Source organism: Mercurialis annua, linkage group LG5 (genome assembly GCF_937616625.2).
Source record: "Mercurialis annua linkage group LG5, ddMerAnnu1.2, whole genome shotgun sequence".
Classification (NCBI taxonomy): domain Eukaryota; kingdom Viridiplantae; phylum Streptophyta; class Magnoliopsida; order Malpighiales; family Euphorbiaceae; genus Mercurialis; species Mercurialis annua.
The window spans coordinates 8,462,706-8,522,585 of record NC_065574.1 but is presented as its reverse complement, the minus strand read 5'-3'; the positions used below and the strand labels follow the sequence as shown (position 1 = coordinate 8,522,585).

The 59,880-nt window shown below is 31.8% G+C and overlaps 8 protein-coding genes and 1 long non-coding RNA gene across 15 annotated transcripts in view; 2 read left to right on the top strand and 7 right to left on the bottom strand.

Annotated features, from left to right (window-relative positions):
- Positions 1 to 643, bottom strand: part of LOC126680283 (protein PARTING DANCERS) — a 2,491-nt gene extending 1,848 nt beyond the window's left edge. The window contains exons 1-2 of one of the 3 annotated variants that reach the window (XM_050375383.2): positions 471 to 643; positions 181 to 311 (exon numbers count right to left, since the gene is read on the bottom strand). In XM_050375383.2, the coding sequence (XP_050231340.1) occupies positions 181 to 311; positions 471 to 534 (195 nt within the window). In that variant the 5' untranslated portion in view covers positions 535 to 643. The remainder of the gene's footprint in view (positions 1 to 180; positions 312 to 470) is intronic. The other 2 variants (XM_050375381.1, XM_050375382.1) reach the window with 2 other exon arrangements.
- A 6,014-nt stretch (positions 644 to 6,657) lies between these two features.
- LOC126680135 (embryo-specific protein ATS3B-like) lies at positions 6,658 to 7,545 on the bottom strand. The gene is made up of 3 exons (XM_050375190.2): positions 7,315 to 7,545; positions 7,129 to 7,236; positions 6,658 to 7,047 (listed from the first exon to the last, which is right to left on the bottom strand). The coding sequence occupies exons 1-3, from the start codon at positions 7,441 to 7,443 to the stop codon at positions 6,787 to 6,789; spliced, it is 498 nt and encodes a 165-aa protein (XP_050231147.1). The 5' UTR covers positions 7,444 to 7,545; the 3' UTR covers positions 6,658 to 6,786.
- An 861-nt stretch (positions 7,546 to 8,406) lies between these two features.
- LOC126683223 (uncharacterized) lies at positions 8,407 to 11,789 on the bottom strand. Its single transcript, XM_050379073.2, has 3 exons — positions 11,439 to 11,789; positions 10,686 to 10,786; positions 8,407 to 9,257 (listed from the first exon to the last, which is right to left on the bottom strand). Exon 3 carries the CDS (start codon positions 9,219 to 9,221, stop codon positions 8,511 to 8,513), a length of 711 nt encoding a protein of 236 aa, XP_050235030.1. The 5' UTR covers positions 9,222 to 9,257; positions 10,686 to 10,786; positions 11,439 to 11,789; the 3' UTR covers positions 8,407 to 8,510.
- Positions 11,790 to 12,300: 511 nt separating this feature from the next.
- LOC126683443 (uncharacterized protein At2g39795, mitochondrial) lies at positions 12,301 to 15,006 on the top strand. Its single transcript, XM_050379342.2, has 3 exons — positions 12,301 to 12,582; positions 12,737 to 13,065; positions 14,598 to 15,006. Exons 1-3 carry the CDS (start codon positions 12,409 to 12,411, stop codon positions 14,767 to 14,769), a joined length of 675 nt encoding a protein of 224 aa, XP_050235299.1. The 5' UTR covers positions 12,301 to 12,408; the 3' UTR covers positions 14,770 to 15,006.
- An 8,377-nt stretch (positions 15,007 to 23,383) lies between these two features.
- On the bottom strand, positions 23,384 to 57,870 carry LOC126680524 (SPX domain-containing protein 2). 4 transcript variants are annotated; one of them, XM_056106037.1, is made up of 6 exons: positions 56,586 to 56,645; positions 26,197 to 26,320; positions 25,458 to 25,535; positions 24,405 to 24,723; positions 23,863 to 23,986; positions 23,384 to 23,731 (listed from the first exon to the last, which is right to left on the bottom strand). In XM_056106037.1, exons 4-6 carry the CDS (start codon positions 24,696 to 24,698, stop codon positions 23,562 to 23,564), a joined length of 588 nt encoding a protein of 195 aa, XP_055962012.1. In that variant the 5' UTR covers positions 24,699 to 24,723; positions 25,458 to 25,535; positions 26,197 to 26,320; positions 56,586 to 56,645; the 3' UTR covers positions 23,384 to 23,561. The 4 variants fall into 4 exon arrangements, with proteins under 4 accessions (XP_055962012.1, XP_050231616.1, XP_050231617.1 ...); XM_050375659.2 differs by lacking the exon at positions 56,586 to 56,645 and adding an exon at positions 27,466 to 27,576; XM_050375660.2 differs by lacking the exon at positions 56,586 to 56,645 and adding an exon at positions 26,919 to 27,438.
- LOC126680525 (ethylene-responsive transcription factor WIN1) lies at positions 35,374 to 36,464 on the bottom strand. Its single transcript, XM_050375661.2, has 2 exons — positions 36,269 to 36,464; positions 35,374 to 36,000 (listed from the first exon to the last, which is right to left on the bottom strand). Exons 1-2 carry the CDS (start codon positions 36,346 to 36,348, stop codon positions 35,532 to 35,534), a joined length of 549 nt encoding a protein of 182 aa, XP_050231618.1. The 5' UTR covers positions 36,349 to 36,464; the 3' UTR covers positions 35,374 to 35,531.
- On the bottom strand, positions 37,842 to 39,716 carry LOC126680522 (pentatricopeptide repeat-containing protein At4g21065-like). The gene has a single exon (XM_050375655.2). It carries the CDS (start codon positions 39,527 to 39,529, stop codon positions 37,970 to 37,972), a length of 1,560 nt encoding a protein of 519 aa, XP_050231612.1. The 5' UTR covers positions 39,530 to 39,716; the 3' UTR covers positions 37,842 to 37,969.
- LOC126680523 (uncharacterized) lies at positions 42,373 to 43,756 on the bottom strand. Of its 2 annotated transcripts, none has more exons than XM_050375657.2 (2): positions 43,532 to 43,756; positions 42,373 to 43,206 (listed from the first exon to the last, which is right to left on the bottom strand). In XM_050375657.2, exon 2 carries the CDS (start codon positions 43,166 to 43,168, stop codon positions 42,458 to 42,460), a length of 711 nt encoding a protein of 236 aa, XP_050231614.1. In that variant the 5' UTR covers positions 43,169 to 43,206; positions 43,532 to 43,756; the 3' UTR covers positions 42,373 to 42,457. The 2 variants fall into 2 exon arrangements, with proteins under 2 accessions (XP_050231614.1, XP_050231613.1); XM_050375656.2 differs by having other exon boundaries at positions 43,563 to 43,755.
- On the top strand, positions 45,360 to 46,438 carry LOC126681396 (uncharacterized). The gene is made up of 3 exons (XR_008790849.1): positions 45,360 to 45,451; positions 45,789 to 46,066; positions 46,148 to 46,438. It is a non-coding gene; the product is annotated as an uncharacterized LOC126681396 (long non-coding RNA).
- Positions 57,871 to 59,880: the final 2,010 nt, after the last annotated feature.

Below are 59,880 nucleotides of genomic sequence, written 5' to 3'. Positions count from 1 at the left end.
CACAAAGATGGAATTGAACAAAATTGAGATAAAACTATTACCTAGATTGAATAAGGACACAGGAAACAGTGTTATTTTAAGTTATTTTTTTAATTTAAAAATGAATTTTCGTGTCCGAAACATCCAATGTCCGACATGTTAATTGAATGAAGTGTCGGTGCTATATAGACTATTACTTACCGGGGAAATGGGAACAAAATTGAGACGGAAGGAATTAGAAGACAAAAAAGAGGAAATGAAATTGATGAACGATGGATTTTGTTCTTCTTTCCATTTGTTACTCATCATGCATATGCCTGCATTTCCTGTAACTTCCATTCATTCAATAAAATCAAAATTTAACCTAAATTAAAGTATTTATCAGCGGAACAAATAATTCAATTTCAGAACAACAGACGTAAAATGAAAATACTGAACTCCAACTAATTTCGCTATTGAGATTAAGGAAAAGGAAAGTATGAATTGGATACCTGAGTTTGAAGAGAAGATCGATGCATTACGAGTAGTTAGATCGGAATTAATTGAATTCGCCATTAGCGGATAGGTTTAGCTTCTCAGAAAGTGAAAATAGCAGGAGGAAATATATGGAGAAAAGCGGGAAGGCACCCTGAATTTCAAAACAATGATGGAAAAAGAGGAAAAAGTAAACGATACAAATGAATTTAAATTTTTATTATTTTTATAAGGGGTATTCCTATTAAATAGCACCACTTTTAGCATTTTTTGCGATTTAGGTCACTATTACAAATTGTCTCAATTGTTAGCACAAGCTTTTCAATTTTTTTAATTATTAGCACAGGTCCCAATTCCGGCATCTGAAATCCCACGTGGCTCGCCGGATTGCCTCGTCAGCGCCAGTGTGGCCTCTTTATGCGACGTCGTTTTGGATTATTCCTACCAAATAACACGAACTACCATTTTGTCTCAAATATTAGCACAACTTTTTAAATATTTTTAAATTTTAGCCTAAAATCTGTTTTCGGCTATTGGAATTCAATGTGCACATTTAAGAATAACTAGTGTCGTTTCATGTGTTTCACACTTGGTTCGCAGTGTGACTCGTCAAACTATTAAATAATATTTAAAATAATAGTTAATTAGGAATAGTTTATCTTATATAATACTTTGGATGATTAATTTAATAGTTTAACATTTTTAATTGATAATAAAATTTTATAATTATATATAAATAATTTAAATAAAAAAATCAAATAATAATTAAAATATTAATTTATTAAAAATAGTTTACCTTATTTAGAATTTTATATGATTTACATATAATTAAAATAATAATTGTTAAATATTTATAATAGTTTATTTTAATCAGTACTCTAAACAATTTTCTTAATATAGTAGTTTAATTTAATTAGTAATCTAAATTAGTAATTTATTTTAGTTAGTACTCTTTTTCTAATAATTATCTCAATAGTTTTGAATTAATAATTATATTTTATAAAGTGAAGAGGATAATAACGTAAATGTGCCTGTCCCCCTGCACCCGTGGTTTTATATATAATACTAGCGTTTTTTCACGTGTACAAATGTGAGCGACAATTACATGATCCGTTATTTAAATTTTAAATTAATTAAAATATTAAATAATATTTTATTTGTAAATATATAATTATTTTTATTTAAATAGAAACTATACCACGTTTGACGTTTGTGATATTAATTAATAGGACCCGTTATATATAATATTAATTTATTATTATCACATGCTACGCACATGAGCGACATTTATATGTCTCGTTATATGTATTAATGTTAATTAAGATATTTACATGAACCGTTATTTAACTTTAAAATTAATCAAAATATGAAATATAATACTTTGTCTTTAAATAAATTATTTTTATTTATAATTAAAATTAATTAAAATATCAAAATATAATATTCATTTCTAAATAGTAATTGTTTGCATGAGAGCGACATTTACATAAGTTAAATATATTTATATCAATTAAATTAATTTGTTGCACTTATATGACCCATTATTAAGATGAAATAGACGCTATTAACACAAATACTAATTTATTGTACTTATATGGCTTGACAGTTGATTACATATATAGCATTCTGTAGTTGTGGGTAACAGTTGATAGCATACATAGCATTTTGTAACAGTTAATAGTAACATAGCATACATAACTTTTAGAGTTTGTGAATTTATGGTTGTAATTTTTGGGTTGTAAATTTGTGACGTAGGGTTGGTTGTGATTCCAATGGCCGAAAACAGATTTTAGGCTAATATTTAAAAATATTTAAAAGGCTGTGCTAATATTTGAGAAAAAATGGTAGTTCGTGTTATTTGATAGAAATAATCCAAAACGACGTCGCATAAAAAGGCCACGCTGGCGCTGACGAGGCAATCCGGCGAGCCACGTGGAATTTCAGATGCCGGAATTGGGACCTGGGCTAATAATTAAAAAGATTGAAAAGTTTGGGCTAACAATTGAGACAATTTGTAGTAGTGGCTTAAATCACAAAAAACGCTAAAGGTGGTGCTATTTAATAGGAATACCCCTTTTTATAATTATAATTATTTGTTAAAATTAATAACTTATATAATTTAGTGTCTTATTTAATGGGTTAATTCCTAAAAAAATCACGAACTTTACACGAAGTTTCATTTTAATCATGAACTTTAAAAGTTGTCATTTAAAGGCACGAACTTTCATTTTGTTTCAAATCTATCGCCAAAGTAAAATCCGATGTATTTTATCGAACAAAAAATTCCTAATCCTATATACTCTAACTAAAAGATAATAAGATTTAATGTCGATTTATAATTTGGGTTTTTCATTAATGGTTTATTTAAGAATTTAGTCAACAAAAATACACTGAAATGATAGATTTGAAACAAAATAAAAGTTTGTGCATTTAAATGACAACTTTTAAAGGTCATGATTAAAATGAAACTTCGTGTAAAGTTCGTGATTTTTTTAGAAATTAACCCTTATTTAATTGATGTATTATTGACTAATTAATATATTATTATTATTTATCTTTTAAATACCAAATATTTTTATAGCTGCATTAAATTTTAATAAAAACCATTACTATAATTTTATATTTTATTTGTTATTATTTTAAAGGGTGTTTGATAACTCATCTTAATGCATCAGTTAATAATTTATTAAGCACTTAACTATATTAAGTTGGTATGATTATTCAGAATAAGTTTTGCTTTTTTAATTAAATTACATACATTTAATTTTTCCACAAGCTAGTTTCCAATAAAAATATACGAAAAAAAAAACTACGAGCTAGTTCGCAGATTCTTAATCGAGCTTCTGTATACGAAGCGGTTCATAAACCCTGTATCAATCTCATATACGAGCCTATTCACAAATTTTAAATTGAGCTTATAAACGAACTCGTTCATGAACAATTAAACAAACTCATATATGAGTTGTTCGTGAACATAAACAAATTGAACATCGTTACGTTCATTTTCGGCTCTTTTAAATAAATGAGTATAAAATCAAATTTGAATCTGGTTCATTTAGGGGAACAAACATAATACGAGTTTTTATCGAGCCAAATGTCGAGTTATTCACAAGCAGTACAGTCACTTGCATCTCTATCCACAATACGTGTTTCGTCATATATGACTTTTCTTGCATTTTTACTTTAAAGTATTAGTTTATAAATTTATATTTTATTCTTTAAATTTAGTATTAGTTTAGAGTTTCTTTATTATAGCTATTAAGATATATAAATTTATAAGGCTATTTGACTAGGTTTATTTTTAGATCTAGTTTTTATCAAATTTTATATAGTAAATCGTATTATTTGGTGACACGTTAGGTAGTGAAAAAACCAATGACTCTGATCGTTCAGTTTGACCTATGTAAGTCTACTTTATGCTGAAAAAAGAAAAACACTAAAATATTCTTATTTTTTTCAAAGATAATTTCGAGTTCGATTCGAGTTTCAAATACACTATCCCATCGCAATCCTACAATACTACTTTTACGGACTTGCGTCGGGTTTGGACATGCTTATATTAAATGTTTTGGCTTTTTTCATAAACAACCAACATTTGCTAAATTATTAGTTTTATACAGACAAGAGTTTTCAATATGAAAACTACTGTACATGTTGAAAAATATTAACTTTATACGAATCTATATATATAAGATATTCCAAGTCAAACTCTCATAAATGAATAATTTTCTCTCTCATCACAATTAATTTTTCTCTCCTCTCTCTCAACTCATCTTTCTCAGCTCGTGTTTGCTCCATCATTTTCAGCCGCGACGTCCTCTATTCCTCCGCTCCTCTATCATCGTTCTCATCATTGCTCCATCATCGTCTCCGCCAACGCCATCATCTCATATGGTCGTCGTCATCAATTTTGATTTCAGATCTATAATTTATTCATTGTTCTTCTTCTTCTTTTTCTTTTTTATTTTCAGATCTACAAGTTTTATACTGTTTTTTCACCGTTAAACATGTATGAAGATTATATTTAGAGAATATAATGTTAATTATATGTTATGTAAAATAAATTTGTGGTTTAATGAAATAATTTTTTGTTATTTCTGTATTTTTTTGTGTTTGGTTGTATTTCTGTGTTTTTTATTCTGCAACACAATTTGTTGATGATGGTTGATTGCTGAAAAATTATAATGTTACAGTGTTATTGATTTTATGTTGATTTTGTGTTGATAATCAGTTGGTATTTGTTTGATTTTAACATTGAAAAATTTTATTCTAGAAAAATATTGGTAAATTAGATAATTTTGACCGTGAAATAAATTAAAAAAAAAAATTAACTGAAATTAGATAATGATATGTTAGCATTATCATGTTGACATGTTGTTGATTTCTTGTTGATATTTTATTAATTGTCACCGTTTTTTAAAAATATATGTTCTGTTTTACTTTTTATGTTGATTCGTTGTTGATTTATTATTGACATTATGTTGATAAGTATTTCAACTCTTTTTCATACTAAATTTTATGTTGACATGTTGTTGATTCGTTGTTGATTTATTGTTAACATTATGTTGATAAGTATTTTAACCCTTTTTTATATTCAATTTTATGTTGACATGTTGTTGACATAATTGATAACATGTTGATTTTTCAATCATTGAAAGAAAAATAAAGTTTAGTTTTAATTTGCTGTGTTGATGAGCTGTTGAAATGTTTTTTATAATATGTTGATTGTTTATGACTTAAATCAATTAATGTTCTCATTTTACAAATTTCTTGACTAAATTAGCATTAATTGTTGATATCGTGTTGACATTATGTTGATAACTTGTTAATATGATAGTAGTAATTCTACTAAAGAACAACAAAGATATAAAATGTTTAAAATAAATAAATTAGATAAAGAAATTATCAGAGTAAGTAATCAAAACAATATGAAAAAACAACAACAATAATTCAAATGAAAAAATAAAATTATTCTTACATATAAAAATAAAAATATATTAAATATACACCAACACAATAGTTCACAAATTAAAGAAATATATTTCAAAATATTTTTCTTCTTTAATTCTCTTCGCAACTGCACAGTTTATTCAACGTCACTTGTATAATTGTTTTCCGTTTTGCACCTGTCATACCTAACTAAATTTCGACAAAGCCGGTTATGATACAGTTTCATTTCATGTAACGAAAAGTTTGTTTCACAGAAAATATTATCTTATTTGTCAATGTTGAAATAAAAAAAATCAGTTGATATCAACATAATATCAACATAAAATCAACAACACTGTAACATTACAATAATTCAGCAATCAATCATCATCAACAAATCGTTCTGCAGAATTAAAAAAACGCAGAAATACAATAAAACACAAAAAAATGCAGAAATAACAGAATTTTATTATATAAAATCACAAAATTATTCTATATAACATGAAATAAGTATTAGATTCTTTAAAGATACTCTTTATACATGTTTAATGGTGAATAAAACAGTAAAAGATAAACAAATTATAGATCTGAAAATGAAAAAAAATAGAATAAAAAATTTCAGATCTAAAATTAAAAAGATAAAAAAAAGATGGCGCGGTGAGAGAAAGGCAGAAATGTGGAGGCGAAACGGCGGAGGCGAAACAGCGAAGGCGGAAGAACGACGGAGGCGAAACGGCGGAAGCGAAGGAGCAAAAATCGTGAAAATTTTCTTTCACAATTCAAAAGAAATCGTGTAAAAGAATAATGATTGAGAGAAATAAGAAAACTCGTATAAAAAAAAAAATTTAAAGTAGAAGTTATCAAAGTAAGAGATGTAGGTAAAGTAAAGATTTGGGTTGCGCCGTATAAAAAAAAACAGTGGCTGATTTCCTGTATTCTATATAAAAAGCCCTAAATTTTTACAATATTAAAAGTCTAAATCCAAGGTGCACGAACCTGGATGAGCCAAACGGATATGCAGACCCACAAACATGTCGTATTAAATACATCATGTGCGAGTTCATTTCAGTTTATTAATGGACTTTAATGACTAAAACAAAAAATTAAACTAAACTTATAATTTGTATAATATAAATGTACAAATGTTTGAATTTACATATCAAATATAATTATTAATCGTATCACATTGGTATATCTAACCGATTATATTTTGTATTTTAACCAATAACGTGCCTATTATGAATGGAGACTGGGTGTAAGTTAGACCCAGAACCAGAACCAGAACCAGATCTTTTATTACAAGATGAACGTGCTTACTGCAAAATGCCACCAAACACGACTCCAAAGTTGAGACTAAAATTAACAAACCCAAAATAAGTGCTAAATAAAGCTAGCTTATAATGTTTAAGTGGAGGACAAAGCACCATTACAGTAATTAAACCCAAACCAAACAGCATTAGGAACAAAAGTGTTAAAATTAAACGTAACAGATTTGATATGATACCCATAAACTGACACATATTTAGGTTTCCATCCATCATAGCCATTTCTGTACAGATACAAATAGCAAATCGGGTACGTGCAAGGCCCATTTATTTGAAAGGTATCCGTTGAGCAACTCTCAAATGTTGATGAATGCGGATCATCTATTCTTGGAGCATAAACCTAATTAATTTGACAATTTGATTAATACCCTTTTAAATTAAGATTAGATAATTTAATGGGTATGTGTCAATTGATGCTAACCTGGTTGCCATAAGCATCTCCGAACGATAAGCTGATTTGGTCTCTGGTGTACCGAACTGAAGAACAGCTTGTTGATATCTTAACGGTGTAAGAACATGTATTTGCATTCTGCAATTAAAAAACAACATTAAACGGTAAATTTAGAGTTTAAGTACCTTGATTTTAATTATTGAAACATAATCATACCTGGGTGGAGTTGATTTTGAAGGACTCGAGAGGCTGTGGCAGAAGAATGATTGCTCTGGATTCTGAAAGAGTGAATAGGAAGGCCAAGAAGAGCAAAAACGCTGCCGTTTTTGTTTTAGAGTTGATCATTTTGGCAACAACAGAGAAAAAGTTTTAAGAATTTGGATAGGTTTTGAGTACTGGTGGCATGGAACAAGATATACAAGTTTCAACGAACTTTCCAGTGGGCAAAGGGTACATCAGTCTTTTAATTGACTCTTCCTTACCATCTAAGACATGAAGCAATTAAGAGTATGCCAATTTTAGAGGGTTGTTTTTGTCAATCTCTAAAAACTTGCAATATTTAGACATCTGCCTTCTTATTTAGCTCCTAAAAACATTGATTTTTGGTTATAAAGTCCAGCCTGGGAAACCAACAAATTTGCCCAGTTTAATCTTGGTTTGCAAGTTAGGGTTGTTTTCTTTTGAAGAGGAAATGCCATATATTTTCTTGAATATGTCATTTGCACCAGTATACATTAAGGGCGTAAATGAATCGAGCTAATCGTGAGTTGGCCAAAATCGATTTGAGAAAAAGAAAATAGACTCAAAAAAATGTGAGTCGAACTTGACATACCTCAGTCTCCAGTCTTCGCTCTGCTAGTTTACACCCCTAGCGCGCACTTGGTTAGTTATGTACTCCTTCCGTCCCACTCTAATTGACAAAATAACTAAATTACAATAACCAATACAAACTAATAAATGACATAGATAGTTACTTCTATACCCCTCTATTGATAATGGAGCTAATTAATACTATTTGTATGTTAGTCAAATTCTCATTAAATATTCACCATTTTTCCATAAAAAGTTTAAATTTAAATGAGGGTAAAGATGGAAAGTTAAAGAAAAAAATTATAGTTAAGTTAGTTTTGTCAATTAGAATGGGACACCAAAAACCCCATATTTTGTGAATTAGAGTTGGACGGAGGGAGTATATAATTGGATTGTAATAGTGACGAGAGTCATAAGTGGCTAACTAGTGATAAGGAAATAATTACATCACACGCAATCCAATCAAAAGTGTACAGTAAAAGAAAAACTCATGAGACATGCTAAAGCTTCAATTATTTGGTATCAAAAAGGAAATTTTTGAGGGTATTATAGCATTATGCAAATATACCATGGCACTGTTTTTAAAACAAAAAACAATCAAGTCAAAAATCCAACCACTTGGTATAGTAGATACAAGTTTGTGGAGATATTATACCATTAGGTGTGCATTGATTTATTCTTGGACAAACCCCACAAGGAATGGAAGCCAGCGCCCCGGGTTTTGGTTCCCCTCCGATGCTTCCCCTACGGACGCATTTATAACAAACTGTACCAATTGGAATAGAAGTAAACTCTCCCATTCCATTACTCCTGACTTCTATGATCTCGTTATCCAAAACCAAAGCCTTCACAATTTCTTCAATTTGCTGTTTCGTTAAGTCCATGTTGATAATTCCACTCCTTTTAATCGAGTCTGTAACTCCCTCCAATGTAGCAACTTTCAGCTGAAATATTCGCTTAGTGCAGATCTCTTTCAAGCGCAATATGAACTCCGTATCAAGGCTCCCTTCACTGTACCACTCGCCTCCAGTTATTTCCTTTGAAGGCTCAAATTCTGTTGCCATGTAATGTTTCCGTCCCTTGTTTTGAATGTTGACCACCTCTTTTATCAAATTCTTGGCCTGAAGCACCTTTAGTGATTTATTTACCACATTGTCCGGGAGATTGGTTTCCCGTTTCATGTCTCGTGTCCAAATCCCCATATCCTGTTTGTTCTTTATCACATTGTAAAGGGTACGCTCATGTTCGGTCAGAGACTGAGATGGAGAATTTGATTCCGGCTGTTTCCGCTTTATTGCCTGTGCCCGGTTCATTTCTTCCAAGGAATAGACAAACAAATACGTTTGACACTGCACATCAAGTAAGCAGTTATACGAGTCAAGTTGTTCTGATTTATTGCAGTGTTTGTCAATAAAATTTTAGGCAATAAGAGATACTAAAAACTATCAACCTTTACACTTTATACAGAGAAAAGAAATTGTTTGACCTTTACACTAATATTCATATCTTAAAAAAGATGAAGCAAAAAATTTACATAAACTACTAACATCTGCCTCTTAAAAGAATTCAGGTATCTAGCAATAATACCATCTCAAATTCCAAAGCGAAGGAAAAACCTTAAAATTTATTAGACTTTTAAACCATTAATCACATCAGCAATAATGATTTTTTAAATGATGCATATTAAACATAGGTCCAGCTTTGATCCAAAACTACTTGCTCGGATGTTCCATAATCCAAATGAGACAAACTAATATTAACCGAATGATTCATCTAAAAATTATGATTCTCATCTTTTAATTTCACTTTCATTCACATTACAATCATCGATTCATAGTACAAAACACCAAGGAGAGATTGACAGTAATTGGGTTGGGTCATCTCAAAATGGACCCAAATGCATGAACTAATATGAAATTGAGAAATTACCAAGATGATGCTTTACAAAGATAGAAATTAAAAGTGGGTCTAAACATGGATTAGAGTAAAAGCTTCAATTTATGGATTGCTGAGACTCACAGAATCCTATGAGCAGATTTAGAAAGGTAAAGAGATTCTATTGTTTGTTCAATGGATCAGATAACATTGATGAAAAATCTGAAATCCTGCAGGTATGGTCCAGTGTAATTTGGGTATTATCCCTTCATTACCTTATATACATTAAATGGCAACAGGTCTATATAAGTTTCATTTTTTCTCAAAAGAAACATTAAGACTTCATAATTTATTTTCGTCTTAAGATTCCAAATACTAACCCCGTTAATGTGCCTTTGGCAGTGGAGCTTACTTATATTAGAAAATAGTTTTTACTTTTTTTTAAGTAAAATTAAATCCTAAAAATAAAATAAGATATCCAAACGAGATCAAAATAAAAAAAGAAGTAGTAAAGTTTACATTAGTTACTCCTAGGTGTAGTTTACATACCTAAAAATTACATTTGAATCGGCCACCTTAAGGCTTAAAGGTTAAAATTAATCAAAAAAAAACAATTAGTCATGAAAAAATCCATTTCAATCTAAGATCTTAAATCTGTTAAACTTAAGTATCGACCCTGCTGAAGTAGGCGATCATAAAGCACGCTAATGTAGAACAACTAACAAACAGAAGTCACTCCAAAAAATTATCAGGAAATTTCAGTTGCATAGTGGAAGCACATTAGTAAAACCTTTTGCCCCTAACGACCAAATACTGAACAATCTGATATGACTACCAAATCCTCTTCAGCTATACTGATAGTTCAAAATAATTATAGATAAAGACATGGATAAAGAACTTGCCTTCTGATGGATGTTCAAATCCAGAATCTATAATGGCCTGAAGAAGCTCTGGCTTTAACAAGAAGTTTCTGAATCTTGAAGTGTGAATTCCGGCATAGCCTCTGGATTAAAACGAGTAGACCAAAATGAATATATCAGTAAATCATTCCAAAAATATCATAAATACAATAAACTAATGGTTAAAATACTAATTATGAACCCCTCACTCTACCGGGATTCATAATTATTGATAAAGAACCAATATTCCGTTATACACCAAATGAAGAAACTCGATCGCACTGAGTTTTGATACCTCTTTAAATCAAAATCAGAACTTCTCCAAACATTTTTTTTGACATAGATAGGGTTCCGATTACTTAGAGTCTCAGTTTGTTAAATGTTAGTTACGGAGGCGGGGTTTGAACCCACGACCTCCAAATGCACTTGGAGATCTAGGCTCGGCTTTTTCCAAACATGATATTAAAGTATTCAACAAAAAATGGCTATACCCAAATAAAGACATTTACTTGCTTTTTATTTGAACAAAGATTAAGCAGATAATTAAGATTCATCAAACATCTCATGCTTAAAATGGGTCATTTTTTTACAGTTAAATGTGCAATTGAATAGGAAAAAAAAAAAAAAAAACTAAAAAAGAATTCTTACTGTGTCTAAAAGGGTTCGATAAAAAATTCAGCTTATACCAACTAATTTCATCCCACATTCTTCACTGAATAAACAGTTATATTGAGATAATAATCTAACAGTACTAACTTGTTGAACAACAGTGGAAACGGTGGCAGCGAGCGGTGGAGGAAAAAACGTCGGCAGAGAATAAGGAGAAACGCCGGCAGCAGCAGCGGAGGAAGCACCCAAGATGTAGGGAATCAATCTGTAGCCGACAGCTGCTAGGGAGGAGAAGGGTGCCGCCGGTTTACGTTTATGCCTATTTTATTGAAGACTTTGCTGGATTTTTGGCTTAGCTTTGAAAAACTATGAACAAAGGATCAATTCACCCCCCTCCATTTGTCACGAAATATCAAAAAAATCATTCATGAAAAAATCGTTAAAACTTACAATTATGACAAAAAGTATCAAAAACACATCTAAAACAAAAAATGAGATATTTAATTCAATCTTAGTTAATTATATTTAACTTTTTAAAATAATTTACACCTTTGTTATTTTCTAATAATTTTTCAATTATGAACTTTTATATTCTACAAATTAAAATTTAAAAAGTCACTACTTTAAAGTAATTCATCTAAAATTATTAAAACAGATTTTATTCTATTTTGGTTTAATTTTTCATAAAAATTATTATTAGTAAAGTGTTTGTACGAGATATTACTGAAAGAAAAAGACTAAATTTTACAAAAAATCATAGAAAAAAATCAAATTCTCATACAATTAGTATGGTGATATATATATATAAAATATAAAAAATGTAAAATATTTATTTTTCAAAACAAATAATTATTTTAATTATTAAGATAGATTTTTATTTTATTCGATTCTAATATTTTGATATTATGAATTTTTTGTTTCTGACATTTTTTTAATATTTTTATAAATACAATTACTATTGAAATTAAAAAATTAATTTCATTCCTAAAAAAGAAGATGACAATAAAACCCTAAAAAATGATCAACTTTATTTGATAAAGTGAGAAAGAGCTTAAAATACACTATCTTCTTCATTTCAGTTAGGTATATGTAATTATGTTCTTAGATTGAAAGCGCAATGTGGAAGAGAGCGTTATTCCGGCAGCCAGTATGGCGGATGCTATCAAGTCGAAGCTCCACCACCACCACCAACAGCAGCAGCTCCACCACCATATCTTCTGCCGTTGACTCCATTCTGCTCCGTTCGCTTAAAGAGCACTATCTCGAAGTTTCTCGAATGAACCCTCCTCCTGTATGTACATTTAAGAATACATTTATTTGTTTTCTAATTTTGGCTATTTTTGATGATTTTATTATGTTTATTTGTTGCTTTTAGCTATTTTTCTTAGGATATTTTTATAATTTATTGCACTTAGGATCATTTATTTGCTGTTTGTGTATTGTAGAGAGTGAGCCCTCCATCAGGGTTTGTGATAATGAAAGGAGCATTAGACGGAAATGGCCCCGTTCTCACTCGAACTTACGGGGAGGAACAAATTAATATATCCGTTATGAGGATGGCGAATGTTATACCTGGAGGAGGGGAGGATAATGATGATGGTGATGACATTAATCAATTGTTCCTTCACGTCGATGTCTCAAAGCCTGGACTCAAGAAATCTTTGCATTTTCTTTGCGGGTTGTATCCTGATGCGCTTGGAATTCACTCTGTTTCAATGAGGTCTAAGGTCGAGGTTTCGGATCTTCCGTCTGAATACAATGGCCCCCTTTTCGAGTAAGTTACGCTTCTTCTTTCTCTCTATAACTATTAGTTCATAATTCAATTACTTTTAGTTATACTTAAAGTAAAATATGATTTTATATTCTACTATTGAAGCACACAAGCAGTATTGTCCTGCAGTTGACATGCCTAGATTACTACATTTGTGAAGTACTTGTGTTGGGTGGAATTGAATCTATAGTCTAAAGTAGTTAATAAATCTGTACCCCTTCCAATGCAATTATCGAATTATAAGACGTGATGTCTGCCTTACTTGAAGAGATAATTTTAGATGCACTAGTTTCGCTTAGTTAGTATGTAGTGGAGTTATAGGATAGTTTTGAGATGTTTTTCAAGCTCTTATAGCCTTATAGGTTTAGTATAGCATTAGTCCATTTTAGTAGGTGATACTAAAATTTCAATCTACTCTCACATTGATAATGCTCATGCTCCTAATGTTACTTCTTTAGGTTTTTGTCACTTAGTCTTTTTTTGTGCTTACTGACGCATTCATCCATGTAAAGAATAAATCCTTTTCTTCTTACTTTAGTGCAACCATATTCGTGTTCTACATAAAATCGTGGATTTCAGCAAAGCTTGTCATGTCTTGTCTCTTTTAACATTACCATAACATTGTGTCCTTCTGGGTGGATTGATATAAAATCAAGAGATCTAAATTGGTATTGACTAAACTCTTCAAATACTTGTAAATGTATGATTTCTTACTCTTTCATAAATGTCATATTTATTCATGGATCTATCTAATCAAAGAATGAGCCAACCAGATATACAATTTGGACCCTCATATTTAGCTCGGTTTTGAGCTTCGGCCTTAATGATTATCTTTTGTTCCAAAGTAGGACCTAATGCTGTTAAAAGTTAACAAAATTGACCTTCCTTTAACAAATTTTTATTTTTCCGTTACTCATGTTGACGTTGACAACACGTGGCATTGACAAATGATTCAATTTGTACGATTTTTTGAAAAACATTAAGTTCCAATTTAAAAAAAATAAGTCATGTCTAAAATGAATAGATTGCCATGTGTATGTTATATGTCGTCCACGTGATATTACGGCAAAACAAAAATTTGTTAAAGAAGGGCCCACATTATCAATTTTTTTAATAACATTAGATACCAATTTGAAACAATAAATTGTTAAGGTACAAAATAAAAACCGAGCCTAGCATGAAGGTCCATATTGTACATTTGGCTGATGTTTACTAACTATTTTGTTTCCTTGCATATTGCAATGTAGTAACTAGTCCTGCAAGGTATATTGGATTATAAACTAATCTTCGACTGACATTTTATTAGCCAATAAACAAAATAATATGCTTTATCATAGTCCTGATGTTCTTAAAGAGAAGTTATTATAAACTTGACGTTGCTGTTTCATCGCATATCATTCACGGGGTAATGCTCTCTAAGATGTTCCTGTGTGCTACATGTAGAAATCTTTACTTTGGTTTTCTATTTCCTTGTGGAACTGTTGAAAGTGAAATTTCATCAAATTTTGATAATTGCTTATGATTTTTTTTTACAGGGAACTTGACGAGAGGATGAGAGATGCGCTCCACAATTACATAGAAGAACGAGGAGTCAATGAGAGTCTGTTCAATTTTCTTCAAGCGTGGCTGTACGTGAAGGAGCACCGGAGTCTTATGCGTTGGTTTAAGACGGCAGGCACGTTCATTAATGAGAAGAAAAGTTCTTAATAGTGTATTAATGTTGATGTGTAAAAGAAAGATTCATGTGATAGCCAAAATGCTGAAGTGGTCTGAAGTTAGTGGTGTATGAGCAGTTGGTGAGAGGTTAGTAGTTTAGGCTAAAAGATTATAGAGTTAAAAAGTTTACAAAATCATGCATGCAGATCTTGTTTTAAATTGCTAGATTTAAAAATTTTGTTGAATTGTCCCATTATCTAGTTGACAATTTTATGCAGGTTCTCTTGATGATTGCATATAAGGATTGACCATAGCTATTGATATTGTAAAGAAATAGCTAAAAAATTTAAAATTCTAACTCTAGAAAATCAAACCACTAAATCCCTATCAATCAAATTATTTTAGTTCTTTTATTGAACGGATCAAATTATCCAAATTAACCCAAACTGAATTAACAGAATAACTAAAATTTTAAAATTCACAACAGACCGAATAAAGCTGTTAATTCGTTTAAACTGATAAAAATTAACTTATAGTAAAAACTTTTTTAGAAAAATTCTTTAATTGGTTTACCAAATCTTTAAAACCGTTAATCCGTATTCATAAAGAAAATTTTCATAAACCAAGGTGAATCGACTGAATTATTGAATGAACCGAAAACCATCAACCGAAATAGTAAGTCAACTTATTATGTCTTATGGTTGGATTTCTGTTAAAATTAAAAAAGGGTTTCAAATGTAAAATCTATAAGGATTAGGTAACCATATAGTTATATGGAATTTTTCTATAGGATTTACTTAAGGATCAGCTAAGTTGCACGGAAACAAAAACGGCTAAATGGAATTTTTTAAGATATAGAAAACGGAAATATGAGGGGGAAACGTGTAAATAGTAAAAATATAGGGGTATATTTATAAATATTAAAAATGATAAAATTATCTAATATATATAAAGGGTAACGTCAAAAAAATTCACCAACTTTACACGTTTTCTAATTTTAATTACGCCGTTTAAAAATCGTCATTTTCATATACCAACTATCAATTTTTTCAAATTCATACACCGTTCAAAAATTCGGCAAAAATCGCCAATGTGTCACTATCTTATTCATTATGACATGTCACTATCTGGTTACTAACTCAGTAATTTTCACCGGATTTTTGAACGGTGTATAAATTTGAGAAAAATTGGTAGTTCGTGTATAAAAATGACGATTTTTAAACGGTGTGATTAAAATGAGAAAATGTGTAAAGTTGGTGAATGTTTACATTATATATATATATTCAAATTTTATTTATAAAAATATATTTTCATATAAATAAACTATTATAACAATTAGTAAGATAATTTATTTGAATCTATAACAAGTATAGCATATCAATAAATTCCATTGCTATAAATTCTATAATTTGAATATATAACAAATATTATATATCAAAAAAATTCATAACTATAAAGTCTATGAGTAATTGATTAGGGGTTGATTCAAGTGGTAAGCGGCTTGATATCGCTTAAGCAAGGTCTCGGGTTCGAGTCCTTGTGAATGCAGAAAATTCCCACTGGCAGATTCACCCACCATGCCAGGTGCGCGACGCGGGTCGGATCCGGATTAGTCAGGGCGAAGCCTTGGAAACCGGATGGGTTTACAAAAAAAAAAAGTAATTGATTAGGTCCTTTTATTTATGGCTTAATTTCTTAAAAAAAACCCCACCTTGCATTTTTTTTCGTTTATAACTTGATCTTGTAAAAACACCATTTATATCCAATTTTGTATTTTTATGTTTCATCTCTACCCAAAAACATTAAACTGTACTCTTTTCATTTGGAAAAGAATTTGGAACATATTTTTTTCTATTTTTAAAAATAAAAGTAAATCCTTAAACTTAAAAAATAATCAAATGCATCCAAATAATTAATTAATATTTTTATTCTTATAAAATAATAAAAAAATTTAAAAAAAAAAATTATTATTTTTAATTTTTTTTGTTGGAAATATTTTTAAAAAAATTATTATTATTTTTAATTTTTTGAAGAAGATGGTATTTTTGTACTATTAATAATTTTAATATCTAATTAGTATATAAGTTAAAAATGAAGGATTGTTTTAAACTCTTTTTCAAATGAAAAGAGTACAATTTAATGCTTTTGGGTAGAGATGAAACATAAAAACTTAAAATTGGGTACAAATAATATTTTTACAAGGTCAGGGTGTAAACGAAAAAAAATACAGGGTGGAGTTTTTTTAAAGGAATTAAGCCTTTATTTATAGGTAATTTTTAGGGTTTTTTAAATATTTAAGAGTTTTTTTATATAAAGACGGGTTTCCTTTTAGGAAATGAGTTTCCAATTTTTAATATTTACAGAAACGGGCCTGAAACGTTTTCAAAGAGTTTCCAAAACGGAAACATTCTCGAAAGAGGAAACAATTTTGAAACAGGAAAATAATGAAACATAAGTTTCCGTGCATCCCCTGATCAGCAAACCTATTCTCTTAAGGTTCAGTAATCCTATTCTTTTCTGGGTTTGCATTGGAGAATATATATACATGTTTGCAAACACAAAAGCTTTTATTTCTTCAAATTCCTTTTCCAGCACAAATAAAAACAGAAAAAGTTTTCTTAGGGACGTTCATAATATGGCAGAAATAGTGAAGGAACTACCTCCCAAAAAATCCGGCGCCGCCTGTTCTAGCACGACCACCGCCACTAGGAAAGCGGTGAAAGAAGATTGGACACCAATGGATGATAAGATTGAAGTTTTTGTAATGGGTAAAAATAATGAACGTAGAGAGCTCAGTAAAGAAGAAGTTAATAGATGCATCAACAATGTGCTTTATGGTCCGTCACCCAGGAAGTTGTCTCTTTTCAGTAAATTTTGCACAAATTAGACTGAGTCGAGCATATATATTTTGTTTTTTTTAGAATTAAGTTTTGTTTTCCGTAATAGTATTTTAATGATAGCGTCCGTTCCCTAGATTATTATTATTTTTATTATTATGAATGATGTATGTTATGAATAAAAAAACTTCTTAAATTTATTGAGTTGCATGCTCATCATAGTTTTGTTTCCGTTGATTAAAGGATTAACATTCAAATTAATTCAGCTGCCGCATTAGGCTTAAATCAGTTCAGCTTCATCAGCTTGCATTACCCTTTCAGATTTTCCTCTTCAACAAACCATCAAATCAGAGCTAAAGAGTTTAAAATATTTACTTTTAATTTCTTCCAGAAATAAAACGCCATCTTTAGCTGATTTATCCAATGCTAAACCATGCAACTTGCATTGTAACTCCTTATGTTAGGAGGGATATCATTTATACTAGAGGTGGTCATGGGCCGGGTTGAACCATAAACCGGCTCGGAACTGATCAAATTCTGAAGTGGAAATTAGGCCCAGCACGTTAAAAGCTCTAAATATTCTCAGCAGCACCACGCGGCCCAACTTCTTTCTTTTTTACGATCTGATTACTTTTTATTGCATATTATACACATTTGTTTTATAATTTTACAGCTATTGTTCTTGAAAAATGCTAGCAAACAGAGCACTGTACGATATGTAACAACAAAACCTTCTATGAATCAAAGATCTAGGAACGCATCCTTTTCCGGCGAATCATGGGTACAACGGACAACAACATCATCATCATCGTCATCCTAATGTAAATCCGCAAAGACCCGAGCAATTTCAGACCGCCGCCGCAATTTTCCTCCTCAGGTTGATTTTCCGATGAAGATATTCATTGCACTGCTTGATGTTGGCGGAGGTTTGAAATGGTAATTTAATGGCCAGACATGAGTTCTCAGATCTTATAATGTATAGGCAGTGAGAGTTAAGGAGAGAAGAAGAAGTGAATAAAGCTCGTGAAACAAAAAGGTGGTGGGCGATTGGATTGGATTACTGATGGTAATATTAACATTTATCAGTTCTATTAAATGTGTGGTGGGGTGGTGATCTTTACTTTTTAAAATTATGAATTGTATGTGAAGTTAGTAATTCAAACTGAGACAATTGAGAGAATTTAATGAAGATCTTAGCTTTGTGGTGTTTATGATCCAAACGTGTCATTTTTTCTTTTTGGCAATTTTGAGGCGAATGTAGTGTTCCACTTGTTGCTTTCTTTCAATATAAAAGCTTTTTATATGTTTCATTATTTTGTGAAAAAGATTGCTTCTTTGGTGGTTCAATATGAAAATGTTAGGACTGTAATAACTGAGTATGATGTAGCTGTTGCTTTGTAAATTATATTTGGCATTACAGGATGTCTCCTTTGGGAACAATGTTCAGTATAGATCTCGGAACTACTTATTCATTTGTTGGTGTTTGTACATGTTTATAATACTAAGTTATTTTTTTAATAAATCGTTAGTAAATTTATTTTTTAAGTGAACTGATAGTAAATTAATAGTAAACCGTTAGTTAACTAATTTAATTTTAGTAATACCGTTTATAAACTTTGAGTTAACTATTGGTAAATTTATAATTATTTTTTAATGGTGCTCTTGATTTTTATGTAATTTCTTTTTTTCACTTGTGTATCTGTAATGGTTTTGTTGGTGGTTAACCAATGATTTACTGATGGTATACCAATAATATAAATTAAATATGATTTTAAGAAATACCGTTTATAAACCTTGAGTTAACCGTTGGTAAATTTATATAATTATTTTTTGATGATGCTCTTAATTATTTATGTACTTTTTTTTACTTGTGTATTTTTAATGGTTTTGTTGTTGGTTATCCAATTGCTAACTAATGTAACACCAATAATTTAAGTAAATTAAGTAATAATTCATTTTAATTTCAGTAAAAAAAATAGTAATTTGATTTTTAAGTAAACCGATAATAGACTGTTAGTAAACCGTTAGTGAACTTATATTGAAAAGTTATTTAGTAAACCGTTAGAAAACTGAAATCGTATTTTTCAAATAAAAAAAGTATTTTTATAAAAATATTTGGTCAAACCGTAAATTTTAACTAATTTTGGTCAAAAGGTCCTGTTGAGAATATTTAGGTGTTTTATAGGTATTTGTTGTTGGTTTACCAATGATTTACTAATAGTACACCAATAAATTTAATTTTACCAATGTTATATTTTTGACATTGGCTGTAATGATCTCAAAGTTCATACATACTGTAGCAAAATTTCATGGCTAGTTCAAATGTTTGAGTTCCACCTGAACTTAAAAATGTTGGAATCTTTGGCATCTGCAACCATTTTCCAAATCTCTTCTTGGGTTGTTGGTAGATTTGGGATTTGCTGCGGCTACCGGAGCCACCAGATGTGGCAGCTGCTGTTGATTGGTAAGGTTTTGAGATGGGTGGGTCGTTTTCTTTTAGTAAATTGTATTAACTTGGTCAATTTGCATGATTCTTTTGAGATCCTTTGGGGTCAGGATAATAGAGGTGGAGATATTGAGATGTTTGCTTAGAAAGTGAACGGGTTGGTTTGAAATTGTAGGATAGGAGCCATTAGTGAACCGATAGTAAACCGTTGGTACGCCATAAGCTTAATATTTTATAATTTTTAAAATAAACAATAGTAAATTGTTACTTAAGTAAACTGATAGTCAACCATTGGTAAATTTATATTCAGTAAAAAGGTAGTAAGTCATAAGTTTAATATTTTATAATTTTTTAAAAAATAAATAATTATAAATTGTTTTTTAAATAAAATAATAATCAACCGTTGATAAACTTATATTTAGTAAACCGATATAAACAATAAATTTACTATTTTATAACTTTTAAAAAATAAACAATAGTAAATTGTTTTTAAGTAAACTGACAGTCAACTGTTGGTAGACTGTTATTTTATAAATTTTCAAAAATAAATAATAGTAAATTGTTTTTTAAGTAAACTGATAGTCAACCGTTGGTAAACTTATATTTAGTAAACCGATATTTTATAATTTAAAAAAAATAAACAATAGTAAATTGTTTTTTGAGTAAACTGATAGTCAACCGTTGGTAAACTTATATTTAGTAAACTGATAATCAACCGTTGGTAAATTTATATTTAGTAAACTGATAGTCAACCGTTGGTAAACCTATATTTAGTAAACCGATAGTAAGCCATCAGTTTAATATTTTATAAGTTTTAAAAAATAAATAATAGTAAATTGTTTTTTCAGTAAACTGATAGTCAACCGTTGGTAAACTTATATTTAGTAAACCGATATAAACAATAAGTTTAATATTTTATAATTAAAAAAAATAGTAAATTATTATTTAAGTAAATTGATAGTAAACCGTTGGTAAACTTATATTTAGTAAACCGATATAAACCTTAAGTTTAATATCTTATAATTAAAAAAAAAACAATAGTAAATTGTTTTTTAAGTAAACTGATTGTCAACTATTAGTAAATTTATATTTAGTAAACCGATATAAACCATAAGTTCAATATTTTATAATTAAAAAAAACAATAGTAAATTGTTTTTTAAGTAAACTAATTGTCAACTGTTGGTAAACTTATATTTTGTAAACCGATATAAACCATAAGTTTAATATTTTTTAGTTTTTAAAAAATAAACAATAGTAAATTTGGTTTTTAACTAAACCGATAGTAAACTAATGTATTACATATGACAAATATAATATTAATTATTGAAATGGACTCATTTTGCTTAGCTTTGATTGAAAAAAATAAATAAGCAATCATGTCCCTCGTCACAATGAATTTGTTAGCAACATAAACAAGAGAATAGAAAGGAGATACAAACAGACAGACTGGGTAATAGAATTTGGATAATGTTAGAAGCACACAGAATCAATAGATAACTAAAAGTGGATAGATTTACTAATCTTAAGCTAATTTCATAAACTGATGCTAAATATTAAGCAGAACACACTTTGCAATCATAATTGGAGATACATTTTGGTGGTGGCTTGGTCAAATTGGAAATTGCAGAATTCACCTTTAGAATGTCCACCAGGGGCTTGCAACTCTGATGACATTTACAAAAAGTTTAAGTTAGTCAATTATGATTTTCAACCAAAACAGAATTTTGAGGCCAACTAAACCCAACTATATATAGAAGAACATATAAAGCAAAAAAAAGGTGTAAAACAATGACTCTTGCATTTTGTATCTAGTTATATTTAAAATAGTGTTTAGCAAACCTATGGTAATCACTTCTGAACACTAAGATAATAAGTTTCATATATATGCCGTCAAATCATTCACCTCACCTTCCAACCTATAATCTTCTCAAAACTTATTAAAATGCCAATCTAAAACCTTCAACTACTGCAAATTCCTAAAAAGTACAAGTAACCCAACTGCAAATCCTCCTTTAAGTTCATTTCTTGATAAATTTACATACTTTAAATTCCAAAACTCTATAGTCGGCAAGTTTAGTTTTCTTCTAAGGTAAATTTCGTCGAACAGATTCAGTGCGTAAAACAAAATTCAACTTTTTGTAAACTATCAATACATAATTGATCAGAGGTTACCACCATAGTTTAGTAAACTCATAATTATAATAATTTACACTGTTTACAGCTACATAAACACATTTTTGCATCTTAAAAAGCAATCAAAGCCTAAATTAAAGTAAATTTAAGCTTTTTTATTAATTATGATTTGATTTTTGTCAAATTTCACACCTTTTCATCTAAATTTAGAACCGCGACTAGAATTGAAAGTAAATAAAATTATGATTGATCACACTCACCGAAATTGTTTGGTAAACCCATGCCGTCGTGATTCTTCACTTTTTCTCTGATTGGTTATCTTTTTTTTTGTTGAAATTGAATTGATTTCTATGAATTGTGATTGATTGATGCTCTTTATTTAATTGACTGTGTTGGAACAATAATTGATCGAAGCTCTGTTAATAAATTTTGACAAAAATCGTTGAATGAAGTTGAGAGAAATCGTTGTTTTGATCGAAATTTTAATAGATCAGTTGTCTATTATCATTTGAAGTAGGTTTGTTTCCTATTTTAAGTGAATCGTATTTTAGCAAGGAAATAAAGTCAAACAGTGTTTTTTTAATGATTTTAGTTAAGGAGTAAGCGTGAGATTATTTTGCCTATTTAGGTGTATTTGTCTAAAAAAACTCAATTCTGAACTGTGTCTAAACCAGTTCAGAACCGTGAGAAAGTCGGGTTCGGGCCGGTTCAACTTTCTTGGAATCGGAACGAACCGTATATTTTTTAAAATATATATAGTTTAGATTATTTATTTTATATGTTTACATATGATTGATTATTAGTATATTATGCTATATTTATTTATTATATATACTACTATAATAATTATAAATATTATTTATTAATTTTATGTTTTTATTTTTTTAAATACTAACTATTTATTTTATCTTATTTATAGATATATATGATTATATCAACCATATATAGATAATTAATTATCAAAATTTATAGTAAACTAAATGTATTTTAAAATTTTAAGTATAATTAATCATTTATATTTAGTTAAATTTCAATTTTAACTTGATTTAAAATATTTAAATTTAATTTTCAAAAAATGTATTCTTTTAATTTTTCGAATTGTCAAAACCGGAACTATGAAGCGGAACTGGCCGGTTCCGAACCGGCATGGAACCGCCCAAAAGGCGATTCAGGCATGTTCAAGTATTCCTTAAACCGTGACCCGGCGAATTGTGGCCACCTCTAATTTATGCAACTCATTCAATCATATTGGTGCAAGAACTACTATTGTCATTATATAATACCAATTATTCTAACATTCATTGAAGTATAATATACCTTTCAATATCATAAAATTCTACAAGCTTTTCTATTGGTAGAGTACAATCTTGAAATGCAGATTTTTGTTCTTGTTCTCGGTAGGCTAATCTTATAACAGTAAAAAACATCAAGGAGCGTCCGTAAGAAACAGGCGGGCCAGCATTGTTTTAGTCTCTTGCATGAGATTGTAAAGCAGATCAGTAGAGAAGAATGATTGTTGCATTACCCTTGGCAGCGCAAAAAACTCGAAGCTTGTGCCTGTCTTCTTGTTGTGCTTCTTCACAATCTTTCTTAGTCCTGTTTTCAGACGACCACCAAATCCAAACATTCTGTTATTTACTGCAACATTTTCTTGTTTCTTCTGGTAATTTCGTCAGCAATTTCATCGAGAAGTTGGCTAAGATCAGGAATTGAAAAAAAGAACTTACCTGTGAAGTTAAGGAGACTGTAATTTAGCAGCAGAACCATTTCACCATGAAATTTTAATATGTCCTTCTGAACCTCAAGCTTCTCTTCATCACTTTGCAAGCTTTCTGCTCTAAGTTGCAGCTCCTGCAATTAACCAACTCATCTCTAATTAAATCCATTTTTTCCTTCTTAATATATGATATATCTACACTCTATGATACGACTGAGGTTTGAGAAAGTCGTCGCTAAATCCGTCGGTAAAACTCCAAATTCTCCGCTAAAATATGGCGCCAGCTTTTTGTCCATTGCTAAATGGTAGATTAGCAAGGGATTTTCTATTTATCGGTAACATGCTGTTTTCTAGTACCGATACTAAGTTCCAATCATAATTCTCGCTTTATGACAATTTATGAAAGTACTTTATAATAATTTATGAAAATCTCGAATTCGAACCCTATGTATGATCATATTTATCTTCAACTTTATGATAAGAAAATGAACTAATCTCTATTGAGTGACTTACAATTTAAATATCTACTGGAAGAGTAGGGTTTATAATTACCTTGAGTCTGATGATATAATCTTCCTCTTTCCCAAAATAAAAAGAATTAACTTTCTTGAGTTCACTATCTAATAATCTCGTAAACCCAATTCGCAGTCCTCTGTTATTTGCTTCTACGAATCTTCTCGTAGCAAATCTCGGCCATCTTCTACTTCTAGTACTCATATATTTTCCATTTGATCGATGGTAAATCAATTTCAACTGCTTCTTCAACCTCTTATAACATATGAATTGACCTTTCCATTCACGAAATGTTTTTTCCTCTTCGTCCCGAAGTCTCTTTCCATACTTCATTTCTTTCCTGTCCTCCGTTAATGACCTGTAATGTTGGAGAAGAAGATCAAGAATATGAGTTTGATATTTAAAATGATGGAACAAGCATATTCTCTTAGTATTGCACCTAATATTCTATAGATATTCTTGTTTTATGCTTTAAGAATTTAACATGTTTCCTCGAATGAATCAAAATACGAGATTAGGGGTTAAATGTTTGATTGATACCTAAACTTTTTCACAAATTTCAAATTGGTATTTGAATGTCAGTTTATATATTTTTGGTACTTAAAAAATTCAATAAACAAATTTGTTGGTTCAAGAATTCTCATGGAAGTACATAATTATAATCGGCAAAGTCTGTTAGTACTATTATTTAAGCTAAGACCCTGGTTGACATTTCCTTTTACCAACTAAGAAAACAATACATTGTAGATTCTTGTTTTTTCTACAAGCCATCTAGTCCCTGTAATTTCTGTAGTGGACACCTTTTTGCAGGGAGAATATTACGTAGCATACAAGGATGGAGCTGCATTTCCAAAAGGAAAAAAATATTGTCTCCACCTTAAAATGACAAACTCTTTTCTTTCTTTTCTTCTTGATAAGACAAATTTGTTTCTTGAACTTGACTAAATTAATATTTAAATAACTAGTGGGGATTAGTTAATGATAGAATATTTGGTTGGCCGGCTAACCTAATTGCAGTCTAAGCACAGCATCCAGCATACACTAGAAAGTATTGGTCATTGTCTTCTATTAGAAACATGAAGTAGGATTTACCTATAAACCAGACTGCTATATTATGATCAACACTTGAACAATATCTCGTTTCTGCAGGAATTTGAGTTCATGATATCCCTGCAAATGCGGTTAGTTTGATTAGACATGGATAATAGACTTTATATAATCCAAGTTTAATTAAAAATCAGAATCTATAGGACTGTCTATTCTTCAATGACATACCCCCTCCATTCCACATTATTTGATGTTTTAGGTTAAATTATTTGAACCAATTTTTGACATTTTCAATTATCAGTGCATTTAAACTATCTTTTTTCCATCATACCCTTATTCTATTACTCAATAATTTTAGAAATATACAAAGCTAACAAATGAATGAGAGAGCTATTATGAGGATAGTACAGTATATTATACAAATATTAATTACTTTTCTGAATCTTTCTGTACTCTTTAAACATCAAATAATGTGGAATGGAGGGAGTACTAAGTTAAAACATCCACAAAGTAAGGCATGCCTCGTTTTTCATTACAACAAAAGAGGAGGAATCGAATATGAGATTCTCAAGTTGAATTACAATGTCCCTACCACTTTGGTTTTGTCTGTGGAGACAAGGCAATGCCCTATTACTTTGTTATTATGTGCATATTTATCCTTTTTTAGGATGAAAATGAATGCACATTAAACGTAGGACCAGCTTTGATTTCTAATCGAGTGTGTAAGGAGTTTCCAAACAGCAAAAAATGAAGTTTCAAGCTAATTGTCATTTAGCATCATTACCTGCCAACCTATTTCGTCCAGGCATAGGCAAATCTTTCGTACTTGTCAAGGAAAAGGCGGTCAGTTGGAGGGTTCCCACATACATCCTTGACAGCTGAGGTAATAGCAAAGATGACTTCTACCACTACAGAAACACCATCCAGGAAATATGAATAATGAAACTCCATTTGTCATCAGCCATATAGCTTCACACAGTCGACATATCTTCAATCTGTTTTCTGTGTGTTCCCTTTTTTATAAAACTAACAGGTTACTTCATTATTCCTAAGCAAAAGTATAAATTTATTTTCCTATATATCTCATTCTCACTCAATCGCCAACTTCTAGACTATGATAAGTGCCAGGCCAGCAGTCTCAAGTCTCAACAGAGGAGCTGAACCTGGTCTTCACAGCAAACCTGGAGGTTAGCAGCTTTATGCCAGGAAAGTTAAAATTTAAAAGATAAAACCCGTTTAAACAAGAGCATCTAATAAAGGAGAAATTCTTGTGTGAACCAAGTTTGCCACGTAGGATTATGAATCATCCATTCATCGTGTGACACGTGACAACAACAAATGTAATAACCAATCATTAAATATCACATTAATTATAGTTAAAATGATTATACATTGAGAAACATGGTGATTCAGGACGCTCGGTCTAGTAGATGAAAACACGGATCTAATAATACATAAAATCTATAAAAATTTGAACAGAAACTCAAAAGAAGAATATTACTAGACCTTAATGAAATTTAAGGCTAACTGAATTGATATGATTTTCAATGGAGAAAACAAGCACATTAAGGCCCGAGTGATACTGCTGTACCCGGTGCCAGCGGGTAAAAAAACTACCCAAACCACTCTCATAAGCTATATTCCAGTACAGCTTCACCTTCTTATAAGTTGCTTCCGAACCAAAAATCGAACTAGGAATTTGAAATAGCTTGATTATAAACATATAGCAACAAGAAAAGCAGTGTCAAACAGTCTGCAACTATTAATTGAAACTTATCCACTTTATAATTCTTCCCATCCTTAGAACCTCCAATCAATAATTAACAGGATGACTATCCAAAGAACATGAATTTGCATAAATGTGATCACCATAAAGAATTAACTAAATTTCCACATGAATTACAACCCAAACAACACAGATTGATAACAAGTTATTACACAAAAATAACTATTGCAAATTCAAGAAAAAAAATAAGAGCCCAATAATATCTGAGCAAAAGGGCATTCAAAAACCAGAAAGAAATCGATCAAATTCACGAATTTAGATGCTTACCGTTCGATCAAAATGTTGCCTTCCACATTCGCAGACAATGCTGCTTACAACAAAATCGATATCAAACCAGAAAACAGTGAAACAAATTTTCTCGTCATGACTACCGTAACCAGTGAGATAAATCATTGATTTGCATATATGCCCCAAAGTTTTATTTATTTATTTACACGCCCACCCCTGAAGTTTAGTTTTGGCTGCAACAATATTTAGAGTAAATCTATAACAAATATAAAAGTGTATTTGTGGGGGGAACACTTCCATTCACGGACAAAAATACCCTCTACATATTTTATCCAAGTTGATATTCTTAATTGTGACATATAAGAATATTTGTGCTTAACAAATAGAAAGATGACATTCCTAATCTATAAAGTAAACATATTAAAAATAATTATCGCAGTAGCTACCATTATATATTAAATTCCTAATCTTAAAAGGAATTGTGCAACAACTACCATTATGTGTTAAATTTCTAATTCTAATAGGAATTGCACTGATATATCACTATATATAAAAAAATATAACGAGTTTCATTAATATTAAATAATCATATTATAATATTTGTATTAAAGCTTTAATATTTTTTTATATTTATTAGTTATTTACTATGAAAAATAATATAAATTTATTTCAATCATATTATCATTTTTTAATAACAACAATATCAAAAATTAAATCTATTGCTTAATTCTAACTTTTTAACATTTCCAATAAAAGAAATTAAAATTTTATAAAATAATTAAACAAAACAAATAAAAATATACAAGTCTAATAAAATTTAAATAATAATATATTATTAAAAAAATACAATTATAATATTAAATAACGGGTCATATAGATATCGTTAACGTGCGTAGCACGTGGCCAAAAAAACTAGTTATAATAAAACCCAGGAACAGACACAGTTATGTTAATATTTTTTTTATTTTATAAAATATATTTATTAATTAAAAATATTATCATAAATATTAGAGTTAGAGTACTAATTAAAATAAACTACTTACAATATTATATTAAGATTATTATTTACAGTATTAACTAAAATAGACCACGTCAAATATTAAATAATTTTTATTTTTATATAATCATTTAAAATTCTAATTAAGATAAACTATTTCTAATAAGTTAATAATTTAACTATTATATTATAATAATTGACTACAATTTCAATAGTTATATAACATTTTGTACTTAAATACGATTTATAATTATATAAATAAGTATTAATTAAACATAAATATAATTTTTAAAAAAACTTTAATAAGTATAACGAGTCACACTATAAGTCACTTGTGTATATAAATCAAACTCTCTACTTTTATTTCTGTCTATGATTTAATCTTTTTTACCATTTTTATGTTATTCAACTGAGTCGAAGGGTTTAACCAAAACATTTAAATTTAGTATTTAAATTTATTTTTCCATTTAGTATATTTTAAAATATTTGATTTCTTCTGTAGCTATTAGCGAACCAAAATGGTTTTTATGCCATGTAATCGTCCACCTAACTGCCATCTCAGTGAAAGAGATTGACAGAAGCTGCAGCATCCTCTATACGAACCTAACCATAAGGTGAATGGGTGGCAAGGTTGCTTACTGTCTAATGGAGGTAGAGAGGTATTAATAAAGAGCATTGCAACGGCGGTCCCGGTTTACACTATGTCTTGTTTTATGCTTCCCAAAAAGCTTCATAATGAGATTAATTCCATAATCTCAAACTTTTGGTGGGGCAGGAAAACAAATGAGAGGAGGATTTATTGGGTTTCTTGGAAGAACATGTGCAAATCGAAAGAGATGGGGGGATTGGGCTTTCGGGACCTTGAAAATTTTAACTTGGCACTTTTGGCAAAGCAAGGTTGGCGACTCTTGAATCAGCCAGAGTCATTGATTACTAGAGTGCTAAAAGGAAAGTATTTCCCTCATGGGTCCTTTCTACAAGCTAACCATCATTCCAATGGTTCGTGGGCATGGCTGAGTATTCTTAGGGGTAGAGAGATCCTAACAAAAGGCTTGCGTTGGCAACTGCGTTCGGGCAGCAATATATCTATCGTGAACGACCCTTGGATCCCGACGACGTTCCCTTACACCATCGATCCGACTACTGTTATCCCAGAGGGGCTTGTGCAGGCTTCAGATCTTATGGAGAGGGTAGCTACAGCTTGGAATGAAGACCTGATTCAGACTGTCTTTAATAGAAGGGACGCAAGTGCTATTTTGGCTATGCCAATCAGCATCACTGGCGGACATGATAAGATGATCTGGAATTGCACAAAGTCTGGGGATTTCTCGGTCAAATCGGCTTACCATCTAGCCTTATCAAACGGCATAAGTCGATCTTTAAGGCAGGAGCAGCAACCTGTAATTCCCAGTATCAAATGGAAGTGTTTTTGGAAAATGAGACTTCCACCAAACTTGAAATGCTTCCTTTGGAAAGCATTCAATAATGGTATAGCAGTGAATGGGAATATTCATAGGCGGATTCAATCTTTTTCAGGAATGTGTCCGAGGTGTTGTGAAGTTGAGTCGATAAATCATGCTCTTTTTCAGTGCCCGTTTGCAGAAGCGGTGTGGTTAGGCTCTCCTCTCAGCTCCAACGTCGCAAATCTCAACAATAGGTCCTTCACAGTTTTATGGCAAACCCTCGCTGATCCCGGTGAGAATTCGATTCAGGTGAGAAATCCTCTAGAGCGAGCTGGATGGCTAGCGTGGGCCATTTGGTTAAGCAGGAATGCTCTTATTTTTAGGGAGGAGGATAGTGACCCAGTGAGCATTCTTAGGACTGCGGATAAGCTTTTTAGAGATTGCATGGCAGCTTTGGCTCCTGTTTCTAACAGTTCCAGGACTCTTCCTATTCAGGTTCAATGGCAGGCTCCCCCCATTAATGTGGTTAAAATAAACTTTGATGGAGCATACCACAAAGCTTCAGAATCCGGACTTGGAGCTTGTGTCGCCATGAATAGTGATGGGAAACCATTAGATTGTGCCGCTAAGTTCTTTAATCATGTTCGCTCTCCGTTGCTAACCGAAGCCTTCGCACTGAGGGAGGCCATTCAGCTAGCCTCTAGGCTGCGACTATCACAGGTTATTTTTGAGAGGGATGCAAAAGGCATCATCGAAGCAATGACCGGGGGAACTAAAACGGATGCAGATTGTGAGGTTATTTTGCATGATTGTCGGGTTCTGTGTCAATCCTTTAGTTCAGTGTTGTTTAGTTTTGTTAGGCGTTCTGGCAATTGGGTGGCTCATTCGTTAGCCAAAAAATCCCTTAGAGATATTTCGTTTCGTTGTAACAATCTAGCGCAAATGGTGTGGCTAGAATCGAGATTTTTGCAGTCGGATTTCTTTAATGATATTACATCTTTCGGCAAAAAAAAAAAAAAAACTAACCATCAGACCGAATTTAACCAAACCATATGATGAACCTAAATCTAAAAACTCTAAAACTAAAGACTTAAATTTGACCACCTCCACTTTCCAACGTCGCCACCAACCCAAACGAACAGCCCTTTGTCTGAGTTTGAATTTAGATAAAGATCTTCATTTTGGTTCAGAACTTTATAAAGGGATGTTGAAAGAGGAATACAAGAAGAAAATCCAACTTCCGAAATTAGAAAACCATTTTCATAATGTTATGAATGATCATGGTATGTTTTACAAATTTTCAATATTAAAAGTTACTTTCATAATTTATCATAATTTTTTGAATAATTATTATCTAGTGCCTATAATTTAATATCTAGGGAGTATATGTGTAAATTAAATCAATTTATATTTTGTGGATGGAGGAAGTATTAATCTTTTGTGCATCTCATACGTGGCCGTAGATTAATCGTTCAATAAAAACTTTGAAGCATGCGTTCTCTCAGTGACCTCAGTTGACTTTCGTAGATTAAATTAAACTTAATAGTAAGAACTAAAATTAAAGAGCCGAAAAATGATTGATTAACTTTTATTTATGAGTGTAATTGGGTACAATATGATCAATCTTTATCCTAAATAATGCTTGCCATTCAATTTAAATCGGTGGTCCACAAACTTCTCTAGTGTCGTTGTTATACGGGTGGTATGTGTTAATTATCACAAGATGTGATGCTTTGTTCTTATTAATAAATTTTAGGGTTAATCATAAAAGAATTACGACATATATCTCACAATAACGATAAATGTTTTAAATTTTGACAAAATCAGACATTAACTTTATTTTTAATAAATAAAATATCGACATTTTTCCTTTTAGAAAAATACTAATATAGCAGCCAGAACAATGTCTATTTTGCCACTTAATTTTTTTTTCAATAAAAGATAATTTGGTGTTTCGGTTTGTCAAAATATAAAAATTGACGATTGACTTTTAAGTTCTTAAATTTATGTTTTATTTATAAATTATATAAAAATTTATGATTTAATTTGCATTTATTTTTAAATATTATATTTTTTTTATATAGAATATATTAATTACTTCTGGTTTAGACTTTAGTTTTTTTTTTAAAAAACTATGTAATAGCTCATATTTCATTTAAACAAATATTAGAATAAATTTATATGTTGGTAATAAAAGTCTTAACAAAAATGCATAAACAATTTAACTACTCATAATAAGAATATAAAATTAGGTTTAATGGTCCAAAAATATTTAATTAATTTTTTTGATTTAGATAATTTTAAAATAGTAAATATTAATTCAGTTTTACTATTTATGAAATTTTACTTTATTTTCGTAATTTTATACATAATTTTATTGTCATAATTTTGCATATAGTAATATATTTTTCAACTTATTTTATTATACAGTCTGACGTGACAATGAAAGAGTAATAAAAGAGTCAATAATTTTTTTATCGAACTATGCACTCTTGAAAAGAAACTGAGTAAATAAGAATCCAACACGTGGAATATGTAGTACATTAATTAAAAGATCATTTTACCCCTTATACCAAAAACTTTAACAATTTGCATTGTATAATTTAATTAAAAATATTATTTTAATATAGAACTGTCTTCAGACTTATAGGTTGTTAAGGAATTCCCTTTCTATTCAATTAAATAAAACAAAAGGAGAATAAATAAATGTAAGGAATTAGGAATAATCGTTAGAAATTTCTTGAAGTATTTTTGTTCTCTAAATTAAATTCAAGAAACATATATAGAAGGACAATTATTAATTATGATAACTAAGCAGAATTATTTTGTCCCAACAAAAACAGAGAAATGAAAGATAAAGGTACCTAATCCTTGTAGCCTATTAAAAACTCCTTTACAAATACAAATAATTATTTTCAAATTCTTACTGAAAATAGAAATTTCATCACCCTCTATCATCTATGCAATATGGAGATATATACAACTGCAATGGCGATCAATAAGTGATCAGCCCGCCAGCCATTAAGGATACATAAAAATAATTGAAAAATTAAATCAAACAGATAAATTTAGATCGGTTGAATATTATAAAATACTAATTTTCGACTTTGTAAGGTTTTGGATATACAAATTTTAGTTGAAGTAATTGAACCAAAATAATCAAACTAATCAATAAAACTTTTGCTCGGTTTAAAATAAATTTAATTCTTTAAAGTTTCAGTTTGGTTCAATTATTAAAATGGAAAAATCTCGGTTCAGTTTGAAGTGAACCAGACCCCTACCAACCATGATATGTTATGATCTATAAATGTAATTTGCTTGCATATTTTCTCATCATTATTTTCCTTATAAGTACATAATTTTGATGCTTTTGTGATCTCCATCAATCTCCATCACATGGGCTTTAAACTTCTATCCAGTGTTCATATCTTTTTTGTTGCAATTTTCAACTTTCAAGAATATGATGATCAACTATATATCATCAACAATATTAATTGATATTTTAGGAAAAATCCGAATTTCAGACTTCTTGATTCTTACACTATGTATACTAAATACATCAATCATATCATATAATTTTTTAGTTTGCTGACCTCATTTTCTTTCATCAGAAGAACAGATGCAAAATGGTTTCATCAAACTCTCCATTCAATGAATACATCTTTTTAAAATAAAATTGGAGTCGAAAAATCAGAAAATGCACCCGAACATTCAACTAAGTTGACACCCTTTTAATGTATGCATCATTTTCCTCACTACCACCAATATCCATTCAATGAATATATGTTACCATAAAAAAATTGAAAAAAAAGTAATATTTGCGAATAGTTTTACTAGATAAAATCTCAGCATAACTATAAATTTGATTTGTAGTTCTGATATAATAAAATCATATTTAATCTTTTTTCTTTGTAAGTTTGTGATTTGTTTATTTCTACTGTACCTAAACTTATATTTATATTGTATAAAATCATTAATATTTATTTTATTTTTCAATTTTCAATTTTATTGTACCCAATTATCTTTAAATTGGAGTTTTTTTTATAAAAAATATGTCCTTTATGTTTGACACATGATCTCAATTTTTAGTATTTTTTAAAATATTAAAAACTTATTTAGACAACGTGACAAATATGCTACGTATTTAAACATTTTTCAGAGTGAAAAATTCATAAAGGACCACCGATTTAATTTGAAAGGCGGCGGGTCCGAAGGGAGGTTGTGACTTTTTTTCTAATTTAATTATTTATATATTTTTTTTTAAAGAGAATAGGGTTTGTACGTATAATTTAAAACATCATATGACATTTAGAGCTTTTAAAAAATATTAAATTTGTTTTGAACTTTATCCAAATGAAAAGAGTTCAATTTAATATTTCAGGGTGCTATTGAAACATAAAAATACGAAATAGGGTGCAATTAACGAAATTATAAGATTAAGGTGTTATTGAAAAAAATGAAAGGTCGGTAGTTTTTGAGGATATTAGCCTTTAATTCTCTACATAAGTAATGCATTATTAAATTGTTGCAGAAATAATTTGTTGCAACAGTTGTGTTGTGTAATTTTTTTTTATATAATTAGGTATTTTCAGTTGATTTCTCCATCCAATCACTTCATTAATTTCATTTTCTCCATAATTGTTCCTTAAAATAACTAATCGAGTCGATGTAGATAATGATTGTCATATTTAGGAAAACTATTAAAAATGTTACCAGAAACATCCAAGTTTTCTCAAAATATAAACCATCAAATGTCTAATCCATAACATTTCTGGAAGCATCAATGATTTGCTTGATTTTTCTGTATACAGGAACCAAACCTTAAAAAGACCACCTAATTATAGCAAGTGCTTAATATGTTTTTGGTGTTGGAAATTGCTATTATATAGTTAAAATAATATTAACCATACAAGTGACTTTAAGGTTGTGTTTGATTCAAATTTATTTTAAAAAAATAATTTACATTCAATTTATTTTAAAAAATTGATTCAGTAATTTTATTTTTAAAAAATTGCAACATATTCATATTGATTTTTAAAAAAATTATTAAGTATATATATTTTTTAAATAAAATGAATTTTAGAGTAAAATTGAATCAATAAAAAATAAGATAACATATTTCATAATTATGAATAGAAATAAGAAGATATTGATTATTTTTGATTACTCTCTATCTCTTTCAATATTAATTTTATTCTTTGATCATCTCATTCATCTATTTTCTCTCTCTTATCTCTATCTTTTATATCATTTTTTTTTTATAATTAACATAAAGTATATATGTCTAAATTCTTACAATTGAATGAGAGATTATCAATATACAGTTTTCAAATTTTAATTAACAAAACACTCCATCATTAGACTTTACAGAAAAACTATAGGACAAATAATTAATACACTATGTGTATGATTAGAGAAACTTGAACTTCACTTATTTTCTTCCACATAATACTAAATTAAAGAAATTATATAAATTTATACGCATACATTTGAATTGAATACATCACACCAACTAAAAATCTTAACAAGGGATATATAGGAGAGGTCTTAATCAAACACATGTAAATATGTAAACAATAATACTATACTTTCCCAACGTATGACCTTAAAGTAAAACACACACTCAAATTTGAACAATCAAACAAACACTCCACAACTACTTCTTCACATGCAAATTTTCTTGCTAACCAAACAGACATTACTATTCAGTTCCTATTCAGTAGCTCCTCAATCATCTGCAGTGCAACTCTCTGTTCTTCATTTAATCCATCACCACCAGCTTCTTGCCCTAGCTTTAAATCTGATGATGTCTCTACACCAGGCAGTTTCACTTCTGGAATTTCTCCCTTCTTCTTTCCGAGCTCAACGATCGTAATCCAGCTTGATTCGGAACGTTGTCCTGCCGGCTTCTGCCATACTCCGATATGGCAATTCTCCGTATCGAGCCTTAGGCAAGTTAGAGAAGGAGACGGAGATTTGCAAGTTCTACGAAGTTTTGCACTGAGTAAAGAAGACAGTGAAGTAGATGATGAGGACGAAGAAGATTTGTCAGAACTAGTAAGAACAGGAAAGTTTGTTTTCGCATTACGACCGCTCATCAAAACTGCCGCCTCGTCGTACGCTCTAGCTGCCTCTTCTGCTGTCTCAAATGTTCCGAGCCATACCCTTCTTTTCCTGTACATATCACAACAATAACTGTTAAACAATAAACTTTAATAGTTGACTCTCATCAGCTATGTTGTACGGAAACAGAAACGCTAAAACGAAACACGTAGAAACAATAGTTGCAAAAACGACATGTTTTATAAAAAAATTCTTACGAAAATAGAGTTTCATAAGCATTTTTGAAAATTAAAATGTAATGTTGAAATTTTTAATGTTATAAGTTTTCGTGCAATATAACTCGACAGAACAGACAAACAATGAAAAATAAAGATAGTACAGCAGAGGGTGACGAATCTCGGAGACCCAAGAACCCCAATGGCGTTGTCTGACACCTCTGAACTTCTTTGATTGTACCATAACTATACAGTTGATGTTGTCCTGGAGAAAGAGGGAAGGGAAAGTTTAATGTTGAAGTTGTAAGATATGAGAAAATACAAGAGAGTGAGGCTGATATATAGAGATAGTAGTTCAGATTAGTAAGGATTTTTTAGTACAATGTGGGGTGATGTAATGCTACTATATATGTAAATAATTAGTAGCATAGTTAATTGTAAGTGGAATTGGGGAATTGAGTACATACCCAGCTCAGTGGTCCATTGTTATAGCATCCATAAAATCTACTCTACCTAATAAGATGGAATGTTATGAGGTCAGCTGCCTTCCATTTTTCATTTGGCAGCTTGTGTATGCCATTATTGAGTAATTAATTTACTACATCATCTCTTGTAATTCCTAAAATTAACATATAGTTTCATAATATTTTTTATATATCTAAAACGGATTTTTTTTACATAAACTACTTTCATATACATTTGAGCTCCGCTGATGGATAATTGTGATGTGCTAATTGATGATTGATTATCATTAATGAAACAGTTTATTAATTTATCATTTATTTTTATAAAGCATCTTTTTTGCAAAGACTCAGCGGCGAAAGTATACTATAGTTAGAGTAGGCTTTTGTACGAGTTCGCGTCATAATTTTAAAAAAAATATGTAAGGTTTGTGATGAATTCAGGATGATTAAACTCGGGCTGTCAAATGTTAAAATTGGACTAAAAATTAGGCGTGGACTGAAATGAAATTCAGAAATTCTGAATTTGCCGCTGCAGAGAATATTTGTTCTAAGTTGATTAATATTTTCTTTAATTCCACTATCTATTCATGAATATTCAATTTGCAAAAAAACATTTATAATGTACTATCAAATATCAAGCTCATTCAAAAATTTAAAATGTTATGTAAGATTAAATATAATTTTAATTATATCATTATTTCTAATACATCTAGCACGGCGAATATCACTTAACTTGAAGTATAAATGAATACAGACTAACTTCACTTTATATATTTAATTAATTAAATAGGGATTGACAAAACCTAAAATCAATTAATTTATTTTAAAATCTAAACTGTTAGTTGTGACTACAACTATCGTTATCTCTGACATTTCATATACAAGAAAATGAGAAATGGTCGGCTATATGTTTCACATAAATGGAAGATATGAAAATCCCAGTTCTTCCATATGATCAATTTTGTACTAGATATATTTTTTCTTTTGTGATCTTTCTAGGCTCTGTTAAGGGCCTTAAATATAGAATTGTTGGCAGGCTGCTATATACTTCCAAATTTAAAATATATTTCTCTTAGTACCATATATAAGTAAAAATTCAAAAAGTCTTATAAAATGATTTTAATGTAGATGAATGGTACAAAATTTTCCAGTTTTATATATATTTATAAAGAAATACATAAATACGAAAATGATAAAAGAAATATTTCATTTTGTTTGTAATTTCCTCGTCCGCTTATTACATCCAAATTAATTTCAAAACGTGAATCAAACATAAAACTCACAAGTAGAAATTCATTTCAAGAACTTATGTTAGATGTTTAGTGAATTACATAAAAGATGAAATTAATTCATTTGCATCGAGTCGCATATGCTACAAAATTAGTGCAGCGTTAGTATCCATTACCAATAATCCTGGCAAGAACATGTTCCATTTCTGAAATGATGAAATCGATTCCGATCGCGGACAACGATCTCTTTATCAAATTTGCTCGAAACGAACTTCATGAAATGATGACAGTCGCGGCATGTCCGTAGATTTTTCATAATTCTTATGCTTCTTTTGTCCTTGAAGTGCATGAGCGAGTATGCAACTGCTAGCTTTTCACTATGGTAGCCAAGACTATGTTCTTTCTCCTCTTCTTCAATATCATGAAAGACATTACAAGTATGCTGAAAATACCCTTCACCTCTTAAACTATTAATAATGCAAACTAAGAATTTCCTAATTTTCTCTGATTCAGGATGAGAACTATCTCCCGATACAAACTCGCGAAATTCCTGATCCATCGAAAGCAAACTATAGCCTGGTCTCTTGCTAATCCTCTTCTCTCGCATCGATTTTCTAATCTCCGCCTTCTCGTTATATCTACCAACTTCACCGTAAGCATTCGATAGAAGCACATAGTCACCGTCATGATAAGGGTCTAGCTCATTGATCTTCTCCTTTACTTTCTCTGCCAATACAAGGTGGTTATGGTTTACACAAGCACCAAGTAGAGTCCTCCAAATAACTGCATTCGGTTTGCAAGGCATGCTTTCTACAAATTCGAAAGCCTCGTAAACGTTGCCTGCACGTCCTAAGAGATCAACCATACACCCGTAATGCTCAACCGTAGGTTCAACATGGTAATCATTCTTAATGCTGTTAAAAATTTCCCAGCCGTCATTGACAAGACCGGCATAACTGCAAGCAACTAAAACACCATTAAAGGTAATATGATCAGGCTGCAGATTATTTCTTTTCATCTCATAATATAGCCGGAGTGCCTCCTTGCCTCTCCCATGTACTGCCAGCCCATTAATCAAAGCAGTCCAGGTCAACACATTTCTCTCAGGCATTTTATCAAACACTTTAATAGAATCATCAACACAGCCACATCTAGAATACATATCAATCAAAGCAGTACCCAGCGATGTAGTAAGCTCCAAGCTATGATTTCTACTAACAAACCCATCAACCCATTTACCCAATTCTAAATCTCCCAAGTTCGAAACAGCAGAGACAACACTAAGCATAGTAACCTCGTCAGGTTTCACATCTCCATCAATTTGCATCTGTTGAAACAAAGCTAAAGCTTGTAGCGAAAACCCGTTGTTATCCAAAGATGAAATCATAGAAGACCATGAAACCAAGTCTCTGTGAGGCATTTCATCGAACAGCTTGAGAGCAAGAGATAGTAGAGAAGAAGAGCCGTAAGAATGAATCAAAGAGTTGTTGACATAGATATTAGAATGGAAACCCAGCTTTAGAATAAGCGCATGCAAGGTTTGGTTAGCCATTTGGAGGCGGGAAGATGCTTTGAGTACGAAGGGGAAGGTGAAGTGATCAGGTGAGACGCCGGTCCGGTGCATGCTGGTGAAGAGGGAAAAGGCAAGGGAAGGAGAAGTGGAGGCATGGGCTCTGATAAGGGTATTGTATGCGAACGTTATTTTTGGGCCAAATAATTTGTGCGCAAACATCCTAAAACCGCGTCATTTCATAAGGTTTGGTATGTTTGTGATATTATTTGGTTTCGAAATTGGGAGTGAAAAGCTTGTTTGATTGATGAAATTGATATTTGTTTGTTTTTTTCCGAAGAAAATTGATATTTGTAAAGGTTGAGGTATAAATTGGGGTAATGTAATGCATAAATTGATTTGGAGAAAGAAAATTAATTTTGATAGATTTTGATAGAGAATCCATGTAGAAAAGCGGGAATATTATATGCTGTAAAAAGTGGATTTTGTTTAACATAATAGGAATATCAATAATGAGGATAAAAATACACAAACAGTTACTATCGGTATAGCACCAAAGCAGAAATAAGCAAATATATTCAATACAACTCCAAAGAAGAGATAAACGGAAATTACAGGTGAAATATTACAATTAATAAACAAATACTGGAATTTCACTGTCTAATAAAACAATTGAAAGATATCAAATGAATTTGCCTCTTTTGTGGTCTTAGTTTAATTTGAAAAGAAAAATTCCACGAGGAATAAAAATATCTAATATTCACCGTCATTTTGTTAAGTATGAGGTAAAATCACGATTGTTTGAAGGATTTATATCGAAGATGATGACTTGTTGCATAGATCCGACTTCTCCACCGAAGGATGAAGAAGAAGATCTTAAATTAGGTTAGATCAATCTAACTCAACTATTACATTAGACTAAAATCCTAGAACTAGACCAAAAATTGGCCAAAAGAGACTATACATAGAAGAAACTACATTTGAAAATTCAGTAGAAATTAAAGAAAATAGGATTTATTTAGGTAGGGAGGTGATCTTTTGGCCAAGGGAAGGCCAAAAGAATGCATTATCGATTAATTTATATAACATGTTTAGCCCTTGGTATTTCTATCATTTTATTTATCTAGTCCTTTTTTAAAATTTTGTATACATTAGTTCCCTATAATTTACGGACTTGATTTGATAAAACTTTTTTTAAAGGGAATTTATACGCGTGCCTTCAGTTGCGTAACCAGTATCAAGTGGAAAATAATAAAGCCGACTTGGGTTAATGGGTTAAGCTTTTTATTCAATAGGTCTATTATGTACATTCACATTTTTATATATTTGGTCCATATATTTTCAAATCTTTATTTATCTAGTCCCTCTCAAATTCGGTCTCACGCGCATTTCACGTCGAGTATGCACGTTCTTTTTCTATACAGAAAAGACTTAAAAATTAAATATAAATAAAATATAAGGACTAGATAAATATAAAATTATGGAAGAAGACCAAGTAAATAAAACAGTTAAAATACAAGGGTCTAAAAATGGATTGTGTAACCTATAATTGTTTATAACTAAAATAAAGCAGCAAAACATGTAAAAAGGTGTCATTAACGGCGTCATAAAACGAAAATGTGCTACATAATGCCAAAAATTAAAATATTAAGATATGTGATGCAATGTTTTAAGGAATAAGATTAAATCGTTACAGATGGATTCTCAAGATGGATGGATGATGTTTAGTTGAAGTCTATTGGTCATTGGTCGATGTTAGATTTGTTGACCTGTGTATACAAAAAGTACATGGATTTGGATTTTTAGTGTCATTTTTTTTGAATTCATCAACTTTCATTAAATCGAACATAAAATAGTTACATTTATAAACATTCAGAAAAATCAAAAATTAAATCTGATGATTTGACAAGGAACTACAACACAGTACCTACTTTATAGATCTGTTTAATAAAACAAAAATTAAATTATCAAGAATTTTGCTAATTAAGTGCATTTTAAGTTTTCCATCACTCTCAAAATGAAATTCGATACCAAAAACTACAACAATGACATATGATTCAACCATCGTTTGCCAAACCCTTCATTAAAAAGGGACACGTCGAAAGGAAAACTAACCTTATCGTGTATGGAATTTTTGTTTTCTTACCAATGTGAAACCCTATAGTTTGATTCGTGAACTTATACCCTTTTACCCATCTAACCCCTAAACTTAATGTCTCACCTATCAAAACTCTAAATTTATTAAATAATCTGGTTTGATCACCGAACTTGATAAATACGTAATCATTGAACCCCTTTATATACAAATTCTTCTAAAATGTTTCAAGTGTCAGCTGGACACTGAGGGGTTCAATGATTACGTATTTATCAAGTTCAGGGGTCAAATCGAATTATTTAACAAATTCAGAAGTTCGATAAAGGAGACGTTAAATTTAAGATTTAGATAGGCAAAAGGGTACAAGTGCAGGGGTCAAATAATGTCAACAAATTTGCCCAATTTCAGTTTGAAAGTTGAAATTGTTTTCGCATGAAGAGAAATGAAGATTGAATAGGTCATGTTTGCATGCTAGGAGTATAAACGAATTGAGCTACTCAGCATGTAACTCAATATCGACTAAATAAATCAGATTGAGCTTGAATCCGAGCTTGGCATAACTCGGCCTCGTCTTGTTCACAACCCTAGCATACACTTGGTGAGTAATACATAAATAGTTGCAAAAAAGAAAATCAACCAATGCTGTTTCATAACCAATACACATGTAATCTGCAGGTATTTCCACCTGATTGGATAAACATAAAACAACATCGTTTTAGGCTTCTTCTTTTTTTTGAACATAAAAGTAATGCCAATGGTAGATGATCCAAATAGACATAGCTAATGATCAAACAATAGAATGATTTATATCTCCAAAGAGCAACAATTACCCCACCGTTCAAAGAGTATTGCAATAAGTTGATAGAACCTGTAGGCTAAGCAGTGACAATGAAATAATTACATCACATGCAATCCAATCGAAAATATACTGTAAAACAAAAACTCATGAGACATGCTAACGCTTCAATCATTTGGTATCAAAATAGAAACTTTTGGGGGGGTATTATAACATTATGCAAAACCATGGCATTGTTTTATAACCAAAAGAAATCAAATCAAAAATCCAACCACTTGGTATAGTAGATACAAGTTTGTGGAGATATTATACCATTAGGTGTGCATTGATTTATTCTTGGACAAACCCCACAAGGAACGGAAGCTAGTGCCCCAGGTTTTGGTTCTGCTCTGATGCTTCCCTTACGAACGCATTTATAACAAACTTGTCCAATTGGAATAGAAGTAAACTCCCCCATTCCATTACTCTTAACTTCTACGAGCTCGTTATCCAAAACCAAAGCCTTCACAATTTCTTCAATTTGCTGTTTCGTTAAGTCCATGTTGATAATACCACTCCTTTTAATCGAGTCTGTAACTCCCTCCAATGTAGCAACTTTCAGCTGAAATATTCGCTTAGTGCAGATCTCTTTCAAGCGCAATATGAACTCCGTATCAAGGCTCCCTTCACTGTACCACTCGCCTCCAGTTATTTCCTTTGACGGCTCAAATTCCGTTGCCATGAAATGTTTCCGTCCCTTGTTTTGAATGTTGACCACCTCTTTTATCAAATTCTTGGCCTGAAGCACCTTTAGTGACTTATTTACCACATTGTCCGGAAGATTGGTTTCCCGTTTCATGTCTCGTGTCCAAATCCCCATATCCTGTTTGTTCTTTATCACATTGTAGAGGGTACGCTCATGTTCGGTCAGAGATTGAGATGGGGAATTTGATTCGGGCTGTTTCCGCTTTATTGCCTGTGCCCGATTCATTCCGATTCCGAGGAATAGACAAATAAATATGTTTGACACTGCACATCAAGTCAGCAATTATATGAGTCAAGTAGCTCTGCATTATTGCAGCTAAAAGTTTTAAACAAAAAAATGGCGACACCCAAATAAAGACATTCGCTTATTTATTTGAGATGAAACTTAACAAATAATTAACATTCATTTTTTTCTTTCAGGCAAATGATCAAACACCTTGTGCTTAAAATTTAGCAAGGACAAAATGGGTTAATGTTTTTACAGTTTAAAAATTCCAACTAATCCTACAGTAATGAGAGAACAAGTGAACTATTCAACGGTAAAAAACGAGATTAACAGCAATTATAATCGGAAGCAAGAAAAACGAACCAGTCCGGATTCAGAGGAAGAAGAAACGCACCGTTTTAAAGGAGAAGCGGAGGGAGAGGAGAAGGCGTTAATTTGTTAGGGTTACAAAAATGACTGACCAAAACGCACCGTGTAGCTAAAATAATCACCGGCAACTGTCTTGTGCCGCCGGGGAATTACCAAAGGATGTTGCAGCCGCTCCAATGTTGTCTAGCGCAACAGTCGGTAATATTAAATGACATTCGATTGTATAATTATTAATATTATAAAACTATATTGTATTTAGTAATAATAATTAAATTATATTTTTAAAACAAAACTCTTGCTATTTAAAAGTCATTTTATAAAAACAATTTGGTAATATTTTCGTTAATTCTGAAAATTAATTTGTTATAGCTAGCTATTACGATATATAAATTTTATTTTATTAAATAAATAAATCATATATAAATAGTTTAAATGACTTTATATATACTAAAAGTATTATATTAAATTTCAAAAAGAAAATTTATATTTTAATATGATAAAGTTGCTTGAAAAGGGATATGTGTTGGTTATGTTCGTGAAACGACTATAATTCTTAAAGTTATAGCATCATGTCATTTTTGGGTATGGCATGCATTTTTTGGATTGTCGGGATCATATAATGATATAAATATTTTAGATCAATTTTTTGTATTTTCATAATTTGTTAAAGGACGATCTCCACCAGTATATTGTTCAACTAATGGTCATCAGTACTCAATGGGATATTACGTTGTCGATGATATCTATTTTTTATGGTCAACATTTGTGAAAAAAATTTCATTTCAAAAAGTTGTAAACATAGACAGTTTGCTGCAACTCATGAATCACTAAGAAAAGACACTAAATGAGCATTTGGAATATTGTTATCGAAATTTGCCGTTGTGTTTGGACCAATACGTTTTTGGCGTCGCGAAACTCTGAGAAATGTTATGAAAGCTTGCATCATATGCATTAATATGAATGTTAAAAATGAAATACATGTTATTAATTTAGATTGTATATATGATATTGACGACATTTCACATATTTCAGTTTTGCATGACCATAGAATAAAGTTTTTGGAGTTCATTCAATATCATCTATGAAGCACCGATACGGGTACGTGTACGGAAAACGGCATTTTAGAAAAAAATAGGACACAGGTACGGCGGGAACATGACAATTTTTTTATTTTTTTTAAAATATATATTTACTCGTATATAAGGTTTCAAAATGAAAAAATAATAAATATTATGTCATAAGATGCGTAAGTAATACGTAAGTTAGTTGAACTTACAATTCCAACATAAAGAAGTGAGTTAGGATTCTTTTTTTTTGGCCAATTCACCAAAAAGTACCAAACCTTTACGGGTTGTGTCAAATTTAGCCAAACCTTTTAAAACCACCCTATTTGGCCAAACCTTTGGTTCTCCGTTCCAAATTCGGCCATCTGCGAACCAAACCGTAATTGCCTTCCGCGTGGCAGCCCTGTCAGCAATGAATCACCAAAACTACACCGTATTGATGATGACATGGCCCAATTTTAATTTACTAACCGAACTCGGTTTAAACCACAAGCAACCTGACCAAATCATCCACCCAACTCCCTAAACGATGCGTTTTGATTCTCTCCTTCAAAACCCAAGTATCGACATTTTAAATATCACTGAAGCTTTCAAATCCCTAATTTTTACTGTTAAGAAAAAAACCCTAACTTTTCTATCTCATACCCATTGCAGCAGATTCCTCCGTTCTCTTGACGAAATGTCTTCGATTTCTGAAACATCGCGTGTTATGGAAAATGCGACGGAAGAGTTACTCAATTTGCCTCCTACCAGAGTTCGTGGTAACTGTAAGCACGGAAGACTGTATCTTTACACATCGTGGACGCAAAAGAACCCTGGAAGGAGGTTTTGGAGATGCTCCAAGTATAAAGTAAGTGAAATGCAAGATTTTTTTTTTATAATTTAATTAGGTTTCTGCGAGTTTAGGGATAATTTGGGGTTTCTCCAAATTAGTGCAAATTTAGGGATATTGTGGATGTGTTACGTTGTTTTGGTAGTAATTAGTGTATAATTTGGTTGTATTATGTTTTCTTGCAAACTTGTAAGCGATTAGTGTGTTTTGTAGTTGAGCTAGGTTGAAGTTTTTGATATGCTGAGCAATTAGTAAGTGTATATAGTAGGAATTGTTGTGTATTTTAGGGAATTAGTGTGTGTGTGTGTATACTAGGAATTGGTGTGTATTTTGAATAATGGTTTTACTGGTGTAGACAGATGATTGTGGTGCGTTCCAATGGTATGATGGAGAGCCTTCGGCAGAATTGTTCTTGAAGATTGGCTATTTACTGGAACAGATCAAATTGCTGAATGGGCAAGTGCGAAACCAGGAGATTCTGATTGCAGAGAAAGATGAACAACTTGCTAGGATTAGGGAAGCACAACAGAGAGCGGCAATAACGTTTGAGAAGCTCATTGATGATCGAGATAGGCTCATTGAAGAGAATCGGAAGTTGAAGTCTGATGATGAAGGTTCGCAGAGTTGCGGCAGGTTTTGCAATATAATGCTACTATTCATTTTTTTTATGTCCTTTATGTATTTGCAGTTTAATCAGCAAGTAATGTGGTGTAGGTGATGACATTGGAGCTCGAAGAAGGTTGTAGGCTGTTTGTAGGAAGTATGTAGGTTTATGTAGGAAGTATGTAGGTTTATGTAGGAAGTATGTAGGAAGTATGTAGGAAAGTATTTAACTCTTTTTGGTGCTAGCAACGTAAAATATTGTGCTTTAGAATATGATATGTAATATTTTGTGAATTGACTTTGGGTCAATCTTGTGCTTTAGAAGATGATATGTAATATTTTGTGAATTGACTTTTGGTCAATCTTGTGCTACTGTTGTGTAATATGTACTAATGAAGTGAATGGTGCATTTCTCTCTATTTTGACATTTTCGGTTTTGTATTCACTTTGGAGACAAGGTTTGATTGCCATCTTGTGTATCAATGATAATGAGCTGCATGGCTTAAATAGAGTATTTGTTATCACATTATTACAAGGCAATTGTATGGTACTGTTAAATGAAATAAAAACATAATAAATGAAATAAAAACATAATAAAGCTACTACATTAAGAAATAGATGATGAGGCAATTGTAAACATATATATATATAATTGATGGGTGCAAACCAAAAGTAGCTTGTTCATACAAGCATTACCTAAACAAAATGAAGCTTGTTTCTATATAATTACAAGCATTTACACTAACATACTGTGTGTATGAGTTAGTGATCCCAAAAATATAGTATCATAAAAGCTTGTTAGTGTTTATTCACAAGCATTTACAAAAGCAAAAAGACATCCACTAATGTTGATCAGCTTCCCTTCGGTGTGCTATTACTTGAACCTGGTGCATCTTTCTTTTTGTTACTGCTTCCGGGGGGCCTTCCTCTACCTCTCTTAGGAGCTGTAAGAGCATCTCTTGTAGCATTGGATCCGTAAACATAGTTTACTTTGCTATTCCAGGCCGACTGCAAACACATAACAACATGTGGTCAAAATCACAAAATCACAAAACAATGGAACTACTGCACACAAAATCACAAGTGGGAAGAATACGGCAGTCACTTTTATCCATGCAAAATTACAACACTTATTCCCAAACTCACCAAAAACCCCTGCCTAATAGACGTTTACCTCAAAACGAACAAAGTGAAATCATACAACTTCTAATGTATCCAATTGAAAAGCTTAACCAAAATACTTATTTCTAATAAAAAAACCAACTACCATGCTACAAACAGCCTATATATTAAATAAATTTCTAACGAAAGTATACTTACTCTAGTATATATACTTCCAGATTCAGTCATTACTCGCATACCAACACCTTTCCTGACCTGCATTAAAAAGAAAGTAAAAAAATCATGAAAAAACCATGGCAGCAATATACTTCCAGATTCAGTCATTATCTCAAATTTTGTATTATGAAGTGTTTCAAAGGTCACCTGGCGAGCTTCTCTCTCATTCTGTGCCTTTTGGATAGCCATGGCAGCAATGGACTCGTTGCTTTGGCTTGCTTGATTATTGCTCCCAACTGCTGCAGACTCTTGAGTGGATATTAATGGATTTTTTGATTTCTTTCTGGAAGCTTTAGGGGCAGAAGGTTGGGTGTCAGCTGCCTTCCCTTTCCTTTTCGACGAAGAGGCAGAGCTCTTCTCCTTCGTATTGGCAGCAGAAGCATTCTTCTTTAATGGCCTACCAGTTCGACCCTTCATAGGACAAACATGAAATACAATCATAAGAATTAATAAAACGGGCAACAGTTACAAAAAAAAAAACCAACTTATGTAATGACATACCTTCGGTGGCTTTGGAGTTGGATCCTTGTCAATTTTGGGACATCCCCTGATGTTGTGACCCTCATTACGGCAATGCTTGCAAGTCATTATCATACCACTCCTGCGTTTTGGGTCCTCATCGGCATCTCTCTTTCATTTTTTCTTTGGTCGCCCCGGCATTTTCCTATATGGAGGCGGTAAAATAGGATACCCTTCAACTTCAGGCCACATGTTGGGACCATTAATAGGCTGGAGAGCAAACTCATACGCCTTCAAGTACTTTTCTCTTTTGTAATAGCCATCGACATAGTCTGCCGCATTGTGCCGCATGAAATTGATGCAAGAGAGTGCGTGACAGCACGGTATGCCCGTCAACTGCCATGCAATGCAGGAGCATGTTTTTCTAGTGAGGTCAACGACAAACTGATGTTCAAAAAACTTAACTTGAAAAGACCCCTTTGCAGCTGTCACATTGCAATGCCTTGTTAGCTTCTGATTTTTTTCAACCTTTTGCCTAATTCTAGGACACAGATCCTCATGGTGCTTTACCATCATGTCATTCTTTGTGTACATTCGTTGCATGAGTGTAGTACGAATCTCTTCGAGCATATGGATGGCTTGCAATTGTCGCGCCTTGACAATGTATCCATTAAAGGTCTCCACCAGATTACTAGTTATGGCATCACAAAGTGGCCTTGTTCTCACAAATGATTTGCAAAAGACTGTTGGACTCTGTTTTAAAAAATCAGTATGCGCAAGTGGACTTTCTGTTTGTAGCAATTTCAGATGCGCCTTGTACTCCGGCCCATTCGTAGCAGTAACGATATTCCAGAAAATCCTTTTCAACTCCGGCCCCCTATGATTCTTCTTCCAATTGGCGTAAATATGTCGCGCACAATTTCTGTGTTCCGCTAAAGGGACTCGTTTCCGAATAGCATTTGCTAATCCCTGTCAAATAAAAAACAATGCAATCTTTACAATTCAGCATATCACATAATTTTGAATTTGAGGCCACATAATCTGAGCATACTCAAGTTGTACGAAATATTCAAGGTTAAATTACAAGGGTACAAAAAGCCATATAGAAAGGTACAAGCCACAAAATCTATAAACAATAGAAACAGCAACCTGATGACAACTCAATAAGAGGAAGACAGTGACACTCCAACATATGATTTGTTTTAAAACTTCAATATACTTAGGTCTTGAGAGAATTCAAAACCTAGTTGTAATTTAAAAGAACAGAAAGAAGAAATTTAAAGCCAGTAATTGCCATGTTTGAAACCAAAATGCTAAAAATATAGCTCATTAGTGTTTTCTCATGCAGTCCAGTTTAAGGACCCAACAGACCCAACAGACCAACAGGTCCAACACAAAGGCATGGGGAAGAAACTTACAGACATGCCACAGTATTTTGTTGGTTTATAATAGTTTGCCTTGTGATTTTTAAATCCTACCTACTTAACAATGTAACTTTTCTTGATAAAATGCCAATTTTCTTATGTTCAATTTTATGCAACTGATCTCTTTGGGAAAACCACTTAAGTAATTATTTCGAAAGAGTCTAAAAGTTATGTTCCACAAACCACTTAAGTATTAATTTTGTATTAAATTGTTAAAATAAATCTAGAAACTCAGGAAGGCACCAACTAACAATTTACTCAAACAACACAGCAACTTGAGGACACAAGAAAGTAACAAATTAAAATTAAATTCAGTATATGCCAAAAACAACAACAAATATAACACAGAAATGAAAAACAAAGTGAAATAAAGGCCAAGACATTACCTTTTGTTGGTCACTGACAAATGACAGCCCAAATCCATCGTCGTAGCCCAAATCGTCCATCAAGTAATCAATAAACCAAGTCCATGTTTCTTCGTTTTCAGCTTCGACTATGGCCCACGCAACCGGAAACATCTGATTATTGCCGTCACGTGCAACCGCACTGAGTAGCGCTCCGACAACTAAGGTTTTCAAAAAACATCCGTCGACGCATAGAATAGGTCTACAACCATTCTTAAAACCCTTCTTTAGCCCCGAAAAACCAACGTAATACCTCTGAAATATTGGAGCCCCAGTGTCTGGATTGTGAATGAAAAAAAACCTAAACAGACCCTCCTTATCAACCCTCTTCAGCTCAGCATCATATGATCTAAACAATGCATAATGGGTTTCGATGGACCCCCGAATAATCAGCAAAGCTAAATCCCTAGCTCTGTAACAAGTCGATCGCGAAACAATAAGGCTGTTGTACTTCTCCTTCACATCAAGCATCATTTCACTCGCGACATACATTGGGTTCCTACGAAACTTCTGAATGAACTCCTTTGCAACCCAGTCAGCTGAAGCTTGCCTATTCGTCATGGACCTAGGACAAGTATGCTCTTTCGATACTCGTCTAATCCAAAAGGTCTTCTCACCTCCGAGTTTGGATGCGTATAGGGTCCAAGGGCAATCTCCACTACAAACAGCCTCTACCCTAGTACGAGAACTCCTAGTCCAGCCCACATTGTGTCCGTTCAATACTGCCCACTGCTGAATAGCATTCCTCAATTGATCTCTTGTCGTAAAACGCATCCCGACCTTAAATTTCAGTTCCTCGTGGTTGCACTTGGGATTATAAAAAGTCCGCTTAGGTTTCTTTCTTACCCTAATCTCCATATCATCCTCATCGCTACTTGATGGAGTGACTAACCCGTCATCACTGTCTGCATAATCACTCCCAAATGTTTCAGCATTTCCATTAATTGTATCTTCATTCACTACACTGTCATCATTAAAAACACCGCCGGGGGCAGCTAACATGTCATCTAAACCTAAGCCATATATTGAATCTACGGCCAAGGTGCGAAAAGTACGATTGCTCTCCCTAGCAGTAATACACTCTTCGTCAGACTCATTTCCACCATTAACTTCGTCGGCGTCGTCATCAGTTCCTTGTTCGCTGTCAGCCATGTACCTCATGTCATCCTCAATATTAGTTTCAGCCTGCATAGTAGACTCATTCTCCAAACTTCCATCTTCCCCAGGGGCATCATCCTCCACATAGGCCTGCACAATTGGCTCATCCTCCAAATTTGCATCTTCTATATCCGCATATTCCTCCGCATATGCATCATCCTCCAAATTTATAAGTTCCTCTAAACTTGCATTCCCAGACTCCAAATCTCCTTCTGTTTCTAGTACAGGCTTTTGAGTTGGCTGAGCTTTACACTCTATGAACATTTTTGCAAACCCGACGTTTTGAGCTGCGATCCAAAATTCTTTGACATCATCATCGTTGTTCAACATTGTTAACACGTCCCATTCCCCTCTTGATTTATACTCTCGGGTTGGTTTAAAAACACCAATTCTGCTAACTGCAAACCCCATACTTTTAACCCTGCCAACTATGCCACTAAAGGTTAATCCTTCATTACAGTACCATGACGGTTGCACGTACTGACCGCTGTTTTCTTTCCACTTAACTGGTACTGTATCAGTCATATCAACATCAACCCATACTTCCACGGAAGCTCTGAAATATAAACAGTCGACAATATTAACATCGCATTATGGTAATGTTGTCAGTCAAAGCAAACATACCAATAAATTTCAATTTAAGACCTACCAAATAGCAAATATAGCAATCCAATTTCACAAACAAAAACAATGCAATTTCAACTAAAGACCTACCAAATAGCAAACATAGCAATCCAATTTCACAAAAATACCCATCCAATTTCAACTTAAGACCTACAAAATAGCGCAAATAGAAATCCAGTTTCACAACAATAGCAATCCAATTTCAGAACATCATAATATGAGCACTAAATAACAGAACATCTAATTAGCATACAAGGCACACCATAATCTGAGCACTAAACACTACAACACTAATTTCAGAACATTCTAACTAGAAAAACCTGCTACAATGTGTTACTGTTAATTGAAAATAACTGCAGAGTGAAATTCAAACCAGAAACCCTAATTATAAAATGCCTAACACCATGGCAGCATAACTAGAAACCAGAAAACTAATTTGAAAATCAAAACTGAAAAAAGAACCCCTAATTTTAAAATGCCTAACACCAGAAACCCTAATTTTAAAATGCCAAACACCAGAAATTCTAAGTAGAAACCAAAAAACCTAATTTGAAAATCAAAACTGAAAAAACCCTAATTTTAAAATGCCTAACACCAGAAACCCTAATATTAAAATAATAACCCAACTTGCAAATCAAACCCCAATTGCAAAAAGAAACCCTAAAAGAATCGAAGCACCTATTTTCAAATGCCTAACACCAGAAACCCTAATTTTGAAATCAAAACTGAAAAGAACCCTAACTATCCAAAATAACACAATTTGCAAAATTAAACCCTAAAGGAATCGATAAAAGTAATTAAAACTGCCCAATGCCACAAACCCTAAAGTTTAAATCAACCTGACCATATCCAAACGAGGGTAATAAAAGTCGATTACTTACATGTAATTTTTCGGTCTTCCAGTCGCCATCGATGTGCACAGCAACGAGGGAGAAATTATTTAGAAATTGACAGATTCATTGCATTTATTCTTCCACATTAGGGTTTTTTTTCTTTCTGAGTTTTTTTAGGGTAGAGAAGATTAGTTTGAGAAGATGAAAAATGTCGAAGAGGGAAAATGAAATTGGGTTTCAGTGGGAAAAATGAAACGCAGCGTTTTCACCTTCTGAATTTGAAGAAAAACGTTGCGTTTCATTAGTTGAGTTAGGTTGGTGGATGATTTGGTCAGGTTGCTTGTGGTTTAAACCGAGTTCGGTTAGTAAATTAAAATTGGGCCATGTCATCATCAATACGGTGTAGTTTTGGTGATTCATTGATGACAGGGCTGCCACGCGGAAGGCAATTACGGTTTGGTTCGCAGATGGCCGAATTTGGAACGGAGAACCAAAGGTTTGGCCAAATAGGGTGGTTTTAAAAGGTTTGGCTAAATTTGACACAACCCGTAAAGGTTTGGTACTTTTTGGTGAATTGGCCTTTTTTTTTAAGAGAGGGGCTACTGTATTTTTTTTTTTAAAATAGGGGCTGCTGTTTTGTTTGTTTGTTTTCTTCTAAAATAGCCTACTGCTTCTTTTTTAAAATAGAGGGTTGCGGTATTTTTTTAAAATTAGAAATAGGGTTTAGTTTAGTGGTAATTTCCCAAAATATATATTTTGACATTTTATTTACAACTTTACATTGTAAGTTTTGACTTTTCTTTTCTGACTTTTTTCATTTACGAAAAATACTTTTTTTTTAATTTTATAAATACCTTTTTCAGTTTTCAATTTCGGTTTTCAGTTTTTTCGGTTCGGTCAACCGAACCGACCGGCAGTTTTTTTATATAGTGTAAAATTAGTGTATATATAGTGTTACTTTTTATTTTTTATAGATTTTTTTCCTGAAATTTTTTATTTTATTTTTTTATAGTGTAACAGTAGTGTATATATAGTGTTTTTATGGTGTTTATATAGTGTAAAATTAATGTATATATAGTGTATAAGTAGTGTATTTATGGCATTTTGTAGTGTTTTTTATGGTTTAACCATGAAACACTGCAAATATACCATAAACACTGCAAATGCACCATAAACACTGCAAATACACCATAAATGTACTAAAAACGGCAGAAATACACCATTAATACACCACAAATACACTAAAACGTAAAGATATTGTAAAATTATTACAAATGCACCATAAATCAATATTTTCTTTACAAAATCAGTAGCAATCAACAAATCTATGAATAAGAGAAGACAAAATAAATAATTATATGAATAATAAAACAATTTTATAAACAAAAATTATAGATCTACAATAATTTATTTACAAAATATTTAAATCATTAAAGAAAACCTAAAAAATTACACAAATCTAAAAACGAGTCGAGAAATCCATAGCGCGAACGGGAAAGACGAACGAACTAGCGCGAACGGAAAAACGACCGGAAACGACGAGAAATCCATCGGAAGTAGACGAACGGAAGCGCGACCGGAAAGACGAACGGAAAAGACGAACGAAAAAGTAATCGGAGGAGATAAACTGAAAATCAAATGAAAAAGAAGAAGGAAAGAAGAAGAAAAGAAAAGAGAAGAAGAGAGAGAAGAGAGAGAAAAAAAGGATGGTTATGTAAAAATTTAACCTAAAATGAGATAAGCTTCTTTATATAGTGGGTATTTTTGGTAAATAAGTTAGCTTATTAGGTAATGTAAGATAAGAGAAAAAGATGGGACAAAATGGTGTAAATGCTTTATCCAAAACAGGTATTTGGAAAATAATCTCTTTAGTTTATGTTATTATCTAATTGTATTTGGGTTTGGATTTATTTATTTAATTTTTTTACAAAAGAAAATCCATACAAAAAAAAAATTAACTAAAATGCCACTAGAAATATTCCCGAAGTGTCCCCGGCGTGTCCCCCTCTTTGACCAGTCAAAGGTACGGGGACATGCCATGTGGCGTATCGGGTACGTATCCCCACCGTGTCCCCCGCATGTCCCTATGTCCCCGTGTCGACCCCCTAGATACAGCACTCCGACGGAGTGTCGGTGCTTCATAGAATTTAATTTATCAATTATTACATTATCTGTGATATTATGGATATAATTAACCATCAATAAATATTGCATTAATTGGTAAACATTTTAATTAGAACTAAATACTCATTAATCAATTACTTCATTCAATAATATCATGTGTTATGTAATTAATAGATCGTTCACAATTTTATAGTGTGAACTAGGTTCATTTAAATTACATTTCCTTAAACCAATCAAAAAAAGGATGCATTGTAGATTTTTGCTTTTTCTACCAGCCATCTAGTCCTTATAGTTTTTGTTGTCGACACTATTGGCAAAAAGAATATTACGTGTCATACAAGGATGGAGCAGTACCTTAACATGACAAATTAGTTTTTTTTCTTGATAAGACAAATTTGTTAATTGGAATTGACTAAATGAATTTCCTAATGGCTAGGTAATCAAACATGAAATATGGTTTTCATATAATCCAGATTGGTACATTATGATCAACACTTGAACAATATCTAGTTTCTGCAGAAATTTGAGTTCATGACATTTCTGCAATGCAAATACATTGCACTATGTATGAAAGTATAACTGTGCGGATGAAAATACAAGGCCAAATCATTCACTACTACGTACGAAAGAAAGAGTGGGGGGACAAACAATAGAAGAAATCATTTGAAGATGACAAATTTAATTGTGCTCCCATACCATTACTATCCATTTGTCTGGTTAAACCAAATAACATCTCTACTTAGACTTCTGTTGGAGGTTTTAGTCTCACCAGTCTTCTAATTCTATCCTTATCGGTATTCTCCAGCAATCCCTTCAGAGAAAAGAAATGGAAATGAAGTGTTTGAAGTCGTTTACGATAGAACAACAGCATTATGGAGTTGTCTAGCAGGTGAATTGTAGAAAGATGCGTAGATACCACACAAGGTTAATGTAATGACTGAAATGCCTAATAGCGTTTCAATGAAATACTGCCTCCATTCCACGTTATTTGACATTTTAGGTTAAATTTTTTGAACCAATTTTTGATGTTTTCAGTTACCAGTGCATTTAAACTACCTTTTCTCTATCATACCCTTATTGTATTACTCAGTGCTCTCAAAAATATACAAAGCTATTAAATGAATGAGAGAGTTATTATAAGTAATAGTACCATATACACATATTAATTACACTTAATCTTTTTGGTCTTTAAACGTCAAATAATGAAATGGAGGGAGTATGAACTACTAAGTTAAAACATCACAAAGCAAGGCATGCTTCCTTCTTATATTAAAACAGGGGATGGGGAATCAAACCTGAGATTTCCAAGTCGGATTACAATGTCCCTACCACTTAGGTTGTCTGTGGAGACAAGGCATGCCGTTTTACTTTGTTATTAAGTGTACATTTATATATAGGTTCAGCTTTGACCAAATTTGTGAGCCCACGATACCATGCCGAATTGAGTATGTAATGTTGAATTGGGAAATCCCATATTGATTGTGTGTGTGGATGGACATGTGTTTATATATTAGTTGGACACCTCCACTTAATACCAATTGGTTTTAAGATGGAATCTAACATGTAAGAAATTTCCAAACAGCAAAAAAAAGTAGTTTCAAGCTAATTGTCATTTAGCATCCGTACCTTCCAAACTATTTCATCCAGGCATAGGCATATCTTTCCGTACTTGTCAAGGAAAAGGCGCTCAGTTGGAGGCTTCCCACATACATCCTTGACAGCTGAGGTAATAGCAAAGATGACTTCTACCACTGCAGAAAGAATAAGAAAAATGAAACTCCGTTTCTCATCAGCAATATAGCTTCACACTGTCAACGTCTCTCCATTCTATTTTCTGTGTGTTCCCTTTTTATAAACTTTTAACATTACAGTACAAATAGGTTAATTCATTATTTATAAGCAAAAGTGTACAACTCTTTTCCTATATATCTCACTCAATCACCAACTTCTAGACTGTGATAAGTGTCAGGCCAGCAATCTCAACAGAGGAACTGAATCTGGTATTCACAGTATACCTGGAGGTCAGCAGCTTTATGCAAGAAAAGTGAAAACCAAATTAAACAAGAGCATCTACCAAAGGGACCTAGAAGCTGCAAGATCTTTAATCTAAGAGTAACTTTGGCATTCTATTATCGTTTTACCTTTGAATAACCAAAAGGGATCTTAAAGAAGTAATTGTACTTACATGCAAGTTCATCGTATTCATCCTTTCCAACAACAAATATGCTGACATCCCCAAGCACTGTGTAGACGATATAAACTGACCTGATAAGGGAAAAGAAGATTCAGGGGAAGTTAAGTGGAATGGTTGAGAAGAAAAAAAATCGATGAAAACAACTAAGATTCCAATAATTTTAAATAGATGCTCGGTTAAAAATATGTAACTTCGTACACTTAAGGAGATTATGTAGCATAGTAACATTAAATGGTTCCTGATAAGATGGACAATTAGGGTCTGTACTCTATAAGTATAGGAATTCAGAACACATGATGTGAAATCAGTAAATCAGAAATGTTTCCTATCAAGCAAACAAGTAGAAAATATCTCCACTACCTATGAAGATATTCTGCATTAAGATATATGGTTGACTTATATGGTTTCTTAATAGCCTACTTCAGCAGTTTAAATTATCCTGCTTTTATCAGAAAAATCATAAATCTATCTTTTACTGCATTAAGAATAGACACAGTTACGGTAACCATTCCCTATCGTCAAATGTTCAATGTAGACATGAAATGTTTCCCGAAATGTGGTAACATGCTAAAAAAACGAGACAGCAATAAGTCGCGGCAAAGACGATTCAACGATTGTAAACCTTATACGACACTAAACTAACAGTATTTGCAATATACATTTGCACAGTAACATTAGGAGTTACACCTAATCTGCAATACATCAGCAATACATACTTGTGGGATGCAACAAGAAGCTCTTCATTTTTTACACCTTTAAGATTATCTGCCCCCAGCTTGACTAGGAAAGATCTCCAATGTAGCCGCTCCTCGGCCGGAACTCCACTAAATCTGCAATACATCAACAGTTAACAGTTCTATTAATTTGTATAACATAATTCAGACATGAAAAATAAAACATAAAGGTTTTGAAATTGATGTAAAAATACAATCCAAAGAAGGTGAATTTGCATACATGTGATCAGCATAAGGAATTAACTAAATTTCCCGCATGAATTACAACCCTAATACACAAATTTATAACAAGCTATCACAAAAATAATAAAACCCCAATAAGATCTGAAGAAAAGGATATTCAAAATCCAAATAAAAAACGATGTAATTTGAGTTAAGATGCTTACCGTTCGATCAAAATGTTACCTTCAACATTGGCAAATAATACTGCTAGTATCATTTTCTAGTCTCGGCTCTGCTTACAACAAAATCGATTTATTTTCTTAATTTGAAATATTAAGTGCAAGGAATAAAGGAAAGGGGAAGAAAGAAACGACCCAGTCCAGATTCAGAGGAAGGGCCATGGGCCGGTCAGTCCGTAAACCGGCCCGGAACCGGTCAAACCCGGTCCGAAACCGTCACTTAGACGGGTATGGGCCGGTTTCAAATTTTTTGAACCATAAACCGACGGTTCAAAAGTCAAACCCGTTATTAAAAAATATTTACTTTTAATTTATATATATAAATATATATTATTATATATTTATATATCTGTATATATTATCTTTATTATATTTATATTTTGTAACTACTATATACACTATATTAAATTATATGTTTATTAATATATTATATTAGATTATGGTAGGATTTTAATAGTAAGTTAAATAAAAATATGAATATATATATTTATTTGTCATACAGAATAATATAGTAATCACAAAGTGACCGTATGATTTATTTTATTTTAATATTATTTAGTTAAAATTTATTTTAGTTAATTTTTTGATTAACATAATAATTAAGAAATTTGATTTTTTTTTAGAATATCATCTGTGTATGTTATTTTAGTTTTAAATTGATTTTTTAATTTTTAGTAATTAAATTGTAATGCTTTTGAACCGTCAACAACCCGAAACCGGAACCCGACCGGCATGGAACCATCACTTAGACGGGTCCAGGCCGGTTCTATAATTTTTTGAACCGCGATCCGGCGGTTCCGAACCGGAACCACCGGGTTATGAACCATGGCCACCTCTATAGTGAATGACTAACCAAAACGTACCGTGTAGCTAAAACAATTTTACCGACAATTGACTTGTGCCGCTGATACCAAAGGATAGTTTTATTACAAAGGCTAATATATTTCATTGGTTCAAGATAGATGTGTTCATGTGTTTGGGTGCCCGTCCGAGGCTGGTGCTTAGGGCGGGTTTGTATAATAATTTTTCGTCCCAAGTCCGGCCCGAGCCCAAACTCGCAAAAAATTCGTTATTTTATGGACTGACTCGGGCTTTCATTGCAAAATTTATGTGTAAGCTCGCCCAAGTTCGGTCCGAGTCCGTAAAAATATAGCGTTGAAGTCGGGTGGGTAGGAAATATAGAGCTCGATACGGGCTCAGACCGAAATTGGGCTTGTAAGAAAAATTATAAAGCCCGCCCAGCCCGAACCCAGCCCATAAATAGGTATAATTCAAGATGGGGTTTACTATATACCGCCTTTATTTATTAGTTACCGCCTCTAATTATTAACTCATTGCCCTTTTAACAAAAATATTAAGATATTATGTCTCAACCTCATTCGAATACGAAAATCGTAATGAGTGATTACGATTACAATTCTTTTGAAACAAACATCAAAATTCTGGAATAACTCTTGAGATAAAAAAAACATTGTCTTCTTTATTCTATTTTATAATTTTTTTTGAAAAATTTCTGGACCGACGCACCTTGATTGCGTCGGTCCAGAGGGAGGACGTTTGACGCAATTTGGGTTGTCCAGAGGGAAGACATTTCCGGAAAATGTCCTCCCTTTGAAAAGATGTTTCCTGAAAACGTGTGTTATTACTATGCGTGTTATTATTATCCATATTACAAAGTAGCGAACAAACTCCAAAATATGTAATACAAATCACATAATAAAATAATATTTAATAGAATTATTTAACAAAGTACAAAAATATAATACATAATAGATAACAGAGTTCATAACTAAATAACATAATATAAAACAAAAAAACTAACAACTCAATCAACTTTGAGTACTGATGTTTACGATTGGTGTGGTTGTGTGCTGAGAACAACATCAGATCACGTGTGCATATGAATTGAGAAAAGTGATAGATTCAGGTACCACGCATTACATTTTGGATACTAATCATAAATATAAATGTTATAATTAGTATTAACATAATTGTGATGTATTATTGTCAGGTATATCGATAAGTCTGTATAGTATTCGCTCATTTTGAAAAGCGCTTGTTATTAGTGATGGGGTGGATACACTCGAACAGGCTGGTTGTGCTGATGAGTTAGAGGATCACCAACATTATCGAGTGATTTATGAGGAGGTG

Excerpts from the sequence above, each read along its gene's own strand:
- LOC126680135 (XM_050375190.2), bottom strand. The coding sequence starts at position 7,443 with ATGATCAACTCTAAAACAAAAACGGCAGCGTTTTTGCTCTTCTTGGCC. Across the intron at positions 7,237-7,314 it reads TCAAAATCAACTCCACCCAG|AATGCAAATACATGTTCTTA; the intron begins GTATGATTATGT and ends TTTTAATTGCAG. Across the intron at positions 7,048-7,128 it reads GAGATGCTTATGGCAACCAG|GTTTATGCTCCAAGAATAGA; the intron begins GTTAGCATCAAT and ends CAAATTAATTAG.
- LOC126683223 (XM_050379073.2), bottom strand. The coding sequence starts at position 9,221 with ATGAACCGGGCACAGGCAATAAAGCGGAAACAGCCGGAATCAAATTCT.
- LOC126683443 (XM_050379342.2), top strand. The coding sequence starts at position 12,409 with ATGTGGAAGAGAGCGTTATTCCGGCAGCCAGTATGGCGGATGCTATCA. Across the intron at positions 12,583-12,736 it reads CTCGAATGAACCCTCCTCCT|AGAGTGAGCCCTCCATCAGG; the intron begins GTATGTACATTT and ends TGTGTATTGTAG. Across the intron at positions 13,066-14,597 it reads TACAATGGCCCCCTTTTCGA|GGAACTTGACGAGAGGATGA; the intron begins GTAAGTTACGCT and ends TTTTTTTTACAG.
- LOC126680524 (XM_056106037.1), bottom strand. The coding sequence starts at position 24,698 with ATGAAGTATGGAAAGAGACTTCGGGACGAAGAGGAAAAAACATTTCGT. Across the intron at positions 23,987-24,404 it reads ATTATATCATCAGACTCAAG|GAGCTGCAACTTAGAGCAGA; the intron begins GTAATTATAAAC and ends GGTTAATTGCAG. Across the intron at positions 23,732-23,862 it reads CAGTCTCCTTAACTTCACAG|GACTAAGAAAGATTGTGAAG; the intron begins GTAAGTTCTTTT and ends GTCTGAAAACAG.
- LOC126680525 (XM_050375661.2), bottom strand. The coding sequence starts at position 36,348 with ATGGTACAATCAAAGAAGTTCAGAGGTGTCAGACAACGCCATTGGGGT. Across the intron at positions 36,001-36,268 it reads GAGATTCGTCACCCTCTGCT|GAAAAGAAGGGTATGGCTCG; the intron begins GTACTATCTTTA and ends TGATATGTACAG.
- LOC126680522 (XM_050375655.2), bottom strand. The coding sequence starts at position 39,529 with ATGTTTGCGCACAAATTATTTGGCCCAAAAATAACGTTCGCATACAAT.
- LOC126680523 (XM_050375657.2), bottom strand. The coding sequence starts at position 43,168 with ATGAATCGGGCACAGGCAATAAAGCGGAAACAGCCCGAATCAAATTCC.